Raw genomic sequence first — 72089 nt, forward strand, 5'->3', positions numbered from 1 at the left:
AAACAGGGGACGTGCTGGAATTTGCCCAGATGTAATGCCCGCACAATATTGGTGGCGTTGTCAGATATCACAAATCCCCAGGAGAGTCTAAGTGGGGTAAGCCACTGGGCGATGATTTCCCTCAGTTTCTCTAAGAGGTTGTCGGCGGTGTGCCTCTTACTGAAACCGGTGATACACAGCGTAGCTTGCCTTGGAACGAGCTGGCGTTTCTGAGATGCTGATACTGGTGACGCTGCTGCTGTAGCTGCGTAAGGTGATACATCTACCCAGTGGGCTGTCAGTCATATAGTCCTTAGTCTGCCCTGTTCCACTTGTCCACATGTCCGTGGTTAAGTGGACATTGTGTGTCCGGCATTTTTCAGGACACTGAGGACACTTTTTCTGACGTTTATGTACAGTCTCGGTATCGCCTGCCTAGTGAAGTGGAATCTAGACGGGATTTGGAACCGGGGACACACTACCTCCATCAATTGTCTAAATCCCAGTGCACTAATGGCGGATACCGGATGCACGTCTAACACCAACATAGCAGTCAAGACCTCAGTTATACGTTTTGCTTCAGGATGACTGCTGTCGTACTTCATCATCCTCGCTAAGGACTGTTGGAGGGTCAATTGTTTAGTAAAAGTAGTGGTGTTCCTACTTCCTCTCTGGGATGATTAACGACTCCCAGCAGCAGCAACAGCAGCAGCGCCAGCAGGAAGCGTAGCAATGCAGGATCCTCCGGAGGAATCCCGGATAGGAGAGTCAGTCATGCCAGTGACATGGCCTGCAGGACTACTTCCGATCCTGACTAAGGAGGAAATTGACGAGGAGGGAGTTGACGGTGTGGTTTGCAGGCGCTTGGATACAACAGGACAACGGGATTTAGGTGTCCCTGGACTGCTTACGGTCTTAGCCAAAGTTTCTGAACTTGACAGTAACTTTTTATGAACGCGCTGCAGGTGCCATATAAGGGAGGATTTTCCTAGGTGGTTAATGTCCCTACCTCTACTTATTCCACCTTTACATATGGTACATATGGCAAGACAGTTGTTGTCCGGATTTGGATAGAAATATTGCCAGACCAAAGAGGTGGAATGTTTGGTCTTCAGCCCAGGCATGACCGTGATGGGCTTTTTCATCCCACGGACAACAACTGTCTCCCCCGGAGCCTGATTTAAACAAACCCCATCACCATCAGAATCCTCCTCGCCAACTTCCTCCTTAGCGCCAGCTACACCAGTATCCTCATCCTGTTGTACTTCAACAGTGACATCTTCAATTTGCATATCAGCAAGTGGACTGTGGGTGCTCCTTTAAGCACTTGCAGGGGGCGTGCAAATGGTGGAAAGAGCCACCTCTTCCCGTCCAGTGCTGGGAAGGTCAGGCATCGCAACCACCACCACACTTGGACTCTCCTTGGGGATTTGTGATATCTTCTTAGAACGCACAGTTCTTCGCTGTGCTTTTGCCAGCTTAACTCGTTTGATTTTTTTAGTGGGAGGAGGGCTTCCATCGTCATGTGAAGTTGAACCACTAGTCATGAACATAGGGAAAGACCTTAGCCATTCCTTGCCACTCCGTGTCGTAAATGACATATTGGCAAGTTTACGTTTCTCTTCAGATGATTTAAATGTTTTTTTCAAGGTCATTTTCCTGAACTTTGTCATTTGGGATTGTATGTGCCCTCTACTATGTCATTGGGCATCGGCCTTGGCAGACGACGTTGATGGCATGTTATCGTCTATGTCATGACTAGTGGCAGCAGCTTCAGCACTAGGAGGAAGTGGTTCTTGATCTTTCCCTATTTTATTGTTATCGGAGAAAGTTTGGTCCTCCATTTATGTTATATTTATATATATGTGCGGCTAAGGCGCACACAAACACAGAAAATATTTTTTTATTTTTGTTGGAGACTAGTGCACTTTGTGGGTTACACCACCCTTTAAGAAATGAGCCAGCCGGCCCTTTACTTATGGGACACAGGCGCACGCTTGGCGCTGCTCCTTCGTTGATGCACGTGCAGCAACAGTGCACACAATTCACAAACACAGAAAAATATATTTTTTTATTTTGTTTGGAGTGCCCTTTGGGGGTTACAGCACCCTTTAATGGTCAAGCCAGCCGGCCTTTTACTTATAGGACACAGGCGCACGCTTGGCGCTGCTCCTTTGTTGATGCACGTGCAGCCACAGTGCACACAATTCACAAACACGGAAACATTTTTTTTATTTTGTTTGGAGTGCCCTTTGGGGGTTACAGCACCCTTTAGCGGTCAATCCTGCCGGCCCTTTATTTATGGGACACAGGCGCACGCTTGGCACTACTTTGTTGATGCACATGCGGCTACTGCACACACAATTCACCAACACAAAAAAATATATTTTTTTATTTGGTTTGGAGTGCCCTTTGGGGGTTACAGCACCCTTTAACGGACAAGCCAACCGACCTTTTACTAATGGGACACAGGCGCACGCTTGGCACTACTTTGTTGATACACGTGCGGCTACTGCGCACACAATTCACAAACACAAAAAAATATATTTTTTTATTTTGTTTGGAGTGCCCTTTGAGGGTTACAGCACCCTTTAGCGGTCAATCCAGCCGGCCCTTTATTTATGGCACACAGGTGCATGCTTGGCACTACTTTGTTGATGCACGTGCGGCTACTGCGCACACAATTCACAAACACAAAAAAATATATTTTTTTATTTTGTTTGGAGTGCCCTTTGGGGGTTACAGCACCCTTTAACGGACAAGCCAGCTGGCCTTTTACTTATGGGACACAGGCGCACGCTTGGCGCTGCTCCTTTGTTGATGCACGTGCAGCCACAGTGCACACAATTCACAAACACAGAAATTTTTTTTTTTTTTTAGCACTTGGGGGGAGCACCCCTGAAGGACAGAGCACCCCCTGGACAACACTACAGCACCCCTTTAGGACTGGGACACTGCACAGGACTTTGGAGTGGACACAGCCCCTATGGACAACTGACTGCACAACACAGTCCAGCCAGCCCCTATGGACTTTGAAGTAGTGGACACAGCCCCTATGGACAACAGCAGCACAGCGCAGCACAACACTACACTGCACTACACTACAACACTACACTACACAGCCCAGCCAGCCCTAACTCCCACGCTCACTCTTCACTGTCCACAGACGAGTGAGAAAATGGCGCCGACGCGGGTACCTTATATAGGATCCAAAACCCGCGAGACCCGGAAGGCAGGATGATGACGTTTTGCCTCGATTTCAGATCCGAGTCAGGCGGGAAAAGTCGAGCCTGACTCGGATCGGGGGGGTTCGGATTTCAGAAATCCGAACCGCCCACCCCCAGTATTCACAGTCTCTTTTCTCAAAGTGTTCCCATGACAGAGGTAAAGTGTCCTGAAGCTAATTGTCCTGGTTAAGATTTCAAGTACTAATATCAAGTCCCAGGCAGGTACATGAGACTGAGGGGTAAATTTACTAAAGTGAGAGTTTTTAGAAGTGAGTTTTAAAAGTGATGTTGCCCATAGCAACCAATCAGATTCTAGCTATTATCTTCTAGAAGGTGCTATTTAAATGTTAAGAAGAATCTGATTGGTTGCTATGGACAACATCACTTTTAAAACTCACTTCTAAAAACTCTCACTTTACTAAATTTACCACTGATAGTAAAGTGTGATACAAATAAAATAATTTAGATAGATTTATATGTATAAGAAGATACATATACAGTACAAACATTCTCATAAAAATGCTCTATATTCCGATGATCTGAGGTTATATTGCCACTGTTTTTTATACTTTCATTTTTAACACGTGATGTTTTGTATGGAGAATCATATTATAATTATGTGTAATCAGGGAATTTGTAAACACTTGTAGTTGCCTTTTCTTGTATGTTTTGTTTTCCAAATGACACTAAAAGGGACATCATTTTTTTCAAATTACATTTTATTTTATGTTCTCTGATTGGTTTAATTTGCAGAGATGAAAGCTTTATATTTCTATTACACATCAAGACCCATTTGAGACAACATAGATGGATCTCACAAGTAGCATTGCTTTTTGATTTGTGTGACCCGGGTGCTCTCTGTGTTATATTGTGTTGCAAAAGAAAATACAAAATTAGGACTTTTTAGTCTATGCAGGGTTTCTGGGTCAGTTGACTCAGACCATTTATTTGGTCACCTTTTATTTATTACTTTTGCCTTTTTATTGCTTTTTTTGCTTACCCCATGCTTTAATCTTCATGCCAATTTTGAATTCGAGCACACTTTATTTATACTTTATTGATCTACTGTGGGTGCTGGGTTCCCCCCTTCCAGGCACCCAGAGTAGCCCCCTGAGACATTTTGCTCTGCTTTGAAAACTGTTCTGATTACATGCTAATGCCATCCTTAGATGGGGGTCACATTTTTTGGAGCTTGAGATATTGCTCCAGACTTGCAGACTCCAGACTTAAATATTAATAATACTTAAAGTAACATAAAATATGGAAGCAAACTTCCTAAAATGATTAGGGGTGCATACATTACCATTACATTGCCACCATATGACTGAGAAATGGCAAGCATTTATGCAGTTGAAGGAAACACATATATTAGGGGTGGTCAAGCACACATAGAGCTGGCAAACCGTAGTTTCTGCAATGGCTAGGAGTGAGCAATGTAGGAAATAAAAATGAGTAACCACACAAAATTTCCTGCGAGCCATTCACACAGCATGCCTGCAGAATCATTATAGCAGACCTCCTGCGCTTACCCTAGTATACCTCGTTCTCAAAAGCCTAGCATGCTCGTATAGTTGAACATTGTGAACCGTTATTGGCAGAGCCGGTCCTAGCCAATTTGGTAACCTAGGCAAGATTTCGACTGGTGCCCCCTAGTGTGTGTGTGTGTGTGTGTATATATATATATATATATACAGGACCGTAGCTAGGGTGGTGCGGTCGGTACCGCTGCACAGAGCGCAACAGCCCTGAGGGCGGATCCGGCCGCCCACCGCAATCACTATACGCCGGGCAACTGTTTTATATTAATAAAGGTGCGGTGCACAGTGACAGGTTTCCCGGCAGCACGGGAGGGCGGGTCCTTGCAGTTGTCTAGCAGGGGGCTGCTGCTTTGCAAACAGCAGTCACGTGAAGTGCCGGTATCCTTTGCATTAATCAAAGGAAGTTCCGCAGGGGCTGCTGGGAAATGTAGTCCCTTCCACCTCTGTGACCAGTGTCACAGAGGTGGAAGGGACTACGTTTCCCAGCAACCCCTGCGAAACGTCCTTTGGCTGACGCAAGGGATGTCAGGTGGCTGGTGTAGTCGGGGGCAGGGATCAGCAGCATGGAATGGATTGATGCATACAAGGGCAGCAAGTCTCTCTTCAGTGGACTTCCATCTGGCCACCTCTCTCTTCTCCTGCATGCAGAGACTCTGCAGTGTTAATGGTAAGTACTGACAACAGTAACTCCCCAGCAGTGCTGCTGTTTCTCCCTGCTGATAATTCTGTCATGTGTATATGGATGTGCTGAGGCTACATGTGTGTGTTTGTATGTATCTGTGCTGAACGTATGGTGAGTGCACGTGTGCTGAGACTACATCGGTGTGTGTATGCATATGTGCTGAGGTTAGAGACTACACATGTGAGTGTGTGTGCCGCGACAAAGTGAGACCATAAGTTTGTGCCTTCTGGTTGGAGCAGTCATTCCATGCACACAGTATAAACCCAGCATAACAGATATTGAACAAGTAAAAATACAAATTATGTCCCATTATTTATTTGTATTTGTTTTGGGGGGGGGGGGCACAGGTGCTCTTTCTCGCACAGGGCACCAAAATGACTAGCTACGGCTCTGTATATATATATATAGGGCGTGGCCTATGTGACGTCATCCCGCTCCAGCGTCACCGTCCGGCTCCTGTGCTCCACGTTGGTCCCGACACACTGCGTCCATCCACGGTGGTCTGCGGAGTGGTGTGTGGCAACCTGCGAGATCTCCGGAGGACGTGTTGGTGACTAGCCTGGTTGTTTTTTCTATTCTCCCATGTGGTAACCAGCCCACCCTGTTTTACACATCGGTACGAGCATACCCCTTGTGATGTCCAGCATTGTTACTGTGTCTCATTAAATATTTTTATGCACTATGGAGCGCCCCCATATGTCATTTCTCTTTTAGATTCCATCATCCTGTGAGATCCAGGATTCATTTGTTTATCATTTGGGGAGCAGCGGTCCCAGCTCAATGTGTGGACTCTAGTGCTTCAAGACTAACATTGGTCGTTCTGTGGTGAGCTGTATACGCACTCACCTATTGACTGTATACCAAGATAGACTGTCAGCGCCGGTCCTAATTCTTTTATATATATATATATATATTGTTCCCGCAAGGATTACAGGCGGGCAGAATGTATGGGTACGAAGTCATTAGCACCCGAAAAGGAAGTGCGGGTGGCCGGTGAAGGGGGAGCAGCCCTGACGACATCACAGTTGGGGCCATGCCCAGTGTCACTAATGAGGGAGTGCCTACGGAGGTGCTGGGCTTCCCCAAAGCTCTTCCTTAATGTGAATAGATGCCACAGCAAACGACGGCAGAATGGCAGTGGCCAGGCTGTTTTAGCAGGGCGCCGATATAGGGGGCAGGGCACACTTTGCTCTTTAAAAATCTAGCAGGGCGCTACGCCCTGCTAAAACAGCCTAGCGTGAACAGGCTGACTCCAGGGACACCCTTAACGTGTTTCTTTCTCAGAACACGCTGTGCCTGCCAAGAGAGCTGCTACCCCTGTGTGAAATTACCTGGACGGTCGCAGTGTAGATTATGTATATTTTTGGTATGCCATATATGAATTGATTGTTGTATGTATATTATGACTTCATGTGCTGATAAGATCCTCTGTTAATGGATTATTAACCAGGCCAAATTTTATATTTATTATCTTTAATATAATAAATTGATTGTATCTATAGAGAGTGGATCTCTGTCTCTGGGGTCCTGGCAGGCCTATGGGCGCTATCATATATTTACGTATTTTCACCTTCGGGTTTTAGGGTGTTGGTGGACCCCTAAGAAAGCTGCCGGCCATTATCCAGCCACATAGAGGTGGGTGCCCTATGTATATCTTTTCTACTATTAGAATCTGTACTCTGCATCTAACCTTTCTAGGTACAGCTCAGCGGCCTGGAGATCTAGCTTGTGTGTATCTAATATTACCAAAACCTAGTGCTTGGTCAGGTGGAAAGCCATGTAAATAAAGTACATATATTAGGGGTTTTGACTTGTAAAGCAAGAACAGTTTACTCCCTGCATATTTTAAATCTTATATAGTTGGCCCCATAAAGAAAGAACAGATTGTGCCTTACAACCCTATACAGCTGCTGCAGCCCTATCCAGCAGAATAAAAAGATCTTTATTTGCTCCTGCAATGCTAGCTACACTGAGCTGTATAGTGTATCTAGCACACTGTTGTAGAGTGGGGTGTTAATTGGTGAACAAATAACAAATATGCCTTTTTAGTTAATACATGTAAAATAAAAGGCATAAAATTCTAAAAACAAATAATAAAAAAAAGAATTATAGTTCAAATATATTTTAACTTCACTCAAAACAATGGATTTGGTTCTAAATTTCAGTGAAATTAAAGCCACTTAATAATATCTCTCCCCCAATGAATACTTGTAGTCTTCTGTCTTATTTATTTAGAGCAGTGCATAGATTACGGCTAACTAGACTTATTTTAAAACATTGCCCCTCTTTGGTCATTTGCGGTATTGGAAGAGTTCAGCCAAAGTCAAAAGGATTCCCTGAGCAATCATATAGCACAGTGCACTGAAACAATAAAGTTACTGACTATATTTCAGTCATAAATTAGATTAGGACTGTTAAACTCTGAAGTGTTTGGTTACCTTGGAAACACTGGTTAGAATTTACATTTACATTCATTGTTGTGTCATTGTAAAGGTCCATAATTATTCTTATGGAGTATAGCATAAAAGAATCCCAAAACGTTTTATGTTACATGTAATATTCAAGCGATTCCTCATTAACTGGATGTGTTGAATGTGCTCTTAATTATTACTTTAAAGAAAACTGTCATTGAAATATATTTAAATGTGTTGTACAAAATAAATAAGGACTGAATATAGCAAATGTTTTCAATATAATTACTTAAATTATATATATATATATATATATGATTAAAATATACATACTTATATTAATTGCTCTATCATTATTAAATTATTATTATTACCAGCGGGCGCCTGGGAGGGGGGGGGGGGGGAGTAGTGTGTGTGGTGGTGGGTGGGGCCCGGGAGTGCGGGATGATTCGAATTTTGGTGTCACCCCCTTGGAGGGTGACACCCGGTGCCGCCCGCACCCACCGCCCCCTTGTGGCGCCACTGCTCCCACCTATACTGACACTGGTGCACCCTTGTTACTGTCCCCATAGTCCACCAAAAGTAATACTTCTCTTGTGCCAGTTCTGTCTGTTTCCCATTACATTGTGAGCTCTCTCACAAGCAGGGCTCTCCTTACCATTTGCTCTCAAATTTGCAATAAATCTGCATTTATTTTGTCTAACTTTTATTTGCCTTTTTATGCATACTCCATACAGTGCTGCTGTAGCTGTAAAATAATTTACAAAGCCATATTTTAGAAATGTGTATGCTCTTTTTTATTATTCCAGTGCTTTATTTTAGTTTATGCATTTCACATATTTGTTTTCACTTGCCATTGCAGACCACCCCCCTTAGAGGGAATATCCCCTTAAGTGAAGCTAGACACGCCCTTTGCCCGGAGTTGGCCACGCCCCCTTGATGGCGCCCCCCCCCTGCTCTGCGTATTCTAATAACGTCTATAATCTCCTTGAAACTAGTTTTCAGAAGTAGGCAAGTATGTACTACCCTCTTACTGAATCAGCAGGAACAGAGGACAACAGTAATGTTATGCTTTTCCCAGACCCTGTTCAATTAGCTTTTGTAGAGCCCCCATGTACACTGCGCCATTTCTATCAGTAATGAACACTAATAGGGACATAAAGATGTGCCTTGATTGTACACTAAAAAAAAAAGTGACTGTACACTTGTGTTTTTAAAATCTGTACTGTGATATGCCTAGTATCAGTGGTCGAAGTGTGCCGGTATGTGGCGGTATGACATACCGGCACTTCGATTTGTACACACAGACCGGAAGTTGCTGATTGAATTGTGTGTCTTGTACAGTCGGCGGCTGTACAGCGTGGGAGTGGCTTGAATGCTGCATGCGTGACTTGCAGAGCCACACACTCTGAAGCTCTTCAGTGCCGCCCGCCTGCAGTATAATGCCGCGTCCAATCTGAAGTTCTGCTGCTCATGGTCAGAGGCTGGATGGCTCTTGACTGCTCCTTCGTTGCTGCTATATGGAGCTCCGGTCCCTGCTCTCCCCTCCCCCCTCAACTCCCTCTATGCCTCTCCTCCCGTCCTCCTCACCTGAGTGATGCTACTCCTGGCCAGGGGCACCGAGAGGGGGGGGGGGTAGCGGGTACAAATTACCCGGGTCCGACGCCGCCGCCCCCTCCCTCACAGCAGCCCAGCGGCTACAGTGGGTGACTGCTCGTGGCTGCTGAGCAGCAGCCACAGCAGTCTCCTATGCCTGTGGGGGGGGGGGAGCGATCACCCTGATCGCACCCCCCCTGGCTTTGAGGGGGCTCTGAGAGCCACCCCCTACCTCCCCAGCGCGCAAACTTTTTTTTTCCGGGAAGGGGGCGTGGCCACACCTCCCGCGATTAGGCCACGCCCCCGATACCCGGGCCTGCTCCTTTCTCGCTCTCATAGGGTTGCGAGTTACTGATGGGGTGAACTCCGGTCCCTGCTCCTCACTCCATTCCTCATCTATTCTCCACTCCCTCTGTGCACCCCCTTCCTACTCACCTGACTGCTGCCATGCCCCTGAGAAGGAGATTGGTAACAGCTGCTGCACCGGATCAGTGGCAGGCAGCAAGGTCAGGAATAGAGAAGGGCCAGGGGCGTCAGCTGGATACAACAGAGGCATGCCATGGGTGGACAGAGGTGACAAGCTGTTCTAGCCAAGGCTACATCACACTGGGCGACTGTACTGTCAGCCCGCACTCAAGCTGGCCCTCAGGGCCTAATTCAGACCCGCTCGCGAGCGCTGAGCGCTCGCAAGCGGGTCGATGGTGCCCAAGTGCGCATGCGCACGACGGAGGGAGCTCCGTCGTGCACATGCGCGAGACCCGAATAACGACAGCCAAGCCATCGCTATGGGTCTCGCACCAAAGCGGGCGTGCTGTCGATGGTGAGTGACAGCACGCCCCCTTTGGTAGGCATGCTGGGGGCGTGGCTGTCCAGACGGAGGCGTTCCCATGGGAACGCCTACCGTCTGAGTCCGGCCCCACTGACATCAGGAGTGTTTTTGGCTCTGATAGAGCCAAAAGCACTCCGGGCTTGCGGCAGACGAGACCCTACCGCAAGGGTCTCGTTGCAAGCCGATGGTCGCGATGGTCTTGACCATCGCGACCATCTTTTTGGACGCTCGCGTAAGCTGTGGGTGGTCACCCACAGCTATGCGAGCGGCCAGGAGGCTGCTCCAATTTCAGCTAGGACGGCCCTGATTCAGAGCGAGTGCTCTTGTCAGAGCGTCCGGCTCTGAATCAGGCCCTTAGTCCAGTGCGGAAATCCTTCAACGCACTGTGCACATATTTAAGGTATTTTGACAGAGGACTAGACTTATTTCTGTTTTTTGCAGAAACTATGTATAGACCTGTTCTGCTACTGTTGGAGAGACCGAGAGGGAAGAATTTTAAGCAAGGGTAGGTGAAATGGTCAGATGAAAGATACTTGAAAGATAGAGAAATTGTAAAAATATAAAGTGATTTGGTTGAGGGGAAAGGCATTGGTGGTTATGCTGGCAACAGGGAGACATTAAAGTTTGCTGGTGAAGAGAATTCAGTGGAAGCAGGCCCATCCAGGGTGCCTATCTGTGTGTGCGTTTTTTCCTATGGGGGCCTGTGTGTGTGTGTGTTTTTTTTCCTATGGGGGCCTGTGTGTGTGTGTTTTTTTCCTATGGGGGCCTGTGTGTGTGTGTTTTTTTCCTATGGGGGCCTGTGTGTGTGTGTGTTTTTTTCCTATGGGGGCCTGTGTGTGTGTGTGTTTTTTTCCTATGGGGTCTGTGTGTATGTGTGTTTTTTCCTATGGGGCCTGTGTGTGTGTGTGTGTGTGTGTGTGTTTCCTATGGGGGCCTGTGTGTGTGTGTTTTTCCTATGGGGGCCTGTGTGTGTGTGTGTGTTTTTCCTATGGGGGCCTGTGTGTGTGTGTTTTTCCTATGGGGACCTGTGTGTGTGTGTGTGTTTTTCCTATGGGGACCTGTGTGTGTGTGTGTGTTTTTCCTATGGGGACCTGTGTGTGTGTGTGTGTGTGTTTTTCCTATGGGGACCTGTGTGTGTGTGTGTTTTTCCTATGGGGACCTGTGTGTGTGTGTGTGTGTTTTTCCTATGGGGACCTGTGTGTGTGTGTGTGTGTGTGTGTGTGTGTTTTTCCTATGGGGGCCTGTGTGTGTGTGTGTGTGTGTTTTTCCTATGGGGGCCTGTGTGTGTGTGTGTGTTTTTCCTATGGGGGCCTGTGTGTGTGTGTGTGTGTGTGTGTGTTTTTCCTATGGGGACCTGTGTGTTTGTGTGTTTTTCCTATGGGGACCTGTGTGTGTGTGTTTTTCCTATGGGGGCCTGTGTGTGTTTTTCCTATGGGGACCTGTGTGTGTGTGTGTTTTTCCTATGGAGGCCTGGGTGTGTGTGTGTGTTTTTCCTATGGAGGCCTGGGTGTGTGTGTGTGTTTTTCCTATGGAGGCCTGTGTGTGTGTGCGTGTTTTTCCTGTGGGGGCCTGGGTGTGTGTGTGTGTGTTTTTCCTGTGGGCGTCTGGGTGTGTGTGTTTTTCCTGTGGGCGTCTGGGTGTGTGTGTTTTTCCTGTGGGCGTCTGGGTGTGTGTGTTTTTCCTGTGGGCGTCTGGGTGTGTGTGTTTTTCCTGTGGGGGCCTGTGTGTGTGTTTTTCCTGTGGGGGCCTGTGTGTGTGTTTTCCTGTGGGGGCCTGTGTGTGTGTGTGTGTATGTGTTTTTTTTCCATACCCCCACTTCAAAATTTCCACTTCGACCACTGCCTAGTATAATAAGTTATGTGCACTATCAAATACAGGGCATAGATACCTTCAGATGAAAGACATGCCAGACATCATTATCAAGGTATCTCTGGCGTATAGATACATCCAGAGCAAACATGGCTAAACTTAATTTCCACATATAGATATGATACACATAATTTTACCATGTACTGTAGTACAATGTTATGTTAGCTCATTATGAAAAATGGTTGCTTTGTTTTTAAAGAACACAATGACCTTCTGATGAAACACATAGAATTTATTAAACACAAAAACAAAAATAATGAACAATGATAACAGTAACCCTTATTAAAAACATAACATATTAAAAACAAACTAGTGAAGGGTGAACAGTGCACCTATTGTCTCTGAAAATGTGTCAAGAGTGCTTCTGTTCTTTTCTGTTTGGTTCTTTGAATCATATGTATCCAGGTTCTGTTTTTCAGGATAGATAATTAATATGTTTGTTCATAGATAATTAATATGTTTGAGAATCTCAACAAATTTTTAATTGAGGGCTTATAGCAAGATTCTTAGGCTATTACTCTTGTTCCAAATGTGCCCTATTATTTGTGTAAAGCTTATTAGTACTAAGCATGTAAACTGCAAAGTGGCAGATTTTTGGAAGTGGTTCTGTTACAATTCATGGATGTATAGTGGAAGCTAATCCGTATTTTCATATTGGCTAAACCTGGTACTGAGGCGTGGAGTCTAACGTGCCGGCAGTGTTCATCAGGGACCCCCGCAAGGAGGTTTGAACTCAGCTGCGTCCGACACGCAGGTCATGGCCCTCAGACTTGGTTCATTAATACAGGTGCTGGTCTACTCTTGATCAGAGTGGTGTACGGACATACAACGTAGTCAACAGGCAGGTCAGAACTAAACGGACAAGATGATACCAGGGAGCAGACATATGCAGGTCACTGAGGATAGCCAAGATCAAAACTGGAATACCAAGCGCAGTACCAGGAAGGAGACGGAAACAGGTCACAAGCAAAGCCAAGATCAGGAACGAGCAGTAGTACTCACTTAGAACGCTGGAGTATGGTTTGGGAGCCTATACTCTGGCTTGGAAGTGCTCCCAGGGGTTTCCTTAAAAAGGAGGACTTTAGATTGGGCACCCAAATGAGCTCTTGTTTTGGTGTGCCTGGCCCTTTGAATTCTGCACAGAGCGGCACGCAGGTCCCTTTGGGAGCCGCCTGTGCAGACCAGCCGGAAACAGCATGTTGCAGCCGGAGAAGAGGGAGAACGTCAGCAACCATGCAGCAGCTGTAGTCAGAGTGATTCGCCGCTGTGGGCACCGTGAACCTCCTGCCCGCTGCCCTGATCGAGTCCCAATGCCACCGAACCCGGTAAGTAGATGCTGGTGTCTGACGTACTGTGACATTACCCCCTCCTCTAGGGGTGGGCACCGAACACACACAAATGGCTTGTTAGGGAACTTCTGACAAAATGTCCGGAGGAGTTGAGGAGAATGAATATCCTAGGCCCTAACCCAACAACATTCCTCAGGACCATACCCCTTCCAGTCCACCAAAAATTGAACTGTGCCTCGAGATATTCTGAACTCCAGAATTTATTTCACCTCATACTACTCTTGGTGCTTTACTGAAAAAGCCAAAGTAGAATTCATGGGTATCGAAAACCAGTTGATAACCAGTGGTTAACATGGAACACATTTGGGAAACATGGAACACATTTGGTATCCTGCGTGTGCCAGGAAGTTTCAGTCGATATGCCACCAGATTAATTACTTGGAGTATTTGGAAGGGACCAATGAATCTAGGAGTGAACTTTATTGTAGGTACCTTCAAGCGCAGATGTTTGGTTGATAACAATACTTTATCACCCGGGTTCAGCAATGGAACTTTCCTCCTCTTTTTGTCAGCAAAGAGCTTGTAACGTGATGATGCTTTACAAAGGTTCTTTTTTACCTCCTTCCAGATTTTTAGGAAATGGTCCACAGAACCACGAATGGCTGGAAGTGATACTGATTTATAGGCTGGCAATTCTGGCAACACTGGATGCAACTCATACTGAATAAAGATTTGAGAATGACCTGTCGTTTCATGGAACATATTATTACGGGTGAATTCAGCCCATGGTAGCAGAGAGACCCAATCATGTTGACTAGCGGAAACATAAATCCGATTAAATTTATCCAAATCTTTATTTACTCACTCTGTCTGTCCATTACTCTGGGGATGGTAGACTGGAGAAAAGCTCGGGTTGATTCCAAAGCACTTGCATAACATTCTCCAGAATTTAGAGGTAAACTGCACCCCTTGGTCAGAAAAATGTCCTTGGGGAACCCGTGCAACCTGAAGATTTATCTTATGAATGCTTCTGCCAATTCTGGTGCTGAGGGTAGACCCCTTAATGGAACAAAGTGAGCGGCCTTGGAGAAGCTGTCCACCTCCACCAAGATAGTATTGAACCCTCGGCAAGGAGGCAGCTCCGTCACAAAGTCCGTGGAGATGTGGGTCCAAGGACAATCAGGCACTGGTAGTGGGAGCAGGGGACCTGCCGGAAAGTGCAGCAGAACTTTGTGTTGGGCACAAATATGACAGGCTGCCACAAAGTCCTTGACATCTTGATGGACCATCGGCCACCAATAGCTCCAAAATTCTTTTAACTCCTGCAGGCCCACTGAAGTGTGATTAATGCGCCCATTAAAGAAGCTTTGCACGGAGTTCAGGTGCTATAAACAATTTCCTCTAAGGAACTTTGACCTTGCTAGTTACCACTTCAAAGCAAGCAGGGTTAAGAATGGGTTTATCCTCCTGGACTTCTACCTGCTTGATGGAACTAAATGCCCGGGACAAAGCGTCAGCTTTGATATTTTTACTACACTGGTGGTATGTGATGACCAGGTTGAAGCAATCAAAAAATAGCGACCATCTGGACTGACAGTAGTTCCTTATAAACCATCACAGGGAATGTTGCCCCTCCCCCCAGCAAGTAGCATCATTCTTGCATGGCCATTTTGATGGCTAACAGTTCCTTATCTCCAATGGCATAATTACTTTCTGGAGCAGAGAATTTTCAACCGAGGAAACCACAAGAATACTATTTCCCCTCTTCATCTTTTTGTGAGAGCCCCGCCCCAACCGAAGAAGCATCCACCTCCAAGAAAAATGGCTGATCACAGTTGGATTGTCTTTGATCATAGTTGGGTTGTCCTAAAATGGGTGCCAAGATGAAGCACTGCTTCCGACAAATAAACGCTTCTTCCGCTTCAGGAGGCCATACCCTGGTATCTTGACCCTTCTTGATAAGAGCAGTGATGGGAGCTGCAACAGATGAATAGTTCTTGATGAACTGCTATTATAAGTTACAAAATCCCAGGAAGTGTTGTGTCACCTTCAACTCCACTGGATGAGGCCCCTTGACCATAGCGGAAAGTTTTTCTGGGTCTTACTAGAACCTGAAATTATATACCCCAGGAACGGCAGCTCCTTTTGTTCAAAGGAGTACTTCTCTAGCTTGCAAAAGAGCTGGTTAGCTTTAAGTTGTGATAGCACCTCCCATACATGTTTATGGTGACTCACTACATCTTCAGAAAACATCAAGATATCATCCAGATACTGTACATCACCACGTACTTGTATAACAGGTCTCAGAAGATGATAATCATGTACTTTTGGAAAACAGCTAGGGCATTGCTTAAACCAAAGGCATGACCAAGTACTCGTAATGGCTGTCTCGAGTGTTGAAAGCAGCCTTCCACTTGTCCCCAGATTGAATCCTGATTAAGTTGTAAGCCCCACAGAGGTCCAACTTGGAAAAAATCTTTACCCCCTTTATATGGTCAAAGAGTTCTAAGATCAGAAGTAGTGGACACTGGTCCTTGATGGTGATGGCGTTAAAAACCCGGTAATTGATGCAGGGTCTTAATCCTCCATCCTTCTCTTAACGAAGAAAAGACCAGTTCCTGCAGGTGATTTGGATTCTCTTATAAAGCCACATTCCAAATTCCCCTTGATGTAATCAGCAACAGCTTGGATTTCCGGAAGCAAGAGAGGGAAGGCTCTTCCATGAGGAGGCAGTTTCCCAGGTAACAGATCTATAGTGCAGTCCCACTCCCGATGAGGAAGCAGAGTTTCAGCGGCTTTCTTGCTGCACACATCCCTGACATGGAGCAGGAAGAGATTCATCTGGGGACATGGTCAAACTTTTAGATGATATGATGTGGAGCTCAGATTGTTGGCAAGCACCTCTGATGGCATTGAGATCCTGTGACAAGATTTGCGGTTCTTCCCAGCCTAACATGACCATGGAAGACCCAAGATGACCAGACTCTCAGCTGATGGGAGGATATAGAATTCCCTGTGAAGAGTGCCAATCTGAATTGTAATTTCTGAAGTCCTAGAGCTGATGGTAGCTGTTGGAAGTTTATTCCCATCCACTCAGATGATACAGAGTGGAGTCTGAAGAGGCACACTAGTGATTCCTAACTCCTGGAGTTTTTTGGCTGTGATGAAGTTACCGTAGACACCTGAGTCTAAAAAGGTCTTAAGGGGGTCAACGGTTGTTTCTAGAAGCAGAGTCACATCAATAGTGCACTGGTAAGAAGCATTTTCTTATGGGGTGTGCAAAAATGCACCTTATCTGACCACCCCTCGATCAGTTAGGCCTTCTCAGGTGAGACGGCATGGTTTGCCACAGTACAGACATAGCTTGTTCTTGAACTTCCTTTCCCTCTTTGTGGCAGGAAGACGTGACTGCCCGATCTGCATGGGGTCTTCTGTGAAACATGTGGCGAGTTTGAAGCTGAAGCTCTGAGACTGTTCCCCCTCTTGTGCTCTTTCTCTGTGGCAAAGTTCTGCTCTGATACACAAGAATATCAAGTCATCCAGAGATGTTGGCAATTCCCTGGACACCAGTACATCCTTGATTTGCTCTGACAGACCTTGCATAAAGGTAGCAACCAACACTTTGTTGTTCCACCATAACACTGAGAAAAGCATTCTGAATTGCACAACATATTGTCCTGCAGATTGATTGCCTTGCTTCAGCTGCAGAATAGCCGACCCAGCAGAGGATACTCGCCCTGAAAAACCTTCTGGAAGGCTGCTATAAAATGAATGCTGCTAATTACCAGAGGGTCATTTCTTTTCCATAATGAAGAGGCCCATGCCAAACATAAGCCATCTTTGTCCTCTTGGTAGGGAAATTGGCCACCTGGACCTTGAACTGAATGGAACACTGATTCAGGAATCCTTAACAGCCTTTGGGATACCCATTATACTTTGGGGGATTCGGAATCTGTAATGGTACAGAGGCACCTGCAGCTTGAACGGCAACCACAGGCAGTGTTTCTGGTTGTCCCGGGGGTGGCTGAGTGGCACCGAATCGTTGCATAAGTGTTTATAGGCACTGCATAATCTGGGCCTGGTCTTGTTCTTGCTTCGGGACTCTGGCGAGGAGGTCACAACTCATGGATGGATAGTGGATACTAACCCGTATTTTGGGATTGGCAAGACCTAGTACTGAGGCGCGGTGTCTAACATGCCAGCGGTGTTCACCAGGGACTCCTGCAAGGAGTTTTGGACTTAGCTGCATCTGACACGCAAATTGTGGCCCTCAGATTAGTTCCTTAATGCAGGTGCTGGTGTACTCTGGACTACGATGAGATGTACAACGTAGTCAACAGGCCGGCTCAGAACCAAACAGACAAGACGGTACCATGGATCAGACGTATGCAGGTCACGGAGCATAGCCAAGGTCAAAACTAGAATACCAAGCTCAGAACCAGGGAGGAGATGGAAACAGGTCACAAACAAAGCTGAGGTCAGGAATGAGCAGTAGTAATTATTTGGAATGCTGAAGTATGGTTTGGGAGCCTATACTCTGGCAAGGAAGTGCTCCCAGGGTGTCACGACCCTGTCTAGTTGTCACCTTTTTTGCCTTGAGACTTACCCCTGTCAGCTGCCCCATGGATCTGTGTGTGTAATTTGCCTGGAGGATTTGCTCTGATTATTGCACCTGGCCTCTCCTCTGTGAGCACTGCTAGCCCTGATTGGAATCACAGGTGTGGTTCTGATTCTCAGAGCTGCAGAGATGAATACTCCCTCTGCATGTTGTGCCTTCTACCACTCAGAATGCTACTACCAGACCACCTGTCCGTATCCACCAATTGCTGCCAGACCCATGGTATATCCTCTCCTGATAGCATTCTGGGCCTGAACTCTCGTCTTCCCGTGGTGTATGGTTCATGCTGTTTCTGCATTCAAGTATATCCCTGAAACCTGCTACAGCAACCCCTGGTGCAATCCAGAAAACCTGTTACAGCTGTACCTGGCAATCCAGTAAATCTGCTGGCAGCAACCCCCGGTGCTTCCAGAAAACCTGCAACAGCTAAACCTGGCAATCCAGTAAATCTGCTGACAGCAACCCCTGGTGCATCCCAAAAACCTGCTACAGTGATACCTGGCATCCAATCGTCCTGTTACAGCAATACCTGGCCTGTGCTCTGCTGCTAGTCCTACTCCTGGTTGGTCCCTGGCACTCTGTTAACCTGCATCGTGTCATCCTGCCTTGCTTCCTGCTGTGGATCAACTCCTGCTCTTTTACCTACCTACTCCCTCCCTGAACCTAAAATTCCCAAACCTACCCATTCCTTCCTGAAACCTGTTATTCCCTATTATCAAATCCAGCCTGCACCTGAGTTCCAGCCTTTGTCATAGAAATTCCAGATTACCCTGTTTAGCCCTCGTCTCAGCATTACCTGACTTCCCTTCAGTCCACGTTGCTCCAGTCCAGAGTCAAGTTCCAAGCTCATCAGATTCAGTCCACGTTGCTCCAGTCCAGAGTCAAGTTCTTAGTTCATCAGTTCAATTCAACAAGTCTTCCTGCCGGTCCCAGTCTGGTTCCTCCAGTTCCTGTCGTTTATCATCAAAGGCAGTTTTCACTGCTACACAAGTCTTGTAAATAGAGCTATCTACATCACCCATGGTTCCGGTCCAGCCGGCTTCCAGAGAATCCAGTTCATCACCTGAGACAGGTAACTCACAAGCACCAATCATGACACAGGGGCTTCCTTAAATAGGAGTTTACATTGGGTGCCCAAATGAGTTCTTTTGGCGTGCCTGGCCCTTTAAATTTAGCACAAAGAGGCACGCACGTCCCTATGTGAGCCGCCTGTGCACACCAGCTGTAAACAGTATGCTGCAACCGGAGTAGAGGGAGAATGCCAGCAGTGCAGCTGCTGTAGTCAGCAAGATTCACAGCTGTGGACACCGAGAACCTCCTGCCCGCTGCCCTGACTGAGTCCCCGGGTACCAATGCTGCCGGACCAGGTAAGTACACGCCGGTGTCTGGCGTGCTGTGACAGGTTAATTAAACAGTTTTGTTTGATTTAGTTTGAGAGTAATTTAGCAATTAGCTGGAATAGTTTTTCTGCCCTTCTGATGCACCATAATATCTGAAATGACACATGTACACACATAGAGATTGTGTAACATTTTGTCATGAAATGTCTCAAGTGCAACATACATGATTTACATTGTGTATATCAGGCAGTGGCGTCCCTCCCCACGGTGACACCCGGTGCGGGGAGGGACGCCATGCGCTCGGCACCTGCCGAAATGGGGGCGTGGCCTTCGGGAGGGGGTGTGTTGGAGGCGTGGCGTCGCATGGCGGGCCTTCGGGAGGGGCGTGGCCTCGCGGCGCGAACCCGGCTCGTGGCCGTGGTTAACAAAATGATACATTAGGTATCAATGGGGTGATGCCCGGCGGGGGGTGCAGGAGGTGCGGGCATGGGCAGTGCGGGCTCCCTCACTGACAGGAGCCGAGTGCTGCACTTAATGCTATAGTGCAGCACCCGGCTTCTGTCACTGAGAGGGATCCTGCACCTTGGTGTCACCCCTCGGCGGGTGACACCCGGGTGCGGGCCGCACCTCCCGCACCCGCCTAGTGACGCCACTGATATCAGGTAAAGATGAGCTGTTCAGTTTTACTCTGTTCTTTCTGACAAATTAGTACAAGGTTGGATTTATCTTATTGACTATATAAAACACGTGATAGCTGGATAGCCAATAAGATTTGGTTTTCAGATTCAAACTTAACCTAGCAAAAAAGAAATCGCTCATCTTAGCACTGTATAACACAATATATCAACATTTCCAATTCTCATGTCACATGTGTGACATCTGCTCACCTGGGTTTTTCCTCTCACTGGACTTGTGACATGGTTGCAATGATAAAAACTGTTAACTTTTGGGGACGATTCTTCTTCTCGATTGTGCCTTCACCCGAACTGTCTTCAGGAGTCCTGAGGAACGAGGTTCATTAGCGGTTATCTCGGGGATCCAAAGGCGGTGTGGTAAATCTGGTCTGAACCCCTTGCCAAAATAAGATATGGCACAGACTTAGAAAAATAAATACCCCATATGGAAGGGGGGAGGGGAGATTTTTATAAAAAATAAAATAATAAATAGAATGAATAATATGACTTTAATGTAAATAACAATATAAATGCTACTGCGCCCTGAACTCCAGCAGCAGCTGTCAAATAGCTGACAGCCTGCTGGGTGCTGCGGAAGTGTGGATACAAAGCAGCAGCAGCAGCTCCAGTACTGCCTTCCTGCTGTGAGACTCCGTGGTCAGAGGAGCTTGTGCTAAGCCCTGATTGGTGGAGCTCAGGACATGCTCATCTGACCCCAGCAGAGGGTGGGGCCACAGCAGCATGTCAACATCTTGGGTATGTTTACTTAAGGGAATCTATCCTGTAACATGGAGGATGAATCTGCCGGGTCCACATAATCGTGAGAGAGGTTCCCCAGTTAGTCTGTGTGGTTATGTCTATGACCTATGACCTTCCCTGCCTGTATGTGTTAATGTGTCTATGTGTGACCCTGCCTGTATGTGTGACATTGCCTGTATGTGTGTATATATATATATATATATATATATATATATGTATGTATGTGTGAGTATATATGTATGTATGTACTGTATGCGTGATTATGTGTGACCCTGCCTGTATATGTGCAGATATGTTTGACCCTGCCTGTATGTGTAATATATATATATATATATATATATATATATATATATATATATATATAGTGACCCTGCCTGTATGTGTGTATATATGTATTTATGCACTGTATGCGTGACTGTGTGACCCTGCCTGTATATGTGCAGAAATGTAGTAGTAGTAGTTATATTCTATTTCTGCTGTGTGTGTATGTATGTGTGTATGTGTATATGTGTGTATGTGTGTATATATATATATATATATATATATATATACACACAGGGTAGGGGGTTGGCTGGAGTGACAGGGCTCTTGTGTGGCAAGGGGCTAGTTAGATGATTGGGGATAGAGCCCCCTCAGTAAGTGTACCCTGACTTCATCAGTTACTATCCATATGGACATTGACCGGGAATAGTAACCTGCCCATGCCCGAAGTGTGGCGACGAAGCAAGCCCACGAGGGTACAAGTTTCTAAAGTAACATCGTTTTAAGGGCACCACACTTTCGCCCTCACTCCACATCACATCCAGGTACATTAACTGAAGGGGATCTATACACAACCCTGGTGTGACAGGCTGAAGAGAAAAGGGGCTAGTGTGACAGGGGGCTGTTGTATGATGATGACATTGGTTACGATTCGTACACAAACAGGCATCTTCCAGACCATATGATTTCCTACATGAAGAGTGAGTACAGACAGAACACACTGTCTGCCCAGGGATGAACAATTACTTTAGAGGTTCCCTATTGCAGAGAAACCACCATATAGGTAAGGCATATTTTTATTGTACACACAAAACTGGATTTTATTAGTGGAATTACTTAGTGGGTTGGAATATATCTAGCCATCTATGTCCCAGTTTGATGCTGCCCCTAATGTTTATTTTTATTTCCCTTTAATTTAACCCACATGCTTCACCCGCCTCCTCCCTAGCACACTTGGGAAGGGGGGGTACCATAGCACGCACGTGCTCCTGGCTCCCTGGCCACTTGCTACACCTCAGCTACTGCCCTCAAAACTCTCATATCCTAATAAATCACTTCCTTTTAGCTTTACTTTTAAAAACACATGTGGACAGTTACTTAGACATAATTACTAATAAATAAGATTACCTTATGCAACAATCACACAAATGTATTTAACTAGAGATAGATTAAACTAGAGGTCTAAGCTTGATTTAAAGGTATTATTAATAAGGATTAACAAATCGAGTTCACATTTCCAAATAACAGCGCCACTTTAGAAAATATTATCCAAATATAAGTTGTGTGACCTCACCCAAATATACCAAGTCTTATGCCCTTAACATAATGTCACCAGTTACCCTAGAATCCACAACTTCTTTCACTATACCTGTTATGAGACGTTGTGACAGCTCATATCTGCTGCAGGTTCCGGTCAGAGCTGAGAGGGTTAACAGGCAAAGACAGCCACAGTGGGGTTTTGTCCAGGCTGATTGCTCCCAGCTGGGAAGTCTGTGAACATGCAGCACTTATTATGGTAATTACCAGAAGCTGGTCTCGTTTGTTCACACGGGATTGGCTGTGACTTCTGTAATAGGGCAGCCAGCCCATTCCTGCCTTGCCGGAGATAGTTTCTTGTGGACATTGTGCCATCCGGTCCCTGTTCCTGTATCTGCTGTTGGTATTCCTGGTTCCTGACCTGGCTCTACCTTGCATTACCTGTAGCTGTGGCAAGTGTACCTGGAACATTCATTGTGCTGCAAATCCATTTTGCAAGCCATTGGTGTTGTGTACTTTTGCTATTCCATCCTGCAATATATGTACATATCTCTTGCTGCTATTATACACGCTGGTTAATATATTGCTATTCCATTTACATTATATGTTATGCTGCAAATTCCATACTGTCAGCTGCATCAGTGGCGTCACAAAGGGGGAGCAGGGGGTGCGTGTCGCACCAGGGTGTCACCCGCCGAGGGGTGACAGTGACACCAAGGTGCAGGCAGACTGCCCCTCAGTGGCTGACATTGTGAGGGAGCCGGCACTGCACACAGTTCAGTCCGCACCTCCTGCACACACCCCCAGTAGAAGCACTGGACCACAGGGTTCGGGTCACAAGGCCACACCTCTTCCAGCATGGCCACGCCCCCTGTACATGTGACCACGCCCCCTTTTTGGCAGGGGCGCACACCCAGCATCCCTCCCCGCTCCAGGTGACACCACTTGGAGGGACGCCACTGAGCTGCAAGCATATCTGAGTATATTGCTATACCATCTTGCAATATATCTGTTGTTACTGATGCCACTATTTTATGTAGTTGTGTTTATATGCTATCGTATTCTGTTATTGCCTGCAGTGAACGCTGCTCTGTGGTAATTATTACTTAGAATTGCTGATATTTACGCTACCTGTTATTAATGTGCATTCTATCTTGCTTGTGTATATGGCTGCAGGCTTCTTTGCGGTTAATATTACCTTTGTACTACTACTCCAGTTTTACTTTGCGAACTTCCTCTGTTTGTATAAGCCTCTACTGTCTGGAGGCAGCATCCTAAGTACCGGTGAATGCCTCATACTCTATGGGAACAACAGGCGGTTGTTATAGGCAGAGACCTCCCTAGAGTGACTCTAGGGGACGTATGCAATACAGGGGGAGATTCATTTAAAAATGTATAAAATAGTAATGAATCTTAGTACTAAAACTAAATGTCACCATTAACCATCAATGCTTAGCAGCCATGAACATTTACTCCCTGATGGCTGACTGCTATACCATTGATGGCAGGGCCCTGATGGTCCACAATTATTCAACCATTAACGGTTTTCTGTTGATGGTGAGAAACTATTGATGGCATGTGCTTCGATGGACAACCCTACTTTGATCATCACCTTAAGGACTGTCCCCCAATGGTAGGCAGGACTATTATTTGTCTACCGCAGCTCTTACTTGGCTGTTTTCCACTGGCAGCTGAGCCAGTATATCTCATTTCTTCAAATCACAGCCAGACTGCCTATTTGGCAAATTGGGATGCAGTTAAATTACTGCCGTCTGGAATGCCGGCCGTCGGCCGACCCAGGACTAAAGATAGGCATCGAAATGCCGACGCCTATCTTTAGCCCCATGCTAAAATCCTGATGCCTGGCATCCCGATCAAGGTAAGCCGGGGAGAGTTAGCTTGTAGCCACGGGGAGGGTAACGTTTAAACACCCCTGGAGGACCTTAGGGTTAGGCACCCCTCAGGGAAGGTTAGGGTTAGGCTAGGAGAAGGAGGGGTTAGGGTTAGGTACCCCCAGGGGTAGGTTAGGGTTAGGCAACCCCCTGGGAGGGTTTGGTTTAGGGTGCGTGAAGGGGGGTTAGGTTTAGGCAACCCCGTTGGGGACTTAGGGTTTGGCACCCCTAAGGGAGGGTTAGGGGGAGGAGATTGGAGGGTTAGAGCACTTACCTGCCGCTGTCAGGATATCCTCCCTTCAGGCTTCCGGCGTCGGTATGAGAACCAGCGGCTATTCAGCTGTCGGTATTTCATACCGATTATGGCAAATGCCATCTGGAGGCCTGGCCTCTTCCCAGGGCTCTGTGTGACTGGTGATGTGGAAGAAAAAGAGTTTCTATTTGGGAGTGGATAAAGGATATATATGAAACCTTATGTGGATAATTTTAATAGCTTGTCAAATTGGCTCCATTAGTCAAAAGCATTTGCATTATTAGCAGTTTTCCAGAAATTACTGAGAGAGAATATTTCCTCACAATGTATCCTGTATCAATCATTTTCAAGAAGCTATTAACCACAGCTACACCCAGTCCACCATTTTGCTCTTGTCTCGTGACTTTTTAACCACGACCATTAAGCAAGCACCTGGTATAAAGCCATGAAGAACCCCGTTAGGATGTGTATATTTTTTCTTATATGGTATTAAGATGAGAAAAGTATAATCATGTGATTTGTCTACATAATTGGCACTATAAAAAGCATGGATGCCATTTTGATTGAAGCATTTTTGCCTTTGAATTGCTTTGATATGCATATCCTGTTTTAATCCAATAAGCAATAAATAACTTGCTTTGCACTGAAATATTGGAGTGGATCAAAGAATACAGTATATCCATATCACTTGGCTACTTTCCGCTTGCAGCATGAGCCAGTACTTCTCATATCTTCAAATCACGGCCGAACTGGTCGCCTGGCAATTCTGGCAAATGCTTTCTGAAGGCCTGGCTGAGAAACTCTGCCTCCCGGTGCTCTGCTTGACCAGCATGCCTAGACGGGGCATGCAGCAAGGCCACTGTTCAGTGACTCGGAGGCTGTCGGAATCTGTAGTTTGTTTTGCCTCTATTGCCAGTATCTGCATCCACTAATGCTGGCCATACAGCTGCACGATTTCAGGCCGATTGCCCGATTTTCAACACCACGTACGATCAATTGTGTAGAAATCGTGCATTTTTAAAGTAGAAAACGATCCGATGCGCGCTTCCACAGCTCCTAAAATGGATCATATGATCACATGTGCAGCCCATTTTATCTGTCGTATTCGTATGATCGTGCCCCGTTTTTCAGCTTGCGATGCATCGTGCGTCCGAGTATCCGAGCCCCGTCACTTGAGTGACAAGTTCCTGTTTACGCCCACTGCAGACAGCGCCTGAGCAGAGAGGAGCAGCATCATGAGCAGCAGACACGATTGTGCATGTATGTATAGTATTTGCTGCCCTGCAACGCTCTGGTATTATGACCTCCTCCTGTTCCTGGTGCAGCAGTATCTGGTTCGATCTTCTGTACAGGTGATGGCTGAGTCAGAGGAGAGCAGCCTGCTGGAAGAGAATGTTGGTGAATCGGCAGAGTCATCTATGGTAAGTTCCAACATTTTCAAATAAACTTCTCTTGCCACGGCACTGCACCATCCCCATTAAAATAGGCCATATATTTTTCTCTGACCTTTTTGGCCAGAGAAGTCCTGTTTTCCATAACCACGGGTACCGCCATTGAGAGTTACGGAGCAACCTCTTCCAGATTTTCTGGGTCTTCCACTGCAGGTGTGGCTTTCTTGTGCAGGAAGTTGTGCAGGATACAGCAAGCCGTGACCATCCAGTCAATCTTCCCCACCTTTAAATTTAGCGGGGTATGCAAAATCCGGAATTGGTTGCTCAAGATCCCAAAGGCGTTCTCGACAATACGCCCTGCACGAGACAGGCGATAATTGATCACCCGCTTCTCATGAGTCAAGGGCCTTTGTGGGAATGGCTTCATTACATTTTCATGAAGGGCGAAAGCCTCATCAGCGACAACAACATAATTCAGGCCATGTTTGGTAGCCTCTCTGGGCGGCAAATGAAGGGTGTTAGTGGTGAGCCTCTCGTAGAATGCCGTCCTCTGAAAGGAGCCACCTTCGGAAGAACGGCCATTCTTCCCCACATCTATAAACAGGAACTCGTAGTTTGCGTTCACCACAGCAATCAGAACAACACTGAAGTACCCCTTATAGTTGTAGTAGTAGGACCCAGTGTTGGCAGGTGGGTTAATCCTAATATGCTTGCCGTCGATAGCTCCTCCGCAGTTAGGGAACTGCCAACGGCTCTCAAATTCATCCACAATGGCTATCCACTCGTGCTTTTAGGGAACTGTGAAAGAAATTGAAATCAAATTTAAAATATGACATTTAATTAATGTTCTCTATTTACAGACTTCTGATATCCCCAGCAACCCTACACAGTGGAGAAGATAGTGTTGCGACTCCAAACCCCACCCCACCAATATCCAAAAAACAAAGGCGGAAAACTAAAAATAAAGAAACTGAAGTGTTTGATACTTTTAGCATGTTATACATACAGTCAGGTCCATAAATATTGGGACATTGACAGAATTTTCATATTTTGGCCTCTATTCACCACCACAATGGCTTTGAAATGAAACAAACAAGATGTGATTTAACTGAGATTTAATTTGAGGGTAATTACATCCAAATCAGGTGAACGGTGTAGGAATTACAACGGTTTCTATATGTGCCTCCCACTTTTTAAGGGGCCAAAAGTAATGGGACAAACTAAACAATCCTAAATCTAACTTTCACTTTTTAATACTTTGTTGCAAATCCTTTGCAGAAAATTACAGCCTGAAGTCTGGAACGCATAGACATCACCAGACGCTGGGTTTCATCCCTGGTGATGCTCTGCCAGTCCTCTACTGCAAATGTCTTCAGTTCCTGCTTATTCTTAGGGCATTTTCCCTTCAGTTTTGTCTTCATCAAGTGAAATGCATGCTCAATCAGATTCAGGTCAGGGGATTGACTTGGCCATTGCATAACATTCCACTTTTTAGCCTTAAAAAACTCCTTGGTTGCTTATGCAGTATGCTTCGGGTCATTGTCCATCTGCACTGTCAAGCGCCGTCCAATGAGTTCTGAAGTATTTGACTGAATCTGAGCATATAATATTGCCCGAAACACTTCAGAATTCATTCTGCTGCTTTTGTCAGCAGTCACATCATCAATAAATACAAGGGAACCAGTTCCATTGGCAGCCATACATGCCCACGCCATGACACTACCACCACCATGCTTCACTGATGAGGTGGTATGTTTTGGATCATGAGCAGTTCCTTTCCTTCTCTTCGTATCACTCTGGTACAAGTTGATCTTTGTCTCATCTGTCCATAGGATATTGTTCCAGAACTGTAATGGCTTTTTTAGATGTTGTTTGGCAAACTCTAATCTGGTCTTCCTGTTTTTGTGATTCACCAATGGTTTACATCTTGTGGTGAACCCTCTATATTCACTCTTGTGAAGTCTTCTCTTGATTGTTGACTTTGACACATATACATCTACCTCCTGGAGAGTGTTCTTGATTTGGCCAACTGTTGTGAAGGGGTTTTTCTTCACCAGGGAAATAATTCTTTTGTCATCCACCACAGTTGTTTTCCGTCGTCTTCCGGGTCTTTTGGTGTTGCTGAGCTCTCCGGTGCATTCTTTCTTTTTAAGAATGTTCCAAACAGTTGATTTGGCCACACCTAATGTTTTTGCTATCTCTCTGATGGGTTTGTTTTGATTTTTCAGCCTAATGATGGCTTGCTTCACTGATAGTGACAGCTCTTTGGATCTCATATTGAGAGTTGATAGCAACTGATTCCAAATGCAAATGTCACACTTAGAATCAACTCCAGACCTTTTACCTGCTTAATTGATAATGAAATAACGAGGGAATAGCTCACACCTGTCCATGAAATAGCTTTTGAGTTGATAGTCCCATTACTTTTGGTCCCTTAAAAAGTGGGAGGCACATATTGAAACTGTTGTAATTCCTACACTGTTCACCCGATTTGGATGTAATTACCCTCAAATTAAATCTGAAAGTCTGCAGTTAAAGCACATCTTGTTTGTTTCATTTCAAAACCATTGTGGTGGTGAATAGAGGCAAAAATCTGAAAATTCTGTCAATGTCCCAATATTTATGGACCTGACTGTGTGTGTGTGTATATATATATATATATATATATATATATATATATGTATGTGTGTGTATGTATATATATATATATATGTATATATATAAATAACAACTGAAGGATCAATAAGCGCCACCTGGATACTAATTATACAATAATATAACCTTAGTATAACTAGTTGCACTCTCCCATCTGGTTCTGGGTGTCCGCTAACGCAAGAGGTATAAATAGCAATGGTTATCTGCTGTTAAGTAATGAGGTATTAGCAGGTAAACTTGTTAAACTTGGCACTTGAAATGTTTAATATATATTATAAGATTTCCCTTTTAATTATCTGAATTCTTGATACATGTATGTTTTTATGTTCTCTTCATTTTATGTTTAACCTTTTTAGCGTAAATAAAGTCTTTTGTAATTTTTTGTGTACATATAAAGCACTTGTCTCTATACATTTTTTTAAATAAGGTTCATGTTCAGTATATACATGGAGGTGTAGGTCTCACAATATCAATTTGCACAATTGCACTGACACTTTATCAGTATCCTGGAAGATAAATTTATGTTTGTACATTAGATTATTGCACAGATAATATATATAAAAAAAATATTTAACTATCCTTTTTTACACTGTTTTTTATCTATTTATTGACTAATTGTCATACACACACATCTAAAACACCTATTAATTTTATTATCTACATTTAAGCACTGCTGTTGCTATATACCAAGTTTACCTGCTAATATATATATATATATATATATATATTTATTTATTTATATATATATTTATTTATTTATATATATATATATTTATATATATATTAAGTTTCACATAAGTATTTATGTTTTATACATTCTATAGCCCATGTTGGCTGCAAAAACTGTGTCCCGTAGCCTGGTACCTCAGCATAACCACAAGCCTCTCCTCGGCCATGATGGCCATCCGAAACTTGGTGTCCTGCTTCCAGACACAGCAATTCCTGGAATGTGGTATCATCCATCCGCAGAAATTTGCGGTAGTCGTCCGGATTGTTCTCCCGCATCTCCGTCAGCAGGGGCATGTAGGATCGACTTTCCCTCTCCAGCAGCCAATCCTTGGTCCAGCAGGACCTGATCCTACTCCTATGCTGTGCCCTCTCCCTCTCCTCACCCAGCTTGACCACAGCATAGGACAGCAGAACTCTATAACGTCAGGGATCCATCACCACAAAAAAGCAGGATAGAGCACACACGAAATAGAGCAGGAAAAAGCACTTTGTAAAGCCAGGCAATACAAAGCAATGCACAGTAGCTAGCAATGTGGAGTGTTCAGCAGGGTAAAAAACTAAGCCTCACTAATCACAGAGCAAACAGGAGTGCACAGAGCTGAAATGGCAGGGATTTTTATACACCCCCAGTGAAGCCCAGCCCTCTATTTAAAGTTAGGCCAATCTATCGCATGATCGCATGTGTTTATGTGAGGCACACGATCAAACGTCTCTAGATCCATCGTATAGGGAAGGGTGATCGTACGACAGATCGTATGTAAATCGTGTGTGAAATAAGCACAAAATCATGTGGCCGGCACTGCCAGGGAGTTCCTGGAAGTTCAAGGGAAATCGTAGGATGAATCTTCTCTTATGCTGGTCGTACTAGTGTATGGCCAGCATAATTCTCTCCATTACAACAGAGATGTGCACTGAGCAATGAAATTGCTATTATGTATAAATATATATAAACATTTTAATTTGATACCTCAAACACTATTTTAATATGTGTACAAATCTCTACATTATATTTGATTATTTATTATTTATTTATGATTATAAATTATACATATTCAGAAATAATATGCATATGAAAATAAATATGCATATTACACATTTAGATTTATTTTATTGAAATCAAACATTTATACATGAACTAATGTGATATTTACAACCGTAATCTCACATTAAAATGATCATCATTGGTAATGCGTCATACAATCTTATCACATTTTTCTCACACTAAAGTAATCATGTGTTTTCTGAAAACTTTAATAATCATCACAGTTATAAATAGAAATGTATTTTATACCTCTTGCTAGTTTGCACTAAATCTTTCAAATGGAATGTGGCTGTTTGCTTCGCTACATCAGGAGTGTTCCAAACTTCATTTTGTTTAATATATTTTTAATCTGAAACAGATCATTGCTTTTTTAATTTGTTGCACAGATTGAGGTTGCCTCGATCAATTTGGTTGTCACTTTATTTGACAAGTTTTAATATTTCTTCTTTTTACATGTATGAAAATACATATCAATGTGATTTGGCGTACATCATGCGGGATATTATATCATCAGCCTTAGGCAACTGTATTTGTGTGGTTGGGTGACAGTTAAGTGCTGGCTTAGGACCATATACACTATAAAGACTATAGATGTGCGGGTCCGGTCCTCTGAGAACTGGCGAACACCCGAATTTAGGGGTTCCAAGTCAAAGCTAGTCTGAGTTCGGAATCACTTTGGGGTACTTAGCCGAACCCATCCCGGTTAATAAACGGAACTGGAGTTTTCAATTGCATGCTATGATGATCTCATTTTAGCTGTTTTTTTTATTTATTATTAAAATCCAGATCCCAAGCCAAAACACGTGAGGGTGTTTTTTAAAACCAAAAGACGAAGTCGAAACCAGATCCAAAAATCAATTTCACCAAAAAACAAATTGGAACACTTTGGGAAAATGTGGTGGAAATGGAAATGGAGGAAGCAGAAAGACAAATGACATTACAAGATAGAACTATGATCGGAAAACACAATTAGCACAGATGCTGTTGCTCCAATAATACGAACTTGCATTCTGGGAACAGCAGAAGCGACAGCGACACAGGTGGGAGATTAAGACAAAAACTGGAGCCAATGCCTTGTCTGAACCTATTCATGGAGTTGGTACCAGCCAACATTAATGCAGGTAATTAATTTATTTAATTGTCTCATACACACATTATCCAATCTATAGTGAGTATAAAAATGCTACAAACTATGTTTCTCACTGTCTCCTTGTCTTTTATTTCCATAGACAATGGAAAGGAATAATGAAACTGAAGAGGCACAGCATGAAAGCCACTCAATAACATGCTATGATTAGCCTCATGAGATATAGGCATCTGCGAGTGAAGATGAAAGAGTCAGCCCCTCCAGGCTAACAGCTACAGCTTCCACACTACAGAAATGCTCAGTAACCAGATGCAGCAAGATACACAGCTCCTCACCACATGCCAACATGTGTGCCATGTTGCATAATGCGGAGCTAGTAGTGTCCAACTTTGAAATCAGGATTGCATAGTGGCAGGAATCTCAAAAAGCAGGATTACTTAATTGAGTATTCATTAAAAAAAAATAAAAATAAATCAATTGCCCGATAGCATGATAAAACAGGAAACAAACACTGAGTTATCTGGAATAGGTCAATGTCCCACTACTGATAACGTTCAGAAAGAACCTGTTGTAGAGGTGATAGCAATACCCGTACACTATATCGTCAACTTCACGTTGTCAGCTGCAGTGTAAAGAGGACAGCCCAGGTGGCAAAAAAGGAAAACAACACAATTGTAACAGTTTGTAGAGCCACCCGAGTACTGCCCAGTGCATTAGAACATGTCCAAAGTTTGGCTTCCTGGTGATGGCTCCTTCCGTGAAGTCATGATGTCACATGTTTGGGGGTGGAGGAGCTGGCCCAGGGTGCAATAATGTCTTGCCACAGAACTCCATCAGTCATTGTTTTATTATTTTAAATAATGCTATATTGCAACATAAAACAAAGATGCCTAGTATATCTGGGCTACATGCTTAATCAGCCTTTATTTACCCTGCATGCAAAAATAATAAATGTATTTGCTCCCCTTGCATTGCAGGGAATGGATATGAAATACCGCTGGAATTCCCGATCATGGATAGGTGAGTATCTACTAACCTAACCCCCCTAACCCTCCTTAGGGGTGCCTAACCCTAACTTCCCCCCCAAGTGCCTAACTCTAATCCCCCCTCTAAGTGCCTAACCCTAACCACCCCCTTCCCCGCTGCCTTAACCTAAGTCCCCCGGGGGGGTGCCTAACCCTAAGTCCCCCCTGGGAGCTCTAACCCTCCCCCCCCCCGGGGCTGTCCGTTCGCGGAGCCCGGCATCACTACGATCGGGATGCCGGGCGCCGGTCTCCCGGCGTCGGGGAAATGCGGGCGTCTACATCTAGACGCCCGGCATTTCACCCTTGCCGGTATATGACAGTCGGGAAGCCGGCTGCCGGTATTTAGGCAGTCGGCTTCCCGATTGCATACCGCATTGCAGCATGGTTTGTCCAGGTGCAAAGTTACTTGCTTTTTTTTGCTTTGCTCCCAACTTATAATCAGCCCCACTATGAGGTAAGTACAATTTTACTTCTAGAAACAAACCTATTTAAACATGTGTCTAAACTTAAATAGGATGCATCTACAAGATGCATTTTACTTGCGTGTGCATTACCCTTTTTGTACTAAACTAGCATGTGACTGCCCTGATCCATCTTTTAAAGTGAAAGGAGCTACACTTGCAAGATAAATGTAACTTAGATGTAGATTTACTAAGCCACGGGTTGTCAAAGCCACCAGTTATTGGCCGCATTCACCGATCATTCTAAAACGGCAAACCCAATAAATGCCTGCTTTATCATTTCTTTTTCTACTTCAGGGTCCATAGGGTATCCACAGGATACCTTGGGGTATAGGTGTGACGTCAGTCGCCGGGCACCATAGAGTTAAGCTTTTCAGCCTCCCAGGATGCACTAGGGTCCCCCTCCTATACCCCGCCCCCGAGCCAAGGCACCTCAGTTTAGTTTGGTGCCCGACCGGAGTCGGGTGCACCTGTCGGAGTGGGGGCTAGAAGAGCCCCTGAAGCTTTCTCCTATGCAGCTGTGGCTGCACATCTGGATGTACAGCATGAACAGTCAGTCCTGACGTCCATGCTGTCTTCCCTACACCCCCGCCGGTACCAGAACACCGGTACCGATCCGGGGATGCTGGTGAGCATCTGGGGTCACAGCTAGCGGTGACCCCAGATGTTCCGGACCATGGCCGGATTTAAGGGGGACAAAGGTAAGCAGCGGGGTCCCGCAGTGGGTCCCCGCTGATCACATGGTCCTGAGTCCCCTGGCAGGGGGCTCCCTGGGGACTGGCTGCAGCGTGGAGCCAGGCGACCAACCTGCGCTTCCACTACCCCCTGGGACAGTGGACCGCAGCAGAGCGGTAGCGCTGCGGTGTCCCAGGGGTTAAATGCATGCCAGGGGAGCGCGCCTTCCTTGTCTCACAGCCGGCGCCTCCCCCGCTGCACACAGCCCTCTCTGCACGCTGCCGACTGGTCCTGTGGCAGCGCTCCTCCCCCAGGCCAGCCTCCTCTCTGCTCCTCGGCGGCCATCTTCTGGACGCATGGTGAACGCTGCTGGAAGCGCTGGACGGAAGCATCGTGGTCTGGGTCCCCCCGCATACCTCTCCTCCGCTGTGGTCAGGTCTGTGTATGCAGCGCTGTGTCCTACCAGGCCCTGTGTCTGAGTAGTTGAGTGATCAGCGCTGTTAGTGCAGGAATTGATTTTCTTTGCATTGTATGTGACTGTGCTAGCGCTGCTGCCTGTAACTTTTCTTCTAAACTGTCAGCTTTATTCTGTCCCTGTTCTTTCTGCTAAGCCCTTGCGGTGCGATGCTGCAGGGTGGTCTCTCGCCTATTTACTATATAATTGGTGAGAGGGGTCACATACTTGGTGCCATCATGTCTGAAAGTGATTTTCCTCTCCGGCTACAGTGTACTACGTGTAAAATACCGTTAGCGGAGGGGGAGGGTAGCGCGGAGTGCCTTTGCCGGCAGTGTTTGTCCATGGCGCGGCCGCTTACGGTTACAGCACCGGTACAGGAGCCGTCCTGGGCTTGTTTCGCTCAGGCGCATACAGCCTTAGTGGGCCAGTTAGCTCCGTAGCCCGCGTTTACACTGATGGGTTTGTCCCAGCAGTCAGTGGTGTCGTCACCCGTGCAGGGTTTCCCACGACAATTGGTGGTACCCCACAGTCTCCCTATTTCCCCGCTCCCGGTTTCTCAGGAGCCAGTGTGAGTTAACTCCCTGACAGGTTCTGTACAGCACTTGTCGGATGTGTTGCAAGGGGAGTCTGTGATGCGGCCGCATAAACGGCCGGTGGCGTCTCTGTCGGCTCCTTATGAGGATGACGAGGGGACGTCTGATGATGGGAAGATTCTGGATCCTTACGATCAGGAACCTCTCCATAGTAAGGACGCTGATGCTAAGTCCAAGGTATGTATTCCTGGACTTATTCGGGCGGTCCGCACAGCCTTGGTGATTGAGGACGAAGTTCCCCCAGCGGCTAAATCTAAGTATGCCTTTTTCAAAGATGTGAAGGGCGATGCCACAGTCTTTCCTCTTTCGGGTCAGTTAGTGGACCATTTAGAGGAGGCGAGGAAACAGCCTGGCAAAAGATACCAGCCGCAGAGACGCCTGGCGGTGGCTTATCCGTTCGCGGATAATTATTTTGCAAAGTGGGAATCCCCTCCATAGGTGGATTCTCACGTGACCCGTCTTGTCCGTAGTGCCACATTGCCGATGCCATCCATGTCCTCCCTTAAGGATGCTACGGACCGCAAGGTGGAGATCTGCCTGAAGTCCGCTTATTCCCTTGCGGGGGGGGCAGCACGGCCGGCTGTGGCCATTTGCTGGGTTGCCAGAGCGATGGAGCACTGGGCGGATTCATTAGAGGCTTCTTTTGATTCCGACTGTCCGGCCGAACAGGCGGAGTTGATTGGTAATCTCCGGGATTCGGCCACTTATATCAACGAGGCGGCCCTAGACATTAGTACTCTGGTGTCTAGAATTTCTTTAGCAGCGGTGGCTGCTCGTCGCACCTTGTGGCTGCGATCCTGGAAGGCGGACGCAGATTCCAAAAAGGGTCTGGAGGCGTTGCCGTTTACCGGAGAAGTTCTCTTCGGTCCGGATCTGGATAAGATTGTGGCCACGCTGGCGGCAGCCAAATCGGCTTGTCTCCCGTCGGCCGCTGCTCCTTCTGGTTCTGGACCATCGTCCTTTCGGTCATCTAGGGCCCAGGGCAGGCCCAAACCACAGTCGTTTCCTCGACAGGCTGGCCCTAAGAAATCGGCTAAGCCCCGGAAGCAGGCATGGAGTACCAGACATCCGGCCCCCAAGCCAGATGACAAGCTGCGGCCTGACGGTCCGGGCCTCCCTTTGGGGGATCCCAGGGTGGGAGGCCGCCTGCTGCAGTTCGCCCAGTGTTGGTCGGCCACTACGACAGACACTTGGGTTCTCGAGGTGGTCTCCCACGGGTACGCCCTCTCCTTCCGGCACAGACCCCCGGCGCGATTCTTCACCACGGGTCTACCTTCAGACCGGAACAAGGCTACGGAGCTGCGGAAGGTATTGCACACTATGCTCTAGGCTGCAGTTATAGTGCCTGTTCCATTCTCCCAGAGGGTTTCTATTCAAATCTTTTTTTGGTACAGAAACCCAATGGGTCGTATCGCCCGATTCTCAACCTCAAAGCACTCAACAAGTCTTTGCGGGTTCCGAAGTTTCGGATGGAGACCCTACGGTCCATCATTCTGGCGCTGGAACCTGGGGACTACATGGTGTCATTGGACATACAGGACGCTTACCTGCATGTCCCTATTCTTTTGCGCCATCAACAGTTCCTCAGGTTTGCAATCCGCAGCGACCACTTCCAGTTTCGGGCGTTACCTTTTGGCCTGGCGACAGCACCACGTGTTTTCACCAAGGTGATGGCGGTCATGGCGGCTTCTCTGCGGCTGCAGGGAGTCCGCATGTTGCCGTACTTGGACGACCTGTTATTGGTGGCAGGATCTCCAGAGCTCCTGTTACACCACTTGGACCTGACCATTGCACTGCTGCAACGGCACGGCTGGCTAATCAACTGGCAGAAGTCCACTCTAATCCCATCTCGGAGGATTCTGCATCTTGGAGCCTTCTTGGACTCGGGACAGCAAAGGATCTTCGTGACGGAGGACAAGATCTCTGCTTTACAGTCAAGGGTGCGCAGTTGTCTGCACAGCTGCCGGGTGTCCCTACACTCGGCGATGAGGTTACTGGGCTCCATGGTGTCGGTGTTCGACATGGTGGAATTCGCCCAGTTTCACTCCAGACCTCTGCAGCACCTGATCCTGTCCAAGTGGAACGGGCTGCCTCAGTCTCTGAAGTCCCAGACGATTGTGATCACCCCGGAGGTTCGCCTGTCCCTTGCTTGGTGGTTACAGATGACTCACCTCAACAAGGGACGTCCGTTCTGGGTTCCAAATTGGGTCCTGTTGACAACGGACGCTAGTCTTCGGGGCTGGGGAGCAGTTTTGGGTCCACACTTGTTCCAGGGCAGGTGGACGCCAACAGAAGTGGAGCTTCCAATAAATATCTTGGAACTCCGTGCGGTCTTCAATGCTCTCCAGCAGGCACATCGGTTTCTCCAGGGTCACCCGGTGCAGGTCCAGTCGGACAACGCTACCACCGTGGCCTACATAAACAGGCAAGGAGGAACTCGCAGTCGGGCGGCTCTCGTAGAGATCTCTCGGATCATGGTTTGGGCGGAGCGCAATCTTCCGGCCATATCAGCGGTCTTCATCCCGGGAGTGCTAAATTGGGAGGCGGACTTTCTAAGTCGCCAGGACGTTCATGCGGGGGAATGGTCCCTGCACCCGGACGTTTTTCAACTGCTGGTGGACAGGTGGGGTCTTCCAGAGATCGACCTCATGGCGTCCCGGCACAACAACAAGTTGCCGGTGTACGGGTCTCGCACAATAGACGAAGGGGCGTCTCTGGTGGATGCTCTGTCCGTCCGGTGGACGTTCCGGTTCGCATACCTGTTCCCTCCGGTCTCCCTTCTTCCACGGGTAATCTGGAAATTCAAACAGGAAGGAGCGACGCTCCTGTTGATAGCTCCCGCGTGGCCCAGACGGCACTGGTTCTCAGACCTTCAGGGTCTGTCCGTGGACAGTCCTCTGCGGTTGCCGCTACGACCGGACCTTCTGTCTCAGGGTCCTTGTCTTCACCCGGACCTGACTCTGCTGTCTTTGACGGCGTGGCTGTTGAGACGGCCATGCTGAGGTCCCGGGGGTTTTCCAGCTCTGTGGTGCGTACCATGTTGCGTGCTCGGAAACCGTCTTCCGCGAGGATATACCATCGCGTGTGGCATACGTTCTTCCAGTGGTGTCGACGAGAGGTTATGCACCGCGGGAGTTTCGTCTGTCTCGGATTCTCGCCTTCCTGCAAGCGGGACTAGATCATGGGCTTCGCCTTGCTTCTTTGAAGGTACAGGTTTCGGCCCTATCTGTCTGGTTTCACCGTAGGATTGCTACAATCCAGGATGTGCGCACCTTTATGCAAGGTGTTCTCCGCATTCAGCCGCCCTTTGTTCCACCTGTGGCGCCTTGGGATTTGGCTGTGGTCCTGAGGGCTCTCCAAGGACCGCCGTTTGAACCACTGGGCTTAGTGGATCTTAAATGGCTGACAGCTAAGACTGTTTTCCTTCTGGCTATTGCTTCGGCCAGACGTGTTTCTGATTTAGGGGCTCTTTCTTGTAAACCCCCTTTCTTGGTTTTTCATGGGAACAGGGCAGTGCTCCGTACTCGGCCCGAGTTTCTTCCCGAAGTTGTTTCCCAGTTTCATGTTAACGAGGAAATCGTTTTTCCGGCCTTTAACTCACCGGGTCTTTCCGTGGGTGAGGCCTCTTTGGATGTTGTGCGGGCCTTAAGGACTTATGTTGACCGCACTTCTTCGTTTAGGAAGTCGGACGCTTTGTTTGTCCTCTATGGCTTCCGTAAAAAGGGTTGGCCTGCTTCAAAGCAAACTTTGGCAGCCTGGATCCGTATGGCTATTTCTGAAGCTTATCTTCATGAAGGCCTACCGGTTCCTCCTTCTCTGAAGGCTCATTCCACTAGGTCTGTGGGTCCTTCATGGGCAGCTCGACGTGGTGCCTCTGCAGTCCAGATCTGCAAGGCTGCTACGTGGTCTTCTGTCCATACCTTCGTGAGGTATTACAGGTTTGACACCTTCGCCTCTCAGGATGCTTCCTTCGGGCGGCGGATTCTCCTTTCTGCACAGGAGCGTCCCCACCCTTAAAGGATACTGCTTTGGGACATCCCCAAGGTATCCTGTGGATACCCTATGGACCCTGAAGTAGAAAATATGAGATATGGTAAGAACTTACCCTTGTTATCTCTATTTCTACGAAGTCCATAGGGTTCCACAGGACTCCCGCCCTGTCGCACCTGTGCTGCAGATGGGCTTTGCTCTGGTCACCGGTTTTCCGTCTCCCTCTGGTGAGAATGTGATTCTTGTATGTGTCCAGATCTTTTTTCTCTCTCTTTCTTCTCCTCTTCCGGCCTATGGCTTGATAACTAACTGAGGTGCCTTGGCTCGGGGGCGGGGTATAGGAGGGGGACCCTAGTGCATCCTGGGAGGCTGAAAAGCTTAACTCTATGGTGCCCGGCGACTGACGTCACACCTATACCCCAAGGTATCCTGTGGAACCCTATGGACTTCGTAGAAATAGAGATAACAAGGGTAAGTTCTTACCATTTCTCATATTTTATTGCTGTTTTAAATCAGTCAAAGACTCCAACTTATTGTGTGAGGAAGCCGGAGTAGTGAGAAAACCCACAAAAACACAGGTAGAACATACAAACGCAACCCAAATAGTGCCCTGGTGAAAATAGTACTATACTTGCCTACTCTTAGAAGGTGCGGGAAACTCTTGATGTGTAATGTAGCCCCCTTCCCCCCCCCGTAAGAGTGGCTGGATCTCCCGCATCCTACTCACCCTAGTGAAGTGAAGTGGGCAGAATGGGGAGATACTACTGGGAATTGTTGGACTGTATGGAGGCGGTGGGGCTAAAGTGACTTAAATCTTATCATTTTAGCTCCACTCCCTCTCCAGGGGCTCGCGATTTGTTGCAATTTGCAGTACTGGAGGCGGGGCCGGACGATCTGACAGTCCGAACCCACCCCCTAAAGCAGGGGTGGGGAACCTTCTTTCTGCCAAAGGCCATTTTATATATATAAAATTATTAGCGGGCCTGGTGCAGGCCACGCCACCTCCGAATGATGTCACACGGGGGCGGGCCACCATCGTCAGTGATTACAGCAATGCCCAGAGCATTCCTGGATGCTCCAGGGAGCTGTTAGGGCAGCAATGTGAGCAACTGAAGTACCCTAAGGACACTCCAGGCAGCACTGCTGCATAGATTCTGGCTGTGGGGTGCCATTCTTGGCACCCTGTTAGCTAGATGAGGTTAGCAGAAAAAAGCTCAGAGGGCCAGACCAAATGATTCCGAGGGCCTTATACGGCTCCCAGGCAGGAGTTTCCCCATCCCTGCCCTAACGGAATCTGCTGCATCTCCTCTCCGTGCTTTTCCCCAATGTTTTGAGGCAGCAAAAGCTAACCACTATGCTGCCCCAAGTCATGCGTATGCAGTGCCCCAAGTTGTACACACAACATAAATATCATGCAAATAGACTTTAATCCAAGTCTATTGGGCCTATTTATCAAATATATTAGCGGCAAAAACACCCTTTTTCTGGGGATACTTGCAAATATTAAGGATCCCTCGAATGTATGAAGTAGGGACTGCAACAGATATTGGAGATATGTGCTGCGGTCCCTCCACCGCCCCCCAGTGACGAATGCACTGGCCCCCTGAACAAGGAAACAGTGTGTTAGCATTACGCTATCACACTGCTTCAGACTCTTCCCCAGAGCGGGCTCTGATTGAAGCTCATCTCCTGGGTAGAGGATTTTAATAAATTCATGTGAAGATATTTACACAGAAAATTTTTATCACATCCGCATTAAAAATACGGATTGTGATAAATATGCCCCTGTATCTTTGGTCCAGATGCGCTTCAAGCCTATTTAATGGTAAATTCTAAAACAGTGGAAGAAAAGTTAACACTTTGAAGGTGCCCACACATATACCGATGTGTTCACGATACGATTTTATGGCCAATTTCCTCATGAACTTTCACGGGAGCTCCCTTGCCGTCGTGATCACGATTTGGGAAAAAAGACACCCAATCTGTCTTACGATCTCACGATCTATCGGATCGTACGCATCGTGAGATTGGACATAACAAATCGTGAGTTTAAAAAATAAATAAAACAGGCTCTTGACTATTGGTGGGAAATTTAAATAGCCATAACAATGGGAGGGGCTATCTAGGGAGTATAAACAGCAGGAACCCTTTAAACTCTGTGTAAATTCTGCTCTGCTACTAGATGAGGCTAGGTGTATTCCTGCTGAATCCTGTACATTGCTACTGTGCTCTTTGTATTTGGCTTGCCTTATACAAAGTTTATTCTACCTGCAAGTGTGTGCTACCTACCTGCATTCTATCCTGTTCCTGAATTCTGTACTGATGCGTCCCTATCAGTATAAAGTGTTGGTCGCTGAAGCCGGGGTCCGGGAGATTAGGAAGAGGGCCCAGCGAAGAAGGACGAGAGCATGCTGGACCAAAGAGTGGCTGCTACAAAGGGATACCCGCTCTCACATGTCCCTGCTGATAGAGATCAAGGAGAACAACCCGGAGGATTATCGGAACTACCTGCGCATGGATGACGCCAGCTTCCAAGAATTGCTGCATCTGGTGACTCCCCACATCAAGAGACAGGACACAAGGTGGCGGAGGGCAATCCCTGCTGAAGACAGACTGGTGACTACCCTGAGATACCTGGCTACAGGAAGGTCACTGGAAGACCTAAAGTTTGGGACACTCATCTCACCTCAGTCTTTGGGCGTCATCATTCCGGAGACCTGCAAAGCCATCGTAAAAGTGCTACAGTACCAGTATTGCAAGGTAAGTTAAAAAAAAACACCACACATTGGTTTCTTGTGCAAAGAAAAATTTTTATATTTATTTTTTACTCAACATATAAAGCAAGAAATTGCCTTCTTTTAATACAATGTGCACTGACCTGCAGGCAACTGAAAGTGTGCACTAAACTGTGTGCAAAATACTTTTTTATTACAACTTTACAAAAGAACATTATCACCAAATTTTATGAATCTCAATAGGTAGCCGGCTGTATGTGATAGGGTGGGTCAGACGCCAGTTTGAACAGGCCAATACACACATGGCACAAGTACACATTGTGGCCCCGGCTTCCAGCTATGTGTACTTGTGCCATGTGCGTAGTGACCTTGTTCAAATGGCGTCATCACCACCCTATCCCATGCAGCAAGCACCGATTGGAATTCATAAAATTTGGTGACATTAAAATCAAGACAAGAAAACAACCAAATTAAATATCACCAAATTTAATGAATCCCAATAGGTAGCCGGCTGTATGTGATAGGGTGGGTCAGACGCCAGTTTGAACAGGCCAATACACACATGGCACAAGTACACATTGTGGCCCCGGCTTCCAGCTATGTGTACTTGTGCCATGTGCGTAGTGACCCTTGTTCAAATGGCGTCATCACCACCCTATCCCATGCAGCAGCACCGATTGGAATTCATAAAATTTGGTGATATTACAATATAGAACAAATTTACATCTCTGTATATTGGGGCGACTCATCTGCTGCATCCAGCAGAGCATTATACAAGGTGGTGCTGGTGCTTGGGGTGCTTGGTGGGGGAGTAATATCTAACTGGGCAGGGGGGGGGCGGACATACCTATTTGGGGCAGGGGAAAATAGCATTGGATCTGCAATGTATGTCGAATTTGAGATATTTTTGCTCAAACAGCGACTCAAGAGGTCGTAGTTTAACCGTAAAAATTTTTTGGGGATATCTGCATCCAGATTTCTCAATGTGCTGTTCACATGAGCTGTGAAATCATCAATTGCATCTGGGGGTTTCTGCAGCAGCCGTTCTGCGTTTTGTAAAAAATGGTCCTCTCGTTCTGTAAAATTCTCCTTTCTGCCTTTTTTTTTTTTTTTTTAGGGTTGTTGCGAAGATGAGGGTCCAGGTGGAAGTGGAGTTTCCACTTGTGTGCTATTCTCCGGATCACTGTCGCCACCGAGCAGACTGAGGTCCGGTGTGGATGTTAAATCAGGGTCTTGGGTGGGAGTCTATATAGGGAAAAAAGATATGAAAAATATTATAGTCATGTTTTAACATCTTTTTTCCTATTTTTACAGTTTTCCTAACACCGTGGAGGAGTGGACTAGCATCGCGGAAGATTTTGAACAACGTTGGAATTTCCCTAACTGCGGAGGAGCCATCGATGGGAAACACATCCGCATCAACCCACCTGCCAACACCGGATCATATTACTACAACTACAAAGGATTCTTCAGCATCGTTCTCATGGCAGTGGTGAATGCCAACTACGAATTTCTGTTTGTGGATGTCGGCAAGAATGGGCGTGCTTCAGATGGTGGATCCTTCAAAAAGACGGCTTTCTACCAGAGACTCGCCAACAAAACCCTCAACCTGCCCTCACTGGACCAGACAAAGCACGGCCTAAATTACGTTTTCGTTGCAGACGAGGCTTTTGCATTACATGAACATGTGATGAAGCCATTTGCTCACAGGGGCCTGACCAGAGAGAAAAGGATATACAACTACCGTCTATCCCGGGCACGGCGCATTGTGGAAAATGCGTTTGGAATAATGAGCAACCGCTTCCGCATTTTCCACACCACCATCAATCTACATGTGGAGAAGATAGACTGGGTCGTGATGGCGTGCTGTGTGCTGCACAACTTTCTGCGAAGAAAATCTACTCAACGAGGACCAGTCCCAGCTAGACCAGAAGATGTAGGACCCCTGGAGGACATTGAACATTTGACATCTGTGTCTGCACCAACAACTACAACAACATCCACCGCACGTGCCAAAGAAGTGAGGGAGGAGTACATGACCTATTTCAATGGACCAGGTGCTGTACCATGGCAGGAGGACTATCTGTGAACTACTGACTAAATTGGACATTTGGGATTTAACAACAAAAACATTAAGGATTTTGGTTTAAACTGTGTCACTACTTGCCAAGACTTCTGCAACCTCCTCATCTCCCTCACGCTCAGACATCAAGATGATTGATTCCCTTTGAGGCTCTTGTTCGCTGATGAATGACATCATTTGGTAGTACCACAGCGCAGGAGTATATATTTCATCTGTAGCCGCTCCTGATTTTTTGGAGTCATCCACCTTCTTTTTTTCTTTGATGTATACTGTCATGAGATTTTGTATCTTTTGCCGTACAGTTTTCAGGTCTGCATCAGACATGTATTTTTTTGTATACACCAACAGTTCCTCGAGTGCGGCCAACTTCTGCGACTTATTGTGGTACTTCCGAGAACTGATCTTCCACAGACAGTCTTTCGAGTGCAGGATTTCAATGAATCCTGTAACGAATTCACGTTCTGAATCCATGGACATTATCTATGAATAAGAAAAAAAAGGACATTTAAATATTTGTGTATATAGTTTTGTAAAATGTAATGTTGTTATAGTTCACATTTTTAATGTTTTAATATTTTCTTTTTTACAGGTTTTTAAAGGTTTGTTATGGTATTCTAATCATGTTTTCTTTTACAGGAATGTTATGTGTTTATTGCTTGGTAATATAATGTTTTTCTTTGACAGTATGGGTTTTCCACCTTTGGGCCTGTCGTTGTGGTAGAACTACAGATCCCAGGATGCCCTAAAAATAGTTTCAAAGGTGGGTGGCAGGTCATCCTGGGATCTGTAGTTGCACAACAGCTGGAGACCGAAAGGTAGAAGACCCCCAGCTTGAAATAATGTGTGTTTTTAAATGTAATGTATGGTGTTTTTTTGGAAAAAACGTGTTTATTTATTTATTTGAGGTATTACACACATTGGTGGGCAGTGGGGGAGCTTAATGCATGACCCAGCCACCGCCCGCCTCAATACGGCGGGCGGTGGCTGGGTCATGCATTTATTGCCTGTGGGCACACATTGGTGGGCAGTGGGGGAGCTTAATGCATGACCCAGCCACCGCCCGCCTCAATACGGCGGGCGGTGGCTGGGTCATGCATTTATTGCCTGTGGGCACACATTGGTGGGCAGTGGGGGAGCTTAATGCATGACCCAGCCACCGCCCGCCTCAATACGGCGGGCGGTGGCTGAGTCATGCATTTATTGCCTGTGGGCACACATTGGTGGGCAGTGGGGGAGCTTAATGCATGACCCAGCCACCGCCCGCCTCAATACGGCAGGCGGTGGCTGGGTCATGCATTTATTGCCTGTGGGCACACATTGGTGGGCAGTGGGGGAGCTTAATGCATGACCCAGCCACCGCCCGCCTCAATATGGCGGGCGGTGGCTGGGTCATGCATTTATTGCCTGGGGGCATACATTGGTGGGCAGTGGGGAGCACATATTGGTGGTCAGTGTGGTTGCAAACTGTACAAATACTCACCAAATATCCAACAAAACGAAAATCCAGTGTGCAGGCTCCCAAAGTGCGACTGACTTGCTCCATACACGATGCTGCACAAGATGGCGAAGGGGCGTGTCCAGGCTTCTGTCAGTCAAATTCTGCATTGTGTGATGAATCGTACGATTCATCGTGAGGAAAAAAACACTCACGATCGGCGTCCATCGGGTTCATGGTTGGCTAATCTGCCCTACAGCACGGCAGATCAGAAGATGCGATATACGACGAGCGGGGCCGCGCATCGGCATCGTGCTCGTGAGTATAAACTCACGATTTGTACTTTTTTTACCCGATTTGTCGCCACGACTCGTCGAAATCGGCCAAATCGTGTAAAATGTCGCTATGTGTGTGGGCACCTTCACAGTTAACATGTTCCAAATAGTTAAACTGTAGCTATCACCAGCCGCCAGAACAGGGCTCAGATTCGCTGTGTGTCACCTTGCCCCCTGAGCGCCCAATGTAATTACATCACGCGCATCATTGGGGAAGTACAGCACTGAACAGAGTGTCCTGAGGACGCACTGATCAGCTGCACAGACAGCAGGGTGCCCATCTGGAGTGTCTTAAGAACATGCCGGCGACACTGCAACAGCGATCCTGGTAGCAGGGTGCCATTTCAGACACCCTGCTAGCCAGAAGCAAAGGCCCTGGGGTGACGACAGTGCCACCCACAGAGCCCTGCACCAGTCGCAAACCCCTTGGTTACGGCCATGGCACTGGTCGCACTACCCTAGTTACGGCCCTGCACTTCTGTCGCTACACTAAAGACATGTGCATAAGGTATATAACTAGGCAACAGCTTGTATGAATCTTAGGGCTTGATTCAGAGCCGGACGCTCTGACCAGAGCGCTCGCTCTGAATCAGGGCCCACCTCCATTAAAATGGAGCATCCTCCTGGACGCTCGTATAGCTGTGGGTCACCACCCACATATACAAGCGTCCAAAAAGATGGTCGTGATGGTCTTGACCATCGCGACCATTGGACTTGCGAGGGAAACCCTGCGGTCGGGTTTCCCAGCCACAAGCCCTGGAGTGATTTTGGCTCTATCAGAGCCAAAATCACTCCCACTGACATCACTAGTGATGTCAGTGGGGCCGGCTTCAGACGGCAGGCGTTCCCATGGGAACGCCTCCATCTGGCAGGCACGCCCACCAAAGGGGGTGTGCTGTCAATCAACATCTACAGCACGCCCCCTTTGGTGCGAGACCACGAGCGATGGAAAGCCCGTCGCTCGCCGGGTCTCGCGCATGCGCACGACGGAGCTCCCTCCGTCGTGCGCATGCGCAGTGGGGAACATCGACCCACTTGCGAGCGTACTGCCGCTCGCGAGTGGGTCTGAATGACCCCCTTAGTCACTGGCAGATCTGTAATAAAGGAGACAAAAGCTCTCTCAATGTAAGCAACACTACATATAGTACCTCTAACAGTACAACAAAAGTAATTACATTATATAAAAATTGCACACAAAAAAATCAGGACAAATCATCATTAAGCTGTGTGCTGTATTTATAATTAACAGAGGTTTTATTGTAATTACTGACACCCAGGATTCATTGAAAGATGTAAAACAGAATGATTTAGTGCAGCAAATCTGACCAACGTTGCTATGCCAATGAAACAAATTGCAAGCAATAATGAACTTGCACCAGCCCGCAATAACTAACCATTTGCACAACATTTCTCAATGACTGATGATTCAATTAAAGGCTTTAAAATCCTGATTCTTAAATTGGAATCGTCATAAAAGACAATTTCTGAACTCAGGGTGAAATTATTTTATGACCAGTGAAAGTCAATCTGTTAATTATATATTACTGCAACATAAATAATAGAAACAAAATAGGAATTTCACAAATAGAACTATGTTATATATGAACTGTTCCTTTTAAGACAGCATTTGATGCATTGTTTAAAGTACACACAAATGCTTTATTGTCTTTACATATATATTTTAAACGGCGTTGGCACTCAAGTTAAATCATGCAGACCAAAGCTGGGAATATAATTCCAATATTTCAGAATCTATTTATTGTTTCTTTTGTTATGGACAATAAACTATTAATGCATCTTACCTTAAATACCCTACCAAGCATGGACGTGGTGCCCATCAGAGATCCAGAGTCACCAGTCAGCTGTGAGGAACCATCACCATAGCAACCGGCCCATGCGATGGAGTGCCATGGCTTCTTTAAAGTGGTGCTCCATCTTACTCACATATGTTTTACGGGATGTAGTTAATAAACCTACAGCCGGGATGCCGGCTGCAGAAATCCTGGCACCGGTATCCCGAACCATTGCCAGAAGACTGGCGTCGGAATCCCAACACAAGTAGAGATGCCGACACCGGAATGCCAACAGGTGGCATCCCGATTGTAAGTATAGCGGGCGTGTTAGCTGGGGGAGAGGGTTAGGTTTAGGTACCAGAGGGGGAGTTAGGATTAGGCTGCAGTAGTGGGGAAGTTAGGGTTAGGCTGCGGACAGGTGGGGTTATGGTTAGGCACCACTGGGGGAGGTTAGGGTTAAGTACTAAGGGGGGAGGGTTAGGTTTCGACACTAACCGGGAGGGTTAGGGTGCGGGGTAGGGAGGGTTCCTGTTAGGATACAGGTAAAGAGGGTTAGGGGGTGAACAGGGCAGGGTTACAGTACTTACTCTTCCCCTGTTGGGATTGTAAGCATCGGGATGCCGCTCTCGGTCAATTGACAGACGGCATCCCAAGTGCCGGTATTTCATACCCATCCCATATTTTACCACAGGGGCATACAATCTGATAAATGACAAAATGTATTACATAATATTAAACTAATCCCAGCTCATAAGCAGGGGCCCAACATTAGGGTTCTGGTGCTTAGGACAGATGTCACAGGTATGGGCTCTTTAAAACCTGTCCATTTCCTTAGTCATGGGTGATAAAGGCAAGTTGTCAGGTAACCAGGCTATCCGGAAAGGAAAGGGTTAATCACGACCGGAGAGTAAATTGAGACATAACCGGCAATGGTGTCAAACAATACTCTAAACCAGGCATGTCAAACTCAAAATCCCAACCGGGCCGAATATTCAAGGTCTAAGAGTGCGTGGGCCGCAAAAAAAAAAAGTCATCACGTGACACCAGGGCTGCCATCAGAAATTGTGAAGCACTGGTTTGACAAAATAGGCAGGGCCCCCAACCCCCCTTCGCCACCCCCCACTCCAACAAGCCCCCTTCCCCCACTACCTTATTCATACACAATAAAAAAAAATTCAATAAATGTAATAATGTTGCCTGCAATACATGTAATGATATACTGCATGCAATAAATGTAATCATGCAAGAATCAGACACAAAGTCACTTACCTTAGTTGCCTCGCTCGCTCCTTCCGTCTGTCTGCTCCAGCACCTGCTCAGACTACTGACACCACCCCCAGTGGATCCTCTCTCATTCAGTGTGCGTGCCCGCAATAAAATTCCTTGTGAGCACTAAAGCTGGCGCTGCATGATGATGACATCATGCCGCGCCTGCTTCAGTGCTCACATGAAAAACTTTATTACGGACATGCCGCATAGTTAAGGTGGGAGGTGGAGTGAGCTATTTGACTCACTCTATTATGCGGCGGGGGCGGTGTATCTGGATGGGGAAAAGTAGTGGGTGCTGGTGGCCGCAGCACACTGGTAGGAGCGGGCCCCTTGGCTGCATAATATGTGTATTTGGGCCCACGCTGTCGGGCTGCATAAAATGTGCATTTGGGCCACATACGGCCAGCTGGCATGTTTGACATGTCTGCTATAAACTTTATTAGCCGTATCAATTATTTATATAGTATCTTCTTATCATTTCTAGGCATGCGTAATGACGATTTGATTAAGTCATGTACACACTGTAAATTCTATTTGTATTAACACCAGGGTGAAGTATTGTATTAATAAGCAAATAACTACTGAATTCTAGATTTTTCTACCATATACTAAGGAACCTTTGTTCATTGTCCATGACAAAGGTACAGACGGTAACATTCATGACCATACTGCAACATTATATATTCTTTTTCAATTCCAAGCAATAAGCACACAGAAATCCTTTGTGGGAATATGTGAACTTCTGTATCTTCATGTCAGCATAAATTTGAACAAACCAATATTCAGAATTTAACTCTATCATGGGAAAACGGGGTGTTTCAGATGCCCTAACTGCCTTACTTGTAGGTATTTATTGATAGGGAATTCATTCCATTGTCCTTTTTCAGGTCAAAAATTCAATATACACCACTACTAGACATGTACCACTACTTTTATAATTTATCAGATTGCGCAAATGCATTATTATCAATTATGTGGTCAAACCTCTGAAAATGCAGTTTTGAGGGTTTGACCGCATTTTCTTATATGTAACAAGCTTCGGAAAGCAGATGGTTTTGCCCAATAGAAGCCTATGGGATTCTTTTGTAAAGTGCTGTGAGAGGGATCGATCCCTCCCAGCACCTCCCACGGCGCGTGTATCATACTACATATGTATAGAGAGACTTGTGGTCCATAAACCCGGAAGTTCCTCTATCGCAAAGGACAGCTCTTATCAGGAGGGCTGTCCTTTGTGAATTTACTCACAACTCTTTATGCTTACTGGCATATTTAACAGAAAAGTCGATCCCTCCATGAGCCGCACGAGCAGCAACGCGCTCCCCGTGGCTTACCGAGGAAGTCTGCTGGCAGACACACCAGCCCAACGGGACTCGTAAGGACTTCATCCAGAGAGAGTTTGCATCTAATACACCCGGATTACACCTGGAAGACTAAGGTAATTACCTACCTATCCAAGGTGTACAAGACTTTAATATCTGTCTACACTGGACTTGTGCCAGGAATATCTCTGCAGCACCGACCTTATCGTTTATCTGGAGTGACATAGTCACATTGTGCCCAGTCAGCCCAGGACCCACTATTAGTGCAGTGTGAGTAATACGTCTATGGTGTATCACTCTGCAGATTACACACATAGTGTCAGAGGTTGTGTATATGTTTATATGTACTGTTTGTCTATATATGTTGTATACTGATATTAGTCCTTTATAATTACTGTAGCCCTTTTTATACGTTATATCAGAATGATTTTTCTGCAGAGAGTTCCTCAATCCCCAGCAGTTCCCGCTCCTTCCTTTAGCCCTGTTTCCCCATTGCCTCAGGCAGCTTCGGTCACTTCCCCGCAGGTGCCTCCCATCCCTCCGCCCCCCCCTCCCCCACCCCCAGTTGTTGAGTCAATGTCCTCTGGGGATTTAAACATGTCTCTTGCCACACCTGATGCTTTCTCTAGTGGTTCAGTGGCATCTATGGTACCAGAAGCTGTAGTGCAAAGAAAAAGACAGGTGTCTCGGGATGAAGTTGCGGCATCAGGGAGCAATCCTATGAGGCCGGCAGGAGTTGTATCAGAGGATTCGGAGCTTCCAGGCCCTTCTGGATCCGGTGAGCATACATCTGCACAAATTTCTAATGACAGTTTGTCATCTGACTCATCTACTAGCAGCGAGTTGTCGGGTCCCCTAAACGCCCGCGGAAATTAGCCAAATTGATTTCGCATCGCAGCGAAGAGCAAGGGTGTGGACAAAACAGCTGCGCCTGCTGAAGTGCCACCATATTCCGATATGGTTCATTGCGCCAATACGGCTATATAGAGGGGTTTAAGGAAGAGAATCAGGGAAAAGATAAGAAAGGGGAAATACATTGTTATGTTTACTCTCATGAAAGATATGAGTCAAGATTTTGAAAAGGCTAAGAAGACGGGTGGCATTGGGTAAAATGCCTTTCGCGGTTTCCATCATTGGATGAGGAGCATTTTGGTCTTTACAGCTTGTTACCTTGAAACCAGGCCTGGTGAGCACATGAACGTGCTTAAATATATTTACCTTGTTCATGAAATGTTCATGAATTCCTAGGGTTATGTCTGGAGGGATTATGACGAAAAACTTTGTCGTAAGCAAGAGGGGAATTCGGTCATGCTTTCAGGTGTTAAGAACGTGTAGGTGTGGTTGGATGTGACCCAGCTTAATAAGAACCCTTTCGAGAGTAAATATAAGAAATCAAATGTGGTAGGGAAATGCAACTCGGGGTACATGGCAAAGGGTAAGTGCTTTGCTTTCAATGATGGAAAATGTACGAGAGGAGCGAATTGTCGTTTTTGTCACTCCTGTCGCACTTGTGGAGAGGGACACCCAGCCAAAAACTGCAATGTCGGGAGGTGGTGTTTCCCAAGCAGTGCAGAGGGAGAACAGCAGGTCCACTAAATAGGGAGCCAACACCTATTATTTTGGAAGAACTTGGTAAATAGTTGGTGCGTTACCCTAAACGGGATGATGCTAGGTTTTTATTTGAAGGTTTTCTTTTGCCCATTTCCGGTTCTTTCCAAGTAGTTGCTCGCAGGAATCTCAGGTCGGCGGTAGAGTTACCGTTGGTGGTGTGGCAGAAGGTGGATACGGAGGTTCAACTAGGATGTATGTGCAGTCCTTTTCATGTGGAACCCCTGCTGGGTTTGTGCATTTCCCCCCTTAGGGTGGTGCCCTAGAAAGTCCCCGGTAAATTCCATTTAATCCAACATCTGTCTCATCCGCGCGGGGGCTCTGTCAACTATGCCATTCCTGAGGAACTTTGCCATGTGCGGTATCAGCTGTTTGATGACCGAACTGAGTTTGATTCGCAGCTTTGGCCATGGGGCATTACTGGCAAAATTAGATATCGAATCGGCTTTTTGGCTACTGCCATTGCACTCCGATTCAATGCGCTATATGGGTTTTAAGTTGGAGGGTAAGTTCTACATTGATAAGTGTCTGCCCATGGGGGTGTTCTGTTTCCTGTGCCTATTTTGAGAAATTCAGCACTTTCCTTCACTGGTGCATTGTCGCATTATTTAGATGATTTTCTCTTTATACTGTAGGTCCAGGTAACAGCAATATTTGTCGGGAAATTATGTTTTCAGCTAGCTCATTGTTCCATGTTTTAGGGGTTCTGGTTGCGCAGGACAAGATGGAGGGCCCCACTTTCTGTTTGCCCTATTTGGGTATCGAGGTCAATACCAGGGTGGAATGCTGCCGCCTCCTGGCGGATAAGGTCGAGAAGCTTTTTGGGCAAATCGAGGAAAGTTTGCGACTAGAAAGGCTCAGGTTGAAGCAGGTGCAGTCCCTTTTAGCCTCTTTTAATTTTGTTGGCCGGATTATTCCAATGGGGCAAATTTTTTGCCGTAAGCTAGAGAAATCAACGGCAGGTGTGGTTAAGCCGCCTCTCTAGGGAAATCAAGGATGACCTGTGTGGTTTTCCTTTTTGTTAGATTTTAATCGGGAACTTTTATGGCCCCTAGTTTGGTTTTTAACACCACTCTGCAATTATTTACCGATGCGGCCGGTTCTACTGGTTTCGGTCCATTTTTTCAAGGGGAATGGAGCGTTTCGCATTGGTCGCCATCATGGTTTGTGCAGGGTTTCACGGCCACCTATTGTTACTGGAACTATTCACAACAATTGTGGCTGTGGAGCTTTGGGCCACCAGGTTGGAAAATCAGAGAGTGTTATTTCGTTGTAACAATTTGAGGGTAGTCCAGGCTATTAACAATCAGCGTTCCTCTTCCCCTTAGGCTTTGCGGCTTCTGAGGCATTTAGTTCTGAGGTGTTTGCAGTTTTTAATATAAATTTTTCAGCAGAGCATGTGCCAAGGGTTGAAAATTACATAGCAGATGCTTTGTCACATTTCCACTTTATTAGATTTCGCGCTTTGGTGCCTGGGGCTGCCCCTATTGGCCTAATATGTCCTCCTTATGTCTGGCAGATTATTGAGCAGGCATAGCAGGCCTGACGCATAAGCCTTTGGAACCATCTACTTTACGGGCATATACATCTGCGTGGCAGGACTGGGAGGCTTAAGGGCTAAGTATGGAGGATTGCTTGTTAGCATTTGCTTGGGGTCACTATGTAAGGGGTAGCTCTAAGGCAGCCAAGGCTGCTGCATTAGCGGGTATCTCCTTTTATCCGAAAATGTATCAGATACATGATCCCACCAAGACTTTCGTGCTTTCCAAGCCCCTTAAGGGTTGGGCCAGGGATAGACCTGCCCTCGCAGATGTTCGCAGGCTCACTGATTTGGGTTTGTTACGGGACCTAATGTCGATCTGGCCATCTGTGGCTTTGTTTGCTTTTCCAGTGTGCATTTTCATTTGCTTTTTCCGGTGCCTTTCGGGTCAGCGAGCTGGTGGCAGTTAATAAACGTTCAGAGGTCACCGGCCTGCTGTCCCGAAATGTACTGATTAAGGAGGAGTCAGTCATTTGCAAAATCCCTCGTTCTAAGATGGATTAGACGGGCCGCGGGAGATGGGTTTCCCTTAAATCACATGCTATCCCTGACATTTGCGCCTTGCAACCCTTTACAGTCAATCCAGGCCGCGGAGGGCGTACAATTTTTAGCTCATTTAGATTCTTGTCCCCTTACCAAATTCCAGTTTGCAGCGGTTTTTAGGCAATGTCTGTAGGGTTAGGCCTTAAGAGTGAGGAGTATGGTACTCACTCATTTTATATTGGCACGGCTACATGCGCTGCGACTGATGGTTTGCCAGCAGTGGCTATTCAGGCAATTGGATGGTGGGAATCAGCTGCCTTTAAGAGTTATGTTCGTTGTGATAAGCTTTGAGTTGTGTCCGTTGCGCCAACCCAAAAAGTTGCTTACCTGCCAGCGGTCGTTGTCGGGCACTTGTCCCTTTGAAGGACGACGAGTGGGTTCTACCTATGCAGGTTGGACAATTGTGAGCTTTCTTTTCGGAAGCGTCCGGACTGTGCCAAAGTAAGGGATGGTAAGATTTGCACAGCGCAGGTTACGCATATTGAGAGGGGGGGGGCGTTTTAGTCGTCCCCATTTTAGTGGTAAGAAGTATTTTGGCTAGAGCTGGGTTGTGGTAGTGCCTTCTTTTGCCACCCTCTTTGATTAAATAAATTTGCAATTAATAAATACACTAATTCTAATATGAACCAAGCAGTGTCGTTATTTCTTTTAGAAGTTAAGCTTAGCATAAGAGGTTATAATGTTTTTCACAATAAATGAATGGACGCCTTATAGAGTATGTAAGCACTGTTCGTCTTGATGTTTTAAATATGTGCTGCTTTGAATCATAAACAGCAATTTATATTTCAATGTATTTAATAACTAGGATATTAATCAGTTTATTACATTAGACAATGTATTACTTTCTTTACTTAATTGATGTAAACCACTCAATAGGTGAATAACTGAACCATTCTGGAATTGACTGGTTTTATATGATTTGTATATGTAATTATATCTATACTATACTTCTGTAGTGCACATAAGTGGTGATTTATTACAGGCAACTTCACAGTGGTATTTCAAGATGTAATGCAGGGTATAAAATGTTTATTAAGTGTGCCTCTAATGAAGACTGAAACGTCGGAATATAAAGATTATACATTTTCAGTGTCATGCTGGAGAGTGCCATTCATTACATTTGTATATTGGTCTTTTCAGATTTTACATATACACTGTATTGAATACACTATTATTGTGGCAAGTAGTTAGTAGATTGTCCCTTTCTGTGGTATATTCAATGCAGTGACCTGAATTCAGGGATGTTGAATGTCTAACACACAGAATCAAGCAAGGTGCAGGGAAGACGAGCCTTGGAGGTGAGCCCCTTAAGCATCCTGTTGAATCATAAATAAACCTTTAGTACATTCCTGCCTATAAACCTCTAAGATTCACCTGCCTAGAACCTCTAAGACAAAATCTGCCTATACCTTCTAAAACCACAAGATGTCGCTAATTAGCGCTGTGTTTAATTATACCATTAATAAAACTCTAAGACAGTTGAATAGCGGTCCAACGTGCTAAAGAGTATTATTCAGGTAAAAGTACAGATGTTACCACGCTATGATCTAACAATGAGCGCAAAATAAATTGTACAAACATTAGGTCATAAGGTACAGTCAATACATACGCGTGCGCTCTGGGACCAGATACCGGCATCAATAATGAGACCTCCGTCGAACAGCATAACAGGAACACCGCAGACTGGCATCTTGTTTCAGAGCACTCACATATATACCCGTACTGGGATAAGCAATACAATAGAATACGTTGGCAGGTTCTCATTGGTTCCTCTTCTTGCTTCTTCCGTTACGGTACAATTCATAGGTCAGTGCAAAGACACAACCCAGCCTCTAACAGCCTGATTGTGTTCACCTTCCCGCTGCATAATAAATCTAATCTAACTATGGCATACAACATTTCAAGAAGTTATTCTCTCTAACATTCATATTTCATAGCCGCATGTTCTGATCTTCTCACCGATGCCACCGGAACGCTGTGGGAACAAAGTAGATCAGTACGGCACCAAACACGGTCCAATTGTCATTTACTAAGCCATAGTTACAGAAAACATTCAATTCTTTATATGCTAGCATTGCGACTAAACCAAGTAATAATTATCCTTTTTGCTTTACGGGACCATTGCTTTTAAATGTATGTATGCGGGGAGAAACAGCACTGAATTGCGTTGTGCGTCTGAGGGTCGGTGGGGCACTCAGCGAGCAGCACTAAGCTGGAAGGGCATCTATGTGTGTGTGTGGCCATGCCAGTATAATTTTGGGAAGGATCACTAAAAAGCTGACTGTGTTCTGTTTAACATTGTGTGTATGAGTTGCAGGGAATTTTGCTACTTTTCAAATATAAGTCTGTGTGTGATATTATACACGTAAGTCCATGCATGATGGGCCACATGCACACACATATATATATATATATATATATATATATACACACAAGCACACATGCATTTTTCTGATGTTTTTAAACTGCAATTGCAAACTGTGTTTATACAGTGAATTTAGTTCTCATACAGGGTGGAGGCTCCCAGCAGTGCAGTCGGAGCCTCACTTTTTATTCTGCTTGTTTTGGTTGTGGGGATGGACTCAATTGTGTAGCTCCATAGCTAGGCTACATTACAATTGCCACAGCTCATATATTCTTATGTAAAAATGCTCATTGCACCACGGTATATTGTGTCGTGTTATGGTATAAGGATTTTCTCCAGGATGGGCTTTGTATTGATTCCAAAAGCTAATAAGTTAGTGTTTATGTGTTAAACACTGTCTGCATGCGTTTGAGGGAAGGCTGACTATCTATTTTTTTTTACAAAATAGTGCTGTGAGATTTTATCATGTTGGGAAGTCATTTTTATGTGTGCTGAAAACTGTCGGTATGTGTTGGGGAAGATTATTAAAAAGCTGTGCGTGTTACTTTTTAGCAACTTTGCGTTGCGAGTAGCAAAATTGCTACTTTTATAAATTTTGCACTGTGGATTGTGTACTATGTATTTTTGACAAAATGGCGCTTGTGTAAGCTTTCTTTTCTAAAATGGAGTCTTGCTGCCATTCACAAGATGGCGTCATGCAGGTTTTCCTGATTGCCAAACAGATTCTGTCTTACCCAATTATTCGGTTTCGACAGTCCGGGCCCCATAATGTTAAACCACTGCACCCACTATTGTAACTCCCCTGGGTGAAGACAGGACCGTTTTTAAGGGCGGGTGAGCCATGGTGCACATGGTGCTCCGATCCCTGCTGACACTGGCCACCAGAGGGGGGGAATGGGGGTGCAGTGTGACTGGTGGCAATAGCAGTGCCGCCAGTCCTACCTTTAGGTCCAGGCAGCACTGAGCTCTACCAATTGGCTCAGACGCTGCCCGGGCTGTGACCTATGGTGATGCGGCAGTGTGACATCATAGATCACGCTCCTGGGACTCCTGGAGAGGATGAGGCAGAGGGGAACTAGGCTCAACCTTTCACCCAGCCTTTGCATCTTTGAGGCTGTAGAGCTTCTCTGGCTGCTGCTGCCCACAGTTGAGGAAGAGGGAGGGACTGGGAGCTCTACTCTGCAGTGCTGCCGATGGAACAGGTAAGTCTTAGGTGGGGGCTGGGGGCAACTAATGTGTGTTTTATTTTTTATTCTGGGGGCCATTGTGTTTTTTTTTTTTACAGTGGGGCCATTGTTGTGTTTTTTCTACTGTAGGGGCCATTGTTGTGGGGTTTTTGTTACTGCAGGGGCCATTGTATTTTTATTTTTTTTAATGTGGGAGCCAGTGTGTTTGTGGGTTTTTGTTTTTTTGAGGCCACGCTCCTTGTTGTGAAGCCACACACCCTTTTTCGGGGATGTAGTCTGGAACCCGACGGTCTAAATGCCGACCGACGGCTTCCAGACTGCTTTATCCCGACTAGGGACAAATGACAGGCGTCTAAATGCAGACGCCTGTAATTTGCCCGACGTTGGGAGACCGGCGCCCGGCATCCCAATCGAGCGGATGCCGGGCGCCGCAGCGGACAGTCGCGGGGGGGAGGGTTAGGTTTAGGGCTCCCGGGGGGGACTTAGGGTTAGGCACTCCCCCGGGAGCTTAGGGGTAGGCTAGGGGGAGGGAGGGTTAGGGTTAGGCACCCCTGGGGGGAGGTTAGGGTTAGGCACCCCCCCGGGGGACTTAGGGTTAGGCAGCGGTGAAGGTTTAGGCACTTAGAGGTGGGTTAGGGTTAGGTACAGGGGGAGAGGCTAGGGTTAGGCACCCCTAAGGAGGGTTAGGGGGGTTAGGTTAGTTGAACTTACCTTTAGGACGATCGGGATTTCCAGCGCTGTTGGGTAGCCGCTCTGGGGAATTGAACCGCCGGCCATGCGCCCGCCGGTAATACATATCACACCCCTTTTTTGGAATCAAACGTACTATATTTTTAGAAAATAAACGGAGGAGGAGGGGCACATTTTGACTGTTTGAACTGGGAACTATCGTCCAGAAACTCCCCTGGGTGAAGGCCCAAGGCATCGATCATCTTAATCCAGTGCTCATCATATGTAGTACTGTCAAATTGAACCTTGGAATATTACAATCTCCATTTTGACATACTGAACTTCACAGTAATGCTTTCAATAACTTTAGAACCAACTACTTTTCTAATAACATTTACATTTTGTTCCTAAAATAAAGCTTATTTAAACCTAATTTCTATATTATTAAATAAATAATGAATGCAAGGGGACCTTGTATTTATTTTACAGATGTGTCCTCAAACACTGTGGGTTCAGTTGAGCCAAACAGCACTACACAGAGCGCCAGGTACCGGGTGACTCGGCCGAGTGCCTTATTCACACAAATAAAACAAATGGAAGCGACAAAACTACCTAGGTAGACTGCACTGATCAATCTGATGCGTACATCTGTGTGCGAATGAGTCTGAACCTGTATACAAAGTGCTACGATGCAGGGGTCACTGCCAAATTGTGCTTCAGCTGCGACTTTGTACTTGTTTAAAATGAATTCCTGTGCGGATAAAGGCCCTGATTCAGACCCACTCGCGAGCGGCTGTCCGCTCACAAGTGGGTCGATGTTCTGCACTGAGCATGCGCACGATGGAGGGAGCTCCGTCGTGCGCATGCGCCAGACGCGACGAGCGAAGGAAAGTCCTTCGCTTGTTGTGTCTGATCAAAGGGGGCGTGCTGTCGATGTTGATTGACAGCACGCCCCCTTTGGTGGGCGTGCCGGGGGCGTGCCTCCCTGACGGGGGCGTTCCCACGGGAACGCCTCCCGTCAGAAGCCGGCCCACTGACATCACTAGTGATGTCAGTGGGAGTGATTTTGGCTCTGATAGAGCCAAAATCACTCCGGAGCTTGCGGTTGAAAACCTCAACCACAGGCTCCGGCTCGCAGTTTCGATGGTCGCGATGGTCACGACCATCGCGGCCATCAAAATGCACGCTCGTATAGGCTGTGGGTGGTGACCCACAGCTATACGAGCGTCCAGGAGGACGCTCCATTTTTATGGAGGGCGGCCCTCATTCAGAGCGTGCGCTCTGCTCAGAGCGTACGGCTCTGAATGAGGGCCAAAGTCACATCCCAGCACCTCTAGTACACTGTGAGTGGTGTTTCGCTGCATCTGCGATGTGAATAAGACGCATAATTGAAGAAAAAGTCACTATGCTACACTTGCTGCGGGTCAGTCGCATCAGGCATCTCACGGCTAGGTGTATGAGGACACATATGTATGTGTCACAGCTGGACACGCTTATTATTTTCTTACAGTGTTATTTGTGCATATAGGAACATGCTGCCCCACATCAGTTACCCTTGTCAGGTGCCAAAGTAACAGTGAAGATGATTTCTGATCCCCAGAACCTGCAGAGCACGTCGCATTGAATATTGAAGAGAGAATTCTCTGTGGCTCTCCACTACAGTACCCTGAAAATAAATGAGCACTTCTAAGGGTCCATGGGTGTTTGTACATTTAACCTCTGTGCATTGCCCTGCAATACTTTCACCTGATGATAAAGGATCTGATTCAGAGGTGGACGCAATTCATTCGCAACTGCGATTTCTCGCAGATTTGCAAGTGCCAGTGTTAGTATTCACCTTCTGTAACAGCGTACAACAGTAAGTCCTGAGATGCCCACTTCCATTATCTGGGCACCATGGTGGTTAAGAACACTCCATCATCATCGCACCATTGACTCCGCAGTGTCGCGCAGTGTATCCATCTCAAATCCCTAACAAATGGCCTCTGTGGCTGCGATGCTGTGAAAGAGATGACAGCCGCATGCATTTACACGCCATGACACTCCCATAAGATGGCCTCTTATTGCGTTCACTTCAGGCCACCTCCCATTTACCTCCCAGAAGCGCCCATGATTCGCAGCTGGTTTGTGTGTGTGTGCAGCACATTTTTTTGTGCATTAGCAAAACTTCCCTCAACTGCGCAACATCAGCACTGAGGCCTCATGTGAATCAGGCCCAAAGTGTGGTTTTGGAAAGTTTTTTTTACCATTGTTTTTTTTCATATTTACTTTTCATTATTTTATGACCACTTAGGTGGTTGGGTATGTGGAGGGTGGAGGCACACTGCCTATTTTTCATATTTATTGCATATACTGTGTATAGGAACTGTTTTGCCTCATTTAACAGATAGGACTACACCGAATCTCTGCTTGAGTTGATGCAATCTTTTTGTGGACTGGGAATGGCCATGCACAGAAGGGAGCATCACCTTCTAATTTTTATCTCATTACAATTACCTCTCGCTACAAAATTAAATCTTTGGGCTGTAGACTGCTCTGGAAAATGAAGCGAACTGAAGCACCTACTCCAAACTTCGCCAGGAATGCCTTCACTCACCTAATTCCTTCCTCTATGTGACCAGGTGGCATCTAGATCCATTTTAATATATATATCTGCAAGGCGGTGTATTGCAGAGTTGAATAAATAACTAGAATGTTTCTACTTAACTAAAGGCCTGATTCAGCAAGGATCGCAACTGTGATTACGCACGCAAACGGGCGATTATTGTGTTCTGCGTATATGCATCGCAGTGCGCGAACCAGCCACTGCAATCGGCTGTGACCGCAGTGACTAGGCAGGAAGTACAGTTTGGGGGAGGTGACGATGGTAGTCGGTAAAATGCAGGCATGCCAGTGTGTTTGAGCGCTGTTACAGGGGCGTGCATAATTATAAACTGTGATGCCATACCCAGCTTGGGCTTTCACTGCGTGCGATGAGGTTAGCAATTTCTGAGTAAGGTCAGAGCTTGTACAAGTGTGCGGGAGGCTGCGATTGTACTCGGTGTTACTGATGGTTTTGCAGTCCTGGTAAGTATTACGGATGTGTATAAGGTAAAGTGGGCGTCCTTATGTTAGGCTGCGATGGCATAGCATCGCAGAGGATTAGCATATCTTCACAGTGAGATTGCGTGTGTAATCGCAATTGCAATCGCAGTTGCGATCCGTCTGAATTGGGCCCTAAGTTCACAGTGCTATATTTATCCTCTGCAGCAGGTTGTCCTGTTAGGAGTGCAGTGTATCCCTAACAGAACAGACACAGAGTGACTGGCAGCTTGGTAGATTTGCTTGCGTGGATTGGTGGACATATACACCGGGTCAGTGCTAGACAAGTCACAGAATCTGATTCCGATCCGTACGCAAATGCCATTGCAGCTGCCATCTCTCACGGAACCCAATTGTGAAACTATGCTAATGATCCGCTCGCCGTCCAGTACTTAGAGACGCACTCTGAAAGCATCTCACATCCGCCGCTCACACACAAATCGGGAAACATCTGAGACATTGAACACAGATCAGTTGGCCATCAGCCTTCTGAGTAAGTCTAAGAGGTTGCAGACATAGAGGATCCCCAGAAACGCAGAGGGCTCTCCTGCTGTGTGCAAGAACGAGTGGCTAATTTATGGATGCCCAGAAAACTGTTTAAACTAGGGGTGTGCACCGGCCACTTTTCGTGTTTTGGTTTTGGATCTGGATCTTTCTTCGTGTTTTGGATCTGGATTGGTTTTGCCAAAACCACCCTTCCGTGTTTTGGGTTCTGGGTTTTGTGTTTTGGATCTGTATTTTTTTTTAAAAAAGCATAAAAACAGCTAAAATCACAGAATTTGTAGGTTTTTCTGCTCCTATGCTATTATTAACCTCAATAACCTTAATTTCCACTCATTTCCAGTCTATTCTGAACACCTCACACCTCACAATAGTGTTTTTATTTCCAAAAGGATGCACCGAGGTAGCTGGATGACTATGCTAAGCGACACGAGTGGGCGGCACAAACACGTGACCCATCTAGGCGTGATACTGCAGTGGCAGACAGGATGGCAGTTTGAAAAACTAGGCCCCAAACTGTACATAATGCAAAGAAAAAAAAGAGGTGCAAGATGGAATTGTCCTTGGGCCCTCCCACCCACCCTTATGTTGTATAAACAGGACATGCACACTTTAACAAACCAATCATTTCAGCGCCAGGGTCTGCCACACAACTGTGGCTGAAATGATTGGTTCGTTTGGGCCCCCACAAAACAAGCTGGCAATTAATCTGTCCCTGCACAAACTGGCTCTACGGAGGCAAGATGTCATCCTCATCCTCCTCATCCACCGATTCCTCACCCTCTTCAGTGTGTACATCCTCATCCTCACAGAGTATTAATTCGTCCCTGCTGGAACCACAGGTCCCTCTGTACGTTCTGGAGGCTGGTCTCCCTGGAAGAGTTGATAATTCATTTTATGAACATCATCTTCTCCACATTTTGTGGAAGCAACCTCCTACGCCTTTCGCTGACAAGGTTCCCGGCTGCACTAAACACTCTTTCGGAGTACACACTGGAGGGGGGGGCAACTCAGGTAAAATAGAGCCAGTTTGTACAGGGACCTCCAAATTGCTTCTTTTTCCTGCCAGTACAGGTACGGACTGTCTGACATGCCTACTTGGATGCTGTCACCGATGTAATCCTTTAACAGACAGACGCACGCTTGTCGCTGCTGCTTTAAGGATGCAGGTGCGGCTACAGCCCACACAATTCACAAAGACAGAAAAAAGAAGAATATTTTTATTGTTAGTGTAGCACACTTTGAGGGTGTCACCACCCTTTAACAGACAGACGCACGCTTGTCGCTGCTGCTTTAAGGATGCAGGTGCGGCTACAGCCCACACAATTCACAAAGACAGAAAAAAGAAGAATATTTTTATTGTTTGTGTAGCACACTTTGAGGGTGTCACCACCCTTTAACAGACAGACGCACGCTTGTCGCTGCTGCTTTGAGGATGCAAGTGCGGCTACATCGCACACAAGTCACAAACACATTAAAAAAATAGTTTTTTATTTTTGGAGCACTTTGAGAGTTACACCACCCTTTAACAGACAGACGCACGCTTGTCGCTGCTGCTTTAAGGATGCAGGTGCGGCTACAGCCCACACATTTCACAAAGACCGAAAAAAAAAGAACAATATTTTAATTGTTTGTGTAGCACACTTTGAGGGTGTCACCACCCTTTAACAGACAGACGCACGCTTGTCGCTGCTGCTTTGAGGATGCAAGTGCGGCTACATCGCACACAAGTCACAAACACATTAAAAAAATAGTTTTTTATTTTTTGGAGCACTTTGAGAGTTACACCACCCTTTAACAGACAGACACACGCTTGTCGCTGCTGCTTTAAGGATGCAGGTGCGGCTACAGCCCACACAATTCACAAAGACAGAAAAAAGAAGAATATTTTTATTGTTAGTGTAGCACACTTTGAGGGTGTCACCACCCTTTAACAGAAGACGCACGCTTGTCGCTGCTGCTTTAAGGATGCAGGTGCGGCTACAGCCCACACAATTCACAAAGACAGAAAAAAGAAGAATATTTTTATTGTTTGTGTAGCACACTTTGAGAGTTACACCACCCTTTAACAGACAGACGCACGCTTGTCGCTGCTGCTTTAAGGATGCAGGTGCGGCTACAGCCCACACATTTCACAAAGACCGAAAAAAAAAGAACAATATTTTAATTGTTTGTGTAGCACACTTTGAGGGTGTCACCACCCTTTAACAGACAGACGCACGCTTGTCGCTGCTGCTTTAAGGATGCAGGTGTGGCTACAGCCCACACAATTCACAAAGACAGAAAAAAGAAGAATATTTTTATTGTTTGTGTAGCACACTTTGAGGGTGTCACCACCCTTTAACAGACAGACGCACGCTTGTCGCTGCTGCTTTGAGGATGCAAGTGCGGCTACATCGCACACAAGTCACAAACACATTAAAAAAATTTTTTTTTTTTTTGGAGCGCTTTGAGAGTTACAACACCCTTTAACAGACAGACGCACGCTTGTCACTGCTGCTTTGAGGATGCAAGTGCGGCTACATCGCACACAAGTCACAAACACATTAAAAAACATTTTTTATTTTTTGGAGCACATTGAGAGTTACAACACCCTTTAACAGACAGACGCACGCTTGTCGCTGCTGCTTTGAGGATGCAAGTGCGGCTACAGCCCACACAATTCACAAAGACAGAAAAAAAATGAACAATATTTTAATTGTTTGTGTAGCACACTTTGAGGGTGTCACCACCCTTTAACAGACAGACGCATGCTTGTCGCTGCTGCTTTAAGGATGCAGGTGCGGCTACAGCCCACACATTTCACAAAGACAGAAAAAAAAAGAACAATATTTTAATTGTTTGTATAGCACACTTTGAGGGTGTCACCACCCTTTAACAGACAGACGCACGCTTGTCGCTGCTGCTTTGAGGATGCTGGTGAAATCTAGACGGGATTTGGAACCGAGGACACACTACCTCCATCAATTGTCTAAATCCCACTGCATTAATGGCGGATACCGGACGCACGTCTAACACCAACATAGCAGTCAAGGCCTCAGTTATACGTTTTGCTTCAGGATGACTGCTGTCGTACTTCATCCTCATCGCTAGGGACTGTTGGAGGGTCAATTGTTTAGTAAAAGTAGTGATGTTCCTACTTCCTCTCTGGGATGATGAACAACTCCCAGCAGCAGCAACAGCACTAGGAGGAAGTGGTTCTTGATCTTTCCCTATTTTATTTTTATCGGAGAAAGTTTGGTCCTCCATTTATGTTATATTGATATATACGTGCGGCTAAAGCGCACACAAACACAGAAAATATTTTTTTATTTTTGCTGGAGAGTAGTGCACTTTGTGGGTTACACCACCCTTTAAGAAATGAGCCAGCCGGCTCTTTACTTATGGGACACAGGCGCACGCTTGCCGCTGCTCCTTTGTTGATGCATGTGCAGCCACAGTGCACACAAGTCACAAACACAGAAAATATATATTTTTTTGTTTTGGAGTGTACTTTGGGGGTTACAGAACCCTTTAACGGTCAAGCCAGCCGGCCCTTTACTTATGACACAGGCGCACGCTTGGCACTACTTTGTTGATGCACGTGCGGCTACTGCGCACACAATTCACAAACACAAAAAATTTTTTTTTTTTTGGTTTGGACTGGAGTGTACTTTGGGGGTTACAGCACCCTTTATCGGTCAAGCCAGCCGGCCCTTTACTTATGACACAGGGGCACGCTTGGCACTACTTTGTTGATGCACGTGCGGCTACTGCGCACACAATTCACAAACACAGAAAATAATTTTTTTTTTGGTTTGGACTGGAGTGTACTTTGGGGGTTACAGCACCCTTTAACGGTCAAGCCAGCCGGCCCTTTACTTATGACACAGGTGCACGCTTGGCACTACTTTGTTGATGCACGTGCGGCTACTGCGCACACAATTCACAAACACAGAAAATAATTTTTTTTTTGGTTTGGACTGGAGTGTACTTTCGGGGGTTACAGCACCCTTAACGGTCAAGCCAGCCGGCCCTTTACTTATGACACAGGCGCACGCTTGGCACTACTTTGTTGATGCACGTGCGGCTACTGCGCACACAATTCACAAACACAGAAAATATTTTTTTTTTTGGTTTGGACTGGAGTGTACTTTGGGGGTTACAGCACCCTTTAACGGTCAAGCCAGCCGGCCCTTTACTTATGACACAGGCGCACGCTTGGCACTACTTTGTTGCTGCACGTGCGGCTACTGCGCACACAATTCACAAACACAGAAAATAATTTTTTTTTTGGTTTGGACTGGAGTGTACTTTCGGGGGTTACAGCACCCTTAACGGTCAAGCCAGCCGGCCCTTTACTTATGACACAGGCGCACGCTTGGCACTACTTTGTTGATGCACGTGCGGCTACTGCGCACACAATTCACAAACACAGAAAATAATTTTTTTTTTGGTTTGGACTGGAGTGTACTTTCGGGGGTTACAGCACCCTTAACGGTCAAGCCAGCCGGCCCTTTACTTATGACACAGGCGCACGCTTGGCACTACTTTGTTGATGCACGTGCGGCTACTGCGCACACAATTCACAAACACAGAAAATATATAATTTTTTTAGCACTTGGGGGGAGCACCCCTGATGGACAGAGCACCCCCTGGACAACACTACAGCACCCCTTTAGGACTGGGACACTGCACAGGACTTTGGAGTGGACACAGCCCCTATGGAGAACTGACTGCACAACACAGTCCAGCCAGCCCCTATGGACTTTGAAGTAGTGGACACAGCCCCTATTAACAACAGCAGCACAGCACAACACAGCCAGCCCCTATGGACTTTGAAGTAGTGGACAACAGCAGCACTACACTACACTACACAGCCCTAACTCCCACCCTCCCTCTTCACTGTCCACAGCCGAGTGAGAAAATGGCGCCGACGCGGGTACCTTATATAGGATCCAAAAACCGCAAGACTCGGAAGGCGGGATGATGACGTTTTGCCTCGATTTCAGATCCGAGTCAGGCGGGAAAAGTCGAGCCTGACTCGGATCGGACTCGGATCGGGGCGGTTCGGATTTCAGAAATCCGAACCCGCTCACCCCTAGTTTAAACTGTCCTGACATGCCTGCTTTCCTGTAACCACCCCGACTACCTGTCAGCCGCTTTGCGACTCCTCTGTGTGAGCGTAATTGGAGCTCCATCGCTGCGCATGCACAGTGCAGCTTTCACACCAGTGCAATGGCTAACAATCGCTCAATCTGGGTATATCTCAGCATTGTGGGCATGATTCAGAGCCGGACGCAATTAGCGCTCGCTCGTCCAGAAAATAGGGGTGGCTATTCAAATGAACCATTCGCTCTTTGCTGTCTGTTCACGCCTCTAGGTCTGAACGAGCGAACAAGACTTGCAGTCGTTTTTTGGGAAACTACGCCCCCTGGCCGCTCGCATCCTACGTCATGTCCGCTATTTATTAGATTAATCGAGTACATCGACCAGGCTATGAGCTGCTCGCTAATCTTGTGGTTGGTTTTTGCTACCACAATTTTGCGAGCAGTTCTGGCTATAAAATAACCCAGTGACGTGGTCAATGACGCTGCTGTTTTAATTATGCACACCCATAAAACACCCGTTTTGACCTTTAAGCACGCCTGCGATCGGATCTCCACTCCCCGTTTTCAAGCACCTTCCCCTGTTACCACCCACATACGCCTCTTTCTGTCACTCAAATTATCAGGCATTCGCTATTTTCCGAGCACATGAATTTTGACCGCACTGACTGGTTCGCGCATGCGTATAACGATCCGTACGCATGCGCAGTTGGGCAAACATCGCTCGGAGCGAACGAGCGGCCGCTTACGAGCGGCTCTGAATCAGGCCCTGTGTCCAGATCAGAATCAGGCTCAGGACTTTCAGCTTTTTTACCTCTGTCAGTATCCATTGGGATGCTAAAGGGGTAAACAGGACAAGGTGGTTTGGCAGCTATGCAAAGATGAGAAACTTCATGTATACCCTCTGCTTTTCTCTTGTTTGTATCCTAGTTTGCACATTGCTGGATTGATTCATCCTATTTAAATGTAATTTACTGTTTTAATTGTGTTGACACACTGTGTTTGTGTGTGCTTCTGCTAAGTATCTAGGTTCACTGTCTTCAGACATACAGTAGGCTATTTGGTGTCTGAACTAAAGTCTCAAAGTACAAGCATAGTATTATTATTCTCCATAGAACAATTAATGCTGAACATTTAGTGCAAATTCTAACTCTTAAAATAAATGCTAAAACGTGGATTACGTTGGCAAAGTGACATACAATCCCATGTAAAGATTATCAGGGTGAAAACTTGATTAACTGATTAAATCTTAATCAAAAAACTTGTTAATCAGCACCTCTTTAATCTAAAAATAAGTACATTCCATACACTAATTATAATGTAAGTGCTATTGCCCTTTTACTTGTGATTACTTAAGAGTTATCTTCAACATGTGTTACTCATCAAATGGCATATGTACAGTGAGTCTGTACACTGTAGGGTAGGTCAGCAGCCTGGGCTCACCATCAAGATGTGCCCTTAATCATAGGTACATCTAATAAGAAAAATATCACAATAAAATTATTCAGATCCTTGACCAATCATCTAACTTTATTAAATAACAAAACATATATACGGTCGTTTTGTGGTGTCTGATATTTTTTATTTCAAAGCACAAAAACTGAAAATATTTTTATGTGACATTGTTTTGCGTTCCAAAAACATTTCAAGATAATAAAAATGTAAATATGCTCTTTGAATAAGTATTGAGTAATTGGTTGAAGCTCTAAAGCCGCGTATCCACTTGCAGATAGTGGAATGACAGTACGATTACAACATTGTAATCGTACAGTCGTTCCTCATCCCCTGTAGGTGCCTACACTGAAAGATATGTCCTTCAGTGCAGGTACCCTCCCTCATACCCTAACATGCCCAATCTGTCGTTATTGGCAGATTGACCGCCATGTTCAGGCGATGATTGAAGTCGGAAACGACCAGCGGGAGCGCGCATTGCTGCTTGTTTCCAACATTAAATTTCCCGATTTATGCACGATTAATAAGCGATTGAACTATAATGATGTCGTTATCGTTCAATCGCTCATTTATATCTGCAAGTGGATATGTGGCTTAAGTTTAAACTGATAAAACACAGTCGCCTAGTGACAACACAAATGCTTTACAATTTGTCCACTAGTGAATCTTTACAATAACAGACACATTTTCTGCAGAAATACTCCACAGTTAGGAAGACACGGCCTGACTTCTAATGAACACGTATTTGTCACACAGGAGCTCGACGGTACCTCAATCAATGACTGAAATTGGGAGGCCTCCATCATGAGATCTATCCCAAACTGCCACCTTATTAACCCCACCACCTCTGAGAAGCGGTCAAGGAGTTCTTCTATAAGACCAGGCTCTTTCACATGCTCAGCCTTAAGATGCGTACAAACTTGCCGATATCGTTATCGTTCAGTTGTTCACTATATCGGACTGTGTGTGCGCTAAAACGATGAACGATAATGACGATGCACGCTCCCGCAGGTCTTTGGTCATTGTCGTTTCTTCGCCCGAACATGCAGGCCAACCTGACAATATTGTCAGGTTGTTGCATGTTCAGTGATGAGGGAGGGTGTCCGGCACTGAGCGATATCATTCATGATATCATTCAATGTGTGTGCTCAATGTCATTAACAACATTGAGCACACCTCTGCTGGGGATACACTAGACAATATCGCTCATGGAGCGGATCGTCTAGTGTGTACGCACCTTTACAGGTGGCCTGTAATTACGAGGAAGGCTCTCAAAGGCCTTAGTTGGAGCCTCAAAGACAGCGTCAGCCTTCTTAACAATCTACCTTTCCCTGCAAACTGGATGGCACTCAGCTCAGCCACTAAATTAAAACAGGCCTGGTTTCATTTTCTTCCTGTGTAGAGGTTACTCCCAAATCAATTATATTGAGGAAATATATATATAGAGAGCGGAGTCCCAGCCTTGGGACCATTACCAGAAAAGACCTACTTTCATAGGTTACCCACCACTGTTGATGAGTCTCAGGCCCAGCTCATGGACCTTATCAGTTTTAATACTACAGTGCACTGCTATTTCCCTACCCTGTTGACCAGATGTTTGGCTGCTCTTCAATGTCTATATTATAAGGAAGTTGCAACTCTACCAAATTATCATTTTAGAATGAGTTACAAATTCTGAGTTCCTGTTGCTACGCTCATTTTTCATAAAACACTTTTAATTGATTAATTGCATAGTCGTGTTGTGTTTCCCTTACATTAAAAAGCCTGATATTTTATTTGATTTTGACAGAACTCTCATTTAAATATTATAGCCTCTAGAAATAAAAAGTAGAATGTCTCAGATACAGCAAACTTGAAAGAATCAACTCAAAGCACTCAAGGTTTTCAATTCCTAGAATATCTCAAGTCCAGAACCATCAACAGAAGAAGTCATCCCCCAGGAATTCAAGATCTGATTGTTAACCCTTAATAATAAGAAGAAAGAATAAACCCTAATGGTGTTCTCAGAAAAAATAACAGTAAACTTACTGGGTGCGCTACTACACAGTATCAGTACCTTACCAAGATATTCGCCGTTTGGTTTTCTGCGCATGCATGGCACCATTTTGTCACTGTGTTAGAGTGCCACAGTGGACATGGAGGTGTTCCACTTAGTTCCATTGAGACGCTGCAATATATCCACAGTATTGTCATCACTGCTTGTATATGCACCGCTTCCCACAGTACATCACCGACTGGTGCTCTGTATGTTCATCCAGACTGTGAGTTTATGTAACAGTGAGTACAACTGTGGACCTTGGCCCTCATTCAGAGCCACTCGCTAGCGGCAGTACGCTCGTTCCGAGCGATGTTCTCACATCTGCGCATGCGTACGGATCGTTATACGCATGCGCGAACCAGTCAGTGCGGCCGAAATTCATGTGCTCGCAATTTGCTATTTTGAGTGACAGAATGAGGCGTATGTGGGTGGTAACAGGGGAAGGTGCTTGAAAATGGGGAGTGGAGATCCGAACGCAGGCGTGCTTAAAGGTCAAAACGGGCGTTTTATGGGTGTGCATAATTAATACAGCAGCGTCATTGACCACGTCACTGGGTTATTTTATAGCCAGAACTGCTCGCAAGATTGTGGTAGCAAAAACCAACCACAAGAATAGCGAGCAGTTCATACGCTGGTCGATGTACTCGATTAATCTAATAAATAGCGGACATGACGTATGGTGCGAGCGGCCAGGGGACGTTTTTAACAAAAAAACAAGCGTATGTTTTGCTCGCTCGTTCAGACTTAGAGGTGTGAACAGACTGCAATTTGCGAACGGATCATTTGAATAGCCACCCCTTGTTTTTGAACGAACGACCGCAAATAGCGAACGGCTCTGAATCAGGCCCCTTGTTTCCAAAAGGTACCAAATCCCCAAAAATGTTAAATGAGTTCTATGTGGCAGTACATTGTTGGCCAGTTAATGTGTATGGATTCTCGTTAGTATCTTGTGGTAACGTGTGTCTCCAATGCGTATCGGCCCTCCTGGTCTTCCTCAGGGAATATTCGTTAATAGGAGGGCCGATACACATTGGAGACACATGTTACCACAAGATACTATCGGGTATCCATACACATTAACTGACCTAATAAGGAATCCAAAGTCTCCTCAGCTACAGACCGAGCAGAGCCGCCGTCTTGAACGCAGAGCCCAGGTGCCGCGTGATCACGTGAGATCGTGACACCTGGAAGTCTTGCGGCCATGCAGTGTGGACTACGGGCCTGATTCAGAGCCGGACGCTATTTGCGCTCGCTCGTTCAGAAAAAGGGGCCGACTATTTAAATTGAGCGCTCGCTGTTTGCAGTCTGTTGACGCCTCTATGTCTGAGCGAGCGAACGAAACATGCGCTTGCATCATACGTCATCTCCGCTATTTATTAGATTAATCGAGTACATCGAAAGGCGTCTGAACTGCTCGCAGTGCTTGTGGTTGGATTTTCCTTCCGCAATCACGCGAGCAGTTCAGGCTAAGAGACAACCAAGTGACGTGGTCGATGACGCTGCTTTGTTAATTATGCACACCCTTAAAACGCCCGTTTTGACCGTTTGGCACGCCTGTGTTCGGATCTCCACTCCCCGTTTTCAAGCACCTTCCCCTGTTACCACCCACAAACGCCTCATCCTGTCACTCAAATTAGCAGGCACTCGCAATTTTGCGAACACACGTTTTCCGACCGCACTGACTGGTTGGCGCATGCGCATTACGACCCATACGCATGCGCAGATGTGTGAACGAGCGGCCACTTACGAGCGGCTCTGAATCAGGCCCTACGTCCCAGTCAGCGCAGCAGAGGAAGCGCGGACACGAATAGAGGCGCAGGACATCAGAAACCAGGAGGGACCAGAAGGAACATGGAGCATACCATGAGGTGTGCAGAGAGGACGCGGATGGTAAGTTGGTGCACCTGGGGGACATGGGATGCCGCCCCGCCTGACACTACTTACTGACTTCGCATACAGGAGACCAAGACTGAAACAGACTGACTAAGGTACATTAGCTTCATAGGAAGACATCCGTATATGCTAACATCAACCTATTCACGCATCTACCACCTATCCAATAAGCTAATGTTTCCAGATTGATTCAAAGTACATTGATTAAAAGTACATGAACTACTAAACGAACTAATCATAGAAGGATATCTATGTGTGTCATATATACTCAGATTGATTCATTCATCTTAAACTACCAACTCATGTATTACTGATTCATGCTTGATATACCCGATTAGTTATATTTGCATTTATTCTAAGAAGGAGCATTGTGACTCCGATGATAAATACATTTTTACCTCTCCCTTTTTGAGCCTCATCAGTTAACTGTTAAGGTATAGGAGTTTACAAGATTTAGAGTACAGGTTACTGGTTGGCACACATATTAGACCAATACTAATACAATACACAAGTTACTTGAGCGCAGAACCTCACATCGGTCAATTAATATCTCATATAAGGTTGGGTTATCTTTATT

Source organism: Taudactylus pleione, unplaced genomic scaffold (genome assembly GCF_031769625.1).
Source record: "Taudactylus pleione unplaced genomic scaffold, aTauple2 ptg000010l, whole genome shotgun sequence".
In the NCBI taxonomy this organism is placed as follows: domain Eukaryota; kingdom Metazoa; phylum Chordata; class Amphibia; order Anura; family Myobatrachidae; genus Taudactylus; species Taudactylus pleione.